General features: G+C 37.2%; 1 protein-coding gene across 1 annotated transcript; it reads right to left on the bottom strand.

Moving 5' to 3' along the window:
• Window positions 1–22,782: 22,782 nt before the first annotated feature.
• LOC130864244 (vomeronasal type-2 receptor 116-like) lies at window positions 22,783–70,760 on the bottom strand. The gene is made up of 6 exons (XM_057754448.1): window positions 70,564–70,760; window positions 47,562–47,853; window positions 46,481–47,293; window positions 44,100–44,327; window positions 31,031–31,154; window positions 22,783–23,687 (listed from the first exon to the last, which is right to left on the bottom strand). The coding sequence occupies exons 1-6, from the start codon at window positions 70,758–70,760 to the stop codon at window positions 22,783–22,785; spliced, it is 2,559 nt and encodes an 852-aa protein (XP_057610431.1).
• Window positions 70,761–72,089: the final 1,329 nt, after the last annotated feature.

The following is a 72,089-nucleotide window of genomic DNA, read 5'->3' as shown; positions in this document are numbered from 1 at the left end:
AGAGGCTATCACAGAGATAGTGGGCATCTGCAGAGAAACATCATCTATTAGCTTTAAACTGAACCATTGTGCACATGAGCTCACAGGAGATGTGAATGCATGCTTAAGTTTTACACACAAATTAACTATAATGAAATTTGACAAAAAAATCTTACCAGGAAATATAGTAAGAGTTCACACATCAAATAAAGGATATTTTCAGCTACTATTTTGTTCTAAATGTTAAACACAGGGCTGCTTCCCAGAAACTAATGGCTGCTAAGATGAGAGCATAAACAAAGGAAGAAAACAATGATGTAGGTCATTAGAGGGCACTGATCTGTGAAAAATAAGGGTCAGAGAAGGAGATCATATTTTATAACTCAAATAATAGTTTGTTATGGTAAATGATGAACTGGGTGTTAGTGGATTCAGCATGAGTCAGGGAATTTCTGGACTTTGCCTGATCATTGTGATCATTTGTTCTCTATTCTGTGCAGAGCACAGGCTCTTGTTGAGTATTCTGTATTTTTGAATGTTACAGCATGGGTCTCACTGTGCATTCTTCATGGTTAATGGCTGCTCTACAAATGAAGCTGCCTTGGACTTTGGAATGGAATACCCAGAGCACACACATGAGTTCTGACTGTCATGGGTCCTTCTAGAATCTTAGCTTCACATCTAACTGTGGATCTTCTGAGACAGACCCCTGATAGCATTTCCAATGGTATTCAGACAAATAGCTTTTTGATAGAGGCCTGGACCAAATATGTCTAACATGGTTTCCCCCCAGGAGCCTTAATGTTGGGGGATATGAGTAACGTCATTACACCTGAGGCTGAGATGACCATATCCCTGAGATTTTGAACCTGAAATGCAGAGCCATGAGGCAGATAATGTCCCAGATTTTTTTAGTGTTGTAAAGTCACCTGGAAAGAAAGAAACTGGGGGCAAATGAGTGGCTTCTCCAGTCAGGAACAATAATAAAATAATATCAAAATAGTATTATAATGATAATAATGATGTACTAATGCCAACATTCCACAGAAATTGGCAGGTGCTTCCTGTCACAGATGCCAGCATTTCACAGAGGGTGATGGTTCATTTCACAGGGTTTCCTGCTGTAGCTGCCTACATTACACAGTAGAGATAGATGGTTTGCAAACTTGGTCACTTTTGACCTGATTGAAGATGTGTGACTCTGCTATTTTCATTCTTTGACATTTACACTACATCCACCTCTTTTTCCATCTTTTCAGAATTTTCTATAAACATATTTGCATATTGTTACCACTTAGTGCAGAGCTTCTGATCTCAAACTCCTAGTGGATGATGGGGGAATTTCTCAGTGACAATTATTTTCTTTTTCCTGGGAGGTGGGGCATGATAAGGACTGTTCAAGAGAAGTTTCATTACAGGAATGGGAACCACTGCAGGGCATTTCCCAGAATGAAGAATCTGTTTAACTCTGAATGTACAAGCTCACAGTCAAGGAGCAGGTTTGGGTGTGATGGGTCAGATATGTAAAATGACGAAGACACAGAAGGACTGGGAGGCTCTGGTGGCATTGAGTTAACCAGGTTTGTGTTTAAACCTGTTCTGTGAAATTAGATATCAGCTCAGGATGAGGGGAGTGGAGACATTCAGCTTGACCAGATACCTATGCTAGCCAAACTGAATTAGCACTATTCACACTAAAATTAAACAAAGGGGAAGAAATGAAAATGATGAAATCTGCTTGAAATCAAACCCAGAAGAATCTCTGTAACCCATAAGAAGAGCAACTCTTTGTATTTCATGAAGCAGAGGCCCTTTCAGTGCCCTTAGACCTTGTCACTGGAGACACAGAATGGAGACTTTTTTTCTATCTGTGGTAAGCTAATTTGGGATGCATGCAATTTTCTCCTCTTCATCAACTTGGGGAGGAATTACCTTCAAAATCTAGCTACCTCCAGAATTGCACATAATAACCTCTGTCTTCACCCAGAAAGAATATGGTTGTAGTTTCTTGCATTTTTCATATCAAGGTTGTTATTGGTCCTATGTTTATTAAGGATGAATGGAGCACCAGGTTAAGATGTTTTCATATGACAATTCTTCCAGTACAAATGCCAAAGGTAATTTGTAATAAATGGCCTATATATTCAGGATGTCTGGGCCTCACAAAAGATATATAGCCTTCATCACATTTTTTACTTTTCTTTCCAGAAATATAGACTGTACTTTTTTTGTGAGACAAAATTTTGGGTAGCCTAGAATTTAGTTACTGTTTAGCTGAGGGTGGACCTTGAAACTCATGCCTCTACTTCCTGACAAGTACTAGGATTCCAGGCATGGAACATAAATACAAAAGTGGATTATCCAGTACAGTTGCATTGGCTTATTTTATGTGAACTTGACACAAGTTAGAGTCATTGGGGAAAAGGAAGTCTCAAATGAGAAAATGCCTCCTTAAGGTTGGGCTGCAGAGAAGCCCATAAAGCATTTTCTTATTTAGTGACTGCTATAGGAAGGCCTAGCACATTGTAGGAGGGCCCACCCCTTTCTTGGCTGATGGTTCTGGGTTCTATAAGAATCCAGGATGAGCAAGCCATGAAGAGCAAGCCAGTAAGCAGCGCTCTTCCTTGGCCTTTTCCTCAGCTCCTGCCTCCAAGGGTTTTTTTTTTTTTGAGACAGATTTTCTCTGGAGCTTTGGAGGCTGTCCTGAAACTCTCTATGTAGACCAGGCTGGCCTTGAACGCACAGAGATTTGCCTGCCTCTGCTCCAGAGAGCTGGGATTAAAGGCTTGTGCCACTACCATCAGACTCCAAAACTACAGAGAAACCCTGTCTCAAAAAAACCACATTGAGAAGCTCGGAGGGCAGGTACATAGGGATGAAAGAATAATGGGATTGAGATGCATGATGTGAATGTCACAAAGACTAAATAAAAAGTAAGTTAAAAATTGAGTTACCATGGTCATGGTGTCTTTTCACAGCAATAAAAAACCTTAACTAAGATACGAACCAACACATAATCAGATTTTATGTTCCTATACTCCACAAGCACAATGTCCTTTAATATTACCAATATTCTCTCTCTCTTTTCTGTTGTTTTTCGAGAAAGGGTTTCTCTGTAGTTTTGGAGCCTGTACTAGAAATAGCTCTTGTATATTAGGCTGGCCTCAAACTCACAGAGATCTGCCTGGCACTGCCTCCCTTGTGCTGGGATTAAAGACATGCACCACCACTGCCTTGCCCATATATTATTTTCACCTGAACTTTTGGATGTTACTGTTTTTTATTGCATTCTATTAGTGTTTTTTTTATTATAGTTAGGAAGGAAGTATTAACAATTCCAACAGATAAATCACACGACAGATATTTACGTGGTCTAGGTACAGTAAATGAATTTATACAAATCAAATGCTTGTACAAAGCTACCCACTCTTTGTTTTGGGTTGTTTGAAATTGGCATATTACAATTACGTGGTTGAGGAAGTAGAAACTGAGCTACATATTTATGCTATAATATATAATAAACCACAACAGTTCCTTGCAAATGACTGCCATTTTGTGGAAAAGCCTTTCTTTGACTTCAGTCCAAAGTCAAGGAAACTTTCAGAAACGTCCTTACTGATCAATTTTGTATCTGCAGATTATTATTTCCTTCACACACAGTTTAAAACGTTTCCTGACTTGATGCAAATATCCTGACTATTCATAGAATTGTTCCATAAATAACTGCAGTGATAATACTTGCATGTTTTAAAATTCATTCTTGTATTATATGCTTTTAATAATTTTATAAATTTGTATGTCTGTCATGTAAAAATGTTCTTCAAATTTAGTGAATTCATTTGATTTTGAAATTTTATAAAAATCATCCTGAGATTTGCAGCCTATTGTGGAACTAGCTCTTGTAGACCAGGCTGGCCTCCAACTCACAGAGATCTGCCTGTCTCTGTTTCTAGAGTGCTGAGATTAAAAGTGTGCACCACTACCATCTGGCTTTGAATGTTTTTAATATTAGTGGATTATTTAAATTGATACTGACATCTGGGAAATATTGCTTTTAGTCATTCTGTTTCTTAGTCAAGTTTTGTGCTTTTGTCTCTGAGTCAGTATGATTTCTTTTGGATACACTGTTATGCTCCAAATATTTCTTTTAATTCTTTATGCTATCTTGGTAGGTTGACTACAGCACTTCATGGCCATAGAGAATCATGATATACTCCATGCATCTCTGGGGTGAACTAATAATGTTGCCAGTTTCATTCTTTTATTTGTCTTTCCCTACTGTTTTATAGCACATGCAGTTAGTTAAGAATTCTGTAATGATACTAAATACTTCTGGCATTAAAATTAATTATTATCCTCTGATTTTACAGAAATCATATCAACAGAAAATTCATAGTCATCCTTATCCTTTGGCAGAAACAGCCAAAGGACCTGGTAGACCCATGTAGGCCCCATGCTTTCCATTTCAGTCTCTGTGAGCCTATGTGAGCCCTGCTTAGTTGATCTGGTGTGACGTGTTCTCGGCAGTCCTCCATCCCTTCTTCCATAATCTTTCCTACTTGGCCTTCCTTGATCTCTGAGGGGTGGGACCTTTTGAAAACCTCAATATAGATTTTCTTTCCATGTAGTGTCTGGTTGAGTGTCGGCCATATGATGTGGGAGTGTCATATCAATCTGTTGATTTCATTGGTTAATTAATAAAGAAACTGCTTGGCCTGATAGGATAGAACATAGGTGGGTGGAGTAAACAGAACAGAATGCTTGGAGGAAGAAGGCAGTGAGGTAAGATGCCTCTGACAGATGTCATGCCTCTCCTCTCCAGGGAAGACATGATGGAACCAGTCGCCAGGTCTTACATGCTAAATCTTTCCCGGTAAGACACATATTAATAGAAATTGGTTAATCAAGATGTGAGAGTTAGCCAGTAAGAGGCTAGAGCTAATGGGCCAAGCAGTGTTTAAAAGAATACAGTTTCTGTGTAATTATTTCGGGGCATAAGCTAGCCAGGCGGCTGGGAGCCGGGTGGCAGGAACACAGCCTGCAGCTCCATCAACAGCCATAGGAAGTCTCTCTGAAGGAAACTGGCCAAGGCATTGATCTATGAGTATAGCAGAATATCATAAGGAATCATTTTATTGATTTTCCCCCAGCAATGTTTAGTTTCACTCTAGGTCTCTGGGCTATCCAGTTTCCATTGCCTGGCTTTCCAGGCAGTGTGGAGCAATGGCTCTCTCTTGTGGTCTAGGTCTCAAATTAAATCAATTAAATCAGACATTGGTTGTCCACTTTCACAAGTTCTTGCATATCTTGCAGGGAGGACAGATTGCAGGCTGAGGGTTTTGTGACTGGGTTAGTGTTGAGGTTTCTCTCTCTGTAGTCTGCAGAGTACCTTCTTGCTCCATAGAGATTAGGCTGTAAGGATGAAGGCTCCTTGCAGGCAACAATTCGACCTCTCTACTATTAATAAGCTGTGTGGATGTTGTCCTCAGCAATAGGCCCTACTGTCAGTTTTCAGAGAGCAACCTTATGTCATAGCACTGGCCTAGAGTCTTTAGAAAATCTCTAGAGGAACCCCCTCAGGCAATAATTCAATAGAATGCACCATGGTTGCATCACTGGAAGTCTTGACTGGCAACAAGAGATGGTCAGTACAGAATCTATATTCTCTGTTACTAGGAATCCTCACTAGGTCACCCTCATAGGTTCCAGGAAGTTTCCTTTGCATTAGGTTGCACACAGACCCCCATATGCCCCCCAAATACAGTTATCTGTCCCCAAACTCCCTCCTATGATCCCTCCCCACTACCTGATATATCCTGCTCCTATCCCAACCTGCCCTCAGTTCACCTGCAAATTCTGTCCTGTTTTCCTTGCCATTGAGATCCAGGCTTCCCTCCAAGACCCCGTCTCTTTCCCTAACCTCTCTGGTCTGTGGATTGAAGCTTGATTATCATTTGCTTAACAGCTAATATCCACTTATATATGAATATATGCCTTGTTTGCCTTTCTGGGTCTCTGCTATCTCAGTCAGGATTTGCATTTATTTCCTACAAGTTTCATGATGTTATTATTTTTTAAACAGCCCAATAATATTCCATTGTGTAAATGTACCACATTTTCTTTATATACTCTTCAGTTTAGGGACATCTAAGTTGCTTTCAGTTTCTGGCTATTATAAGTAAAGGCACAATGAATATAGTTGAATATAGTCCTTGTGGTATAGTGGTGCTTCACATTCTCACCATAATGAACTGTCATTTGTGTTATTGATCTTAGCCATTCTTACACATGTAAGAGAGAATCTCAAAGTAGTTTTAATTTGCATTTTGTGGATGGATAAGGATGTTGAGCATTTCTTTGAGTGTTTCTCAGCCATTTGAGGTTCCTCTATTGGTTATTCTTTGTTTAGATCTGTGTCCCATGTTTAAATGGCGGTTATTTGTTTCCTTGGTATCTAGTTTCTTATGTTCTTATATATTTTGGATATTTTCACTCTGTCAGATGTGGAGTTGGTGAAAATCTCATTCTGTGAGCTGCTGTTTTGCCCTATTGACAATTATCTTTGCTTTACAGAAGTTTCTCAGTTTCATGAGGTCCAGTTTATTGATTATTGATATTAGTGCCTGTGCAGGAAGATGCCTCCTGTGCCAATGCTTTCAAGGCTATTCCTTACTTTTTCTTCTATAAGTTCAGTGTGTCTGGTTTTCTGTTGGGGTCTTTAATCCACTTGAACTTGAGTTTTGTGCATGGTGAAAATAGGAATCTATTTGTATTCTTCAATATGCAAACATTTAGTTAGACCAGCACCATCTGTTAAAGATACTTTCTGTTTTCCAGTGTGTATTTCTGACTTGTTTATAAAATATCAGACATCTATAGGAGTATGAATTTTTTGTCTGGGTCTTCAATTCAATTTTTATGCCAATACCATGTTGCTTTTGTTGTTACAGCTCTGCAGTACATATTGAAATCAAAGGTGGTGGTACCTCCAGATCTTTTATTGTTTCAGTTTCAGGATTCTTTTATAGTTCAAGATTGTTTTGGCTATTTTGGGCTTTTTGTTTTTCTGTATGAAGCAGAGAATTGTCATTTTAAGATTTGTAAAGAATTGTGTGGTAATCCTGATGAAGATTGCACTAAATCTGTAGATTGCTTTTGTAGATGGCCATTTTTCTATGTTAATCTACTGATTTATGGGCATGGGAGAGCTTTCCATCTTTTGATATCATCTTCAATTTCTTTCTTCAAAGACTTGAAGTTTTTTTTTAATCATATAAGCCTTTCACTTGCTTGGTCAGAATTACCCCAAAGTATTTTATATTGTTTATGGCTATTGTGAAAGGTATTTTTCCTCTTATTTCTTTCTCAGTCCATTTGTCATTATATATATTAGAGGCCTGCTGAGATTTTGAGTTATTGTTGTTTCTAATCACTTTACTAAAGGTGTTTATCAGCTGTAGGAGTTCCTTAGTAGAATTTTTAGTGTTGCTTATGTATGCTTTTATATCATGTAAAAATAATGATACTTTGAATTCTTCCTTTCCAATTTTTTTTATCCCCTTGTTATACATAGTTGTCTTATTGTTCTAGCTAAAACTTCAAGTATAATATTTAATAGATATATAAAGAATGGAAACTTTGTCTTGTATTTTATTTTAGTGGAATTTCTTTGAGGTTCTCTTCATATCATTTGTTGTTGGTTATAGCCTTGCTGTAAAATGACCTTTACTATATTTAGGTAGTCTTTTGTATCTATAATTTCTTCAATGCTTTTACAGTGAATGCATGTTGGTTTTTGTCAAAGGCTATTTTGACAAAATATGTTGAGATGGTCATGTGAGTTTTTTTCTTTCTGTTTGTTTATATGATAGATTACATTGACAGATTTTCATATATTCACTCCTGAATTTCATATAGTCATCCTGTATTTCTGGGATGAAGCCTACTTCATCATTGTGGATAATGTTTTCTATGAGTTTTTTGTTATTAGAATAAATAATACAAGTATTTTAAATTTCAAAATGTGAACTAGAGAAGATCAAACAGTAACTACTGGTTTATAAAAAGTCATTATTAGCATTTAGAAATATTGTGAGTCACTCCACATGGATGGTGGGATCCAAACTCAGGTTATCTGCAAGAAAGTCATATTGGGTCTTAAACCACAAAGGCATCACTTCAGCTCCATCAATGACATCTGTTTGCTAATGTTATATAACTAACCAACAATGGCCATACAGTGGGTGAGATATCTGAGAGGGCTTAAAAAGGAGAGAGAGAGAGTTTCACACAGATTTTTGCTGTTTGCTGGGGTGTGCCGCAGAGAGATTTCCTGACTCAGCAATAGCAGCAGAAATAAAGCTGTGCCATTTTTAAAACAAGGCTTCCTGGGCCCTGCCACCGGTGCAAACTCCAGCTATGGAGCATTTGTGGGCCCAGATGTTTGTGTGCCCGCTTGGGTTCGGGAAGAAAGTACTCTGAGATCAAGCCTGTTATTCAGTGCTCCCTGCCTGGGCAGGCAGCGGGATCAGGCTTACTAGGGGTGCACAAACAGGAGAGCATGGCGGATTTCCGCCGCCACACAGAGAGATGTTTCCAGGCTGTGCAGTGCTCTGTGTGGCAGATTTGTCTATAACTCAGATAAAAAGAGTTTATGTGCTACACACCCATTCTCAGAGTTAAATTGCTGAGTGGCTCCTACCTGGCGGCCCCAGAGCTAGCAGAAATGGTATGTCCACTATTTTGAAATTGGAGAGAGGTGGAGCCAACATCCAGAGCAGCTGCAACCAAGCTTCTTAACATTTTAAAAGCTCTTCAACAGTAGAGAATTAAAGACAATGCAATAGGACAGATTCAGACATAAAATACCCCTAAATGGGTTGCAGTGTTAGATAAAGTAAGCAGGGTTGGGAGAGAGAAGAAAAAGAGTATAGAAGGTCATAAAATAAAGTAACTGCTTTAAAAAAGGGTAAAGTCTTTAAAAAGACAGAGTACAGATAGTCATAGATTAAAAAAATAAAGAAAAATAAGCCACATCAAAATGGAAAATTCACAGAGAGTCTGGATTATGTTTATTTTGTTTTCTTTAAATTTTTGACTGTGAAGGAGCTAAATATAGAGAGACATTTTATTGTGTGGTCTGCTAAGCTAAACCAGCATATATGTTTTAAAGGTATCATGACTTAAGCATTTGGGTCTAAGGATATGATGCTTTGGAAAAGAGGTTCTTCTTTTGTTTTCACAGAGGATGAGACCCTGTGGATTGCTTCTAGACCAATATGGTATGATAGACCATGCCCTCCTGAAAGGTTGCTCTAAACACCCTCAAAAACTTACTTTGATCAACTGCCAACTAAGATGAACCTAACATACAGGATACACCATGAAAGACCTGATTAACAGTGTCCCCATACCGCACGAAGCAGTTTGGAGAGAATTAACTATGTCCATATTCCCAAATATTGTTTATAAATGTTCTCTTACATGTAAAGGGGGATATGATATAGATATGAATAATTTGCATTGGTATAAATCTTGACTTTTTGATACAAGTTTAAGGTTGATTTTGTTATATGCATATTTCTGATCTTGATTAAGGTATTGTGATTGTGTAGTTCATTTAAAAATGTAATGTATAATTAGAAAGTATAGGTTGTTAATGGATAATCATCTATAATAGTCAAGTTTGTAGTCATGTTAGTTAGATTTTCTACATGTGCATAGATATATTTCAGATAGGTATTCTTCATAACTTTCAAAGACTACAGATGTTTAAGATGTTTTAATAAGTTACCCCAAGATATTTTATGCTTTTTGTGGCTATCGTGAAAGGTGATGATTCTCTTATTTCCCTCTCTGCTTCCATATCCTTTGTGTATAAGAGGGCGACTGATTTTTTGGAGTTGATCTTGTATCCTGCCACATTACTAAAGGCGTTTATCAGCTGTAAGAGTTCTTTGGTGGAGTTTTTGGGGTCGCTTATGGACACTATCATATCATCTGCAAATAATGCAAGTTTAACTTCTTCCTTTCCAATTTGAATCCCCTTTATCCCCTTATGTTGTCTTATTGCTATTGCTAAAACTTCGAGAACTATATTGAAGAGGTATGGAGAGAGTGGACAGCCTTGGCGTGTTCCTGATTTTAGTGGGATGGCTTTAAGTTTCTCTCCATTTAATTTGATATTAGCTGTCGGCTTGCTGTATATAGCTTTAATTATATTTAGGTATGACCCTTGTATCCCTAATCTCTCCAAGACTTTTATCATAAAGGGATGTTGAATTTTGTCAAATGCTTTTTCAGCATCTAATGAAACGATCATATGGTTTTTTTCTTTCAGTTTATTTATATGATGGATTACATTGATAGATTTGCGTATGTTAAACCAGCCCTGCATCTCTGGTATGAAGCCTACTTGATCATAATGGATAATTTTTCTAATGTGTTCTTGGATTCGGTTTGCCAGAATTTTGTTGAGGATTTTTGCGTCGATGTTCATGAGTGAGATTGGCCTGTAATTCTCTTTCTTGGCTGGGACTTTAAAAGGATAATTAACCCAATTAAAAAATGGGGCACTGAACTGAACAGAGAATTCTCAACAGATGAAGTTTAAATGGCCAAAAGATACTTAAGGTCATCCTCAACCTCCTTAGCGATCAGAGAAATGCAAATCAAAACAACTTTGAGATATCATCTTACACCTGTCAGAATGGCTAAAATCAAAAACACCAAGGATAGCCTTTGCTGGAGAGGTTGTGGAGAAAGGGGTACCCTCATCCATTGCTGGTGGGACTGCAAACTTGTGCAACCACTTTGGAAATCAGTGTGGCGGTTTCTCAGAAAAATTGGGATCAACCTACCCCTGGACCCAGCAATAGCACTCTTGGGAATATACCCAAGAGATGCCCTATCATATGACAAAAGCATTTGTCCAACTATGTTCATAGCAGCATTATTTGTAATAGCCAGAACCTGGAAGCAACCTAGATGCCCTTCAATGGAAGAATGGATGAAGAAAGTGTGGAATATATACACATTAGAGTACTACTCTGCGGTAAAAAACAATGACTTCTCGAATTTTGCATGCAAATGGATGGAAATAGAAAATACGATCCTGAGTGAGGTAACCCAGACCCAAAAAGAAGATCATGGGATGAACTCACTCATAATTGGTTTCTATCCATGGATAGGGGCCACTGAGTCTATAATTTGTGATCCTAAAGAAGCTAAACAAGAGGGTAAACCCAAGGAAAAACATATAGATATCCTCCCAGCTATGGGAAATAGACAAGATTGATGGGCAAAAAATTGGAATCTTGGGGGTGGGGTGGGATGGGGATGAGGGGTGATGGGGACAGAAAAGTGTGAAGGAGAGGATGAGGGGAACTGGGGGAATCGGGGTGATTGGGGATAAAGGAAGGTTGGATGGGGAGCAGGGAAACTCATACCTTAGTTAAGGGAGCCACCTAAGGGTTGGCAAGAGACTTGAACTTGGAATGGCTACCAGATGCCCAGGGCAATGTCCCCAGTTAGTTCATTGGGGCACCTGAGGATAGGGAGCCTGAAATGAACCTATCCTATAATCATACTGATGAATATCTTGCATATCGCCATAGAACCTTCATCTAACGATGGATGGAGATAGAGACAGAGACCCACACTGGAGCACCGGACTGAGCTCCCAAGGTTATAATGAGGAGCAGAAGGAGAGAGAACATGAACAAGGAAGTCAGGACCATGAGGGGTGCACCCAACCACTGAGACAGGGGGGCCGATCTATTGGGAGCTCACCAAGGCCAGCTGGACTGCTACTGAAAAAACATGGGATAAAACCGGACTCTCTGAATGTGGCGGACAATGAGAGCTGACGAGGGGCCAAGGAGAATGGCACAGGAACTTTCATCTGGCGATGGATCGAGAGAGAGACAGAGACCCAATTTGGAGCAACGGTCTGAGCTCTTAAGGTCCAAATGAGGAGCAGAAGGAGGAAGAACATGAGCAAGGAAATCAGGACCACGAGGTGTGCACCCACCCACTGTGACAGTGGAACTGATCTATTGGGAGCTCTCCAAGGCCAGCTGGACTGGGACTGAATAAGCATGGGTTGAAACTGGACTCTCTGAACATGGCGGACAATGAAGGCTGATGAGAAGCCAAGGACAATGGCACTAGGTTTCGATCCTAATACATGAACTGGATTTGTGGGAGCTTAGCCTGTTTGGATGCTCACCTTCCTGGACCTAGATAGAAGTGGGAGGACCTTGGTCTTCCTGTAGGGCAGGGAATTTGGACTGCTCTTCAGTATGGAGAGGGACGGGGAATGGACTGGGGGGAGGAGAAGAGGAGTGGGGATAGGGGAGGGGAGCGGGGAGAGGGGGCAATATGTGGGAGGAGGGGGAGGGAAATGGGAAACGGGGAGCAGTTGGAAATTTTAATTAAAAAAGAATAAAAAAATGAGAAAAAACAAACAAACAAACAAACAAAAAAGATGTTTTAATAACTTAGGGTTTTCATGACAATGAGACATGTCTGCTCCTGGCAGCACCAGGTACTTCAAGAGGAAGATGGGCATTGAAGAGGTTCCTTATGGAGTTGGTTAGCCATCTGGGCAAGAAACTGCTCTTGCTTGGACTGCTTCACTGGATATGCATTACCCACAGAGAGATGACTGCTGAACTTGCCTAAAGGTGAGATGATCCTTCGGGGTTCCTGCTACATGAAAGAGTCTGCTAGATATTCTGCAGGATACAGAAAAAAGTGACTGAACTGTCTTTGAAATTTCCTGCTTCATGAAAAAGTCTACTGGATGCTATGAGCTTGAATGCTGAAGATGGATGCCCCAACGGTACAGAGGAACTTTGGGTGACTGTACAGGCAGTGTGATGCCTCTGTCATTTCTAGAGTTTTGGAAGTTGCTTACTTCTTGTTTACTTAGGTATATCCTTCTGGAGTTTTTGATGAAGTTGAAGAATTGATAGATAGTTATAGTTTTCCTTAGTTATGATAAAAGATAAAGTAAATATAAATATTGTAATTATAATTCTTACTTGATAACTGTTTTGTTGTATGTAATTTTACTATGTTAAAGTGAAAGCCTTTCTTTTTTGTTTAAACAGAAAAAGGGGAAATGGTGTAGGAGGTCCTTCTGCATTTGTGCCTTTATTCAACCAATGAAAGTTTGGCCTTTTGATAGGGCAGAACTTAGATAGGTGGGGAAAAGAAAACTGAATGTTGGGAGAAGGCAGGCAGGCAGAGCTGAGCCACCATGAAGCTGTCAGGTCAGACATGCTGACTCTTTCCTGGTAAGTCACAACCTTGTGGTGACATACAGATTATTAGAAATGGGTTGAATCAAGATGTGAGAGTTATCCAATGAGAGGCTAGAGTTTATGGGCCAAGCAGTAATTTAATTAATACAATTTCTGTGTGATTAATTTTGGTGTAAGCTGGCTGGGTGGCCGGGCGACTGGGAGCCGGGTGGCAGGACATAGCCCGCATCCTCCTACTACAGAGATATATTTAATAGTGTCACACAAATTTTACTAACTATAAAGACTTATTTTCAATACAGGGTCTCAACACATTGTCCATGCTGGCCTTGATCTTAGTGATCCTGCTGCTCCAGCATCTGGAGTGCTGATATTACAGGGACACATCACTATTTGGAGCTAAAAAATATTAATAACAAATACTCACGGACAATTTGTCAACTCATAAATCTAGAGGACCATTTGCTCATTAGTAAATTGAATTGTTTTCTTCTGATATGAAATAATTTTGCTTAACTTCATTTTTTTTTAAAATTCAAACTAGGAATAGTATCTTCAGTATCGAGAGGGAAGGGGAATGGACTGGGGGGAGGAGAAGAGGAGTGGGGATGGGGGAGGGGAGTGGGGGGAGGGGGCAATGTGTGGGAGGAGGGGAGGGAAATGGGAAACGGGGAGCAGTTGGAAATTTTAATTAAAAAAGAATAAAAAAAAATAAAAATAAAAAAAAATAAAAGTAATGACACCAAAAAAAAAAAAAAAAAAAAAGAACCATTTTGGTGGTTGCATTAACACCAAATTCAATCTTCATATCAACCAGTGTACAGTTTTGAAAAAGCAAGGATTTCCCAGAATTTCAAAAATAGCTTGTATAGTATGACTCATGGTGTCTATTTCAGTCTGGCCTATAACAAGCCCAGTAAAACAAAACTTTGCAGCTACGAGTTGCTCCTCATACTACTCGTGGATCATTATTGCATCATCCCTGAAGAACACCTCCACTTTTGGTGAAAAAAACTTATATTTCTTCTTTACACCAGGGTTCCTTTTGAGAAAAGGTGCAGTTGCTATTCATTGGCACACCCATTCAATCGGAGTCATTTCACACTGGGGAGAGGTGAAAGCAGTTTTGATACCAGCTTCCTTTAACAACTGAAAAATACAGCTAGTAATCTTATTGGAATTTGAAGCTTTGACTTCTAGGTGGTTTATTCTAGCTGCATTTTCTACTATAATCTGGCCCTAGAACCACAGGAGGACTCTTCTTAGATTACCTAACAATTCATAGACTTCTTTGTCTTACCCTCATAGAGTTCTCTCCTGATGTTCAGTAACTCAACTGTCACCATTACCTTAGAAAGTTTGGAGGGGCAGACTACAAAAGAAAGAGAAGTAGCCCTCTTGAAAATGAGAGAGATTAGAGAGGTTAAAATTTGAAGCATATAATCACTCTCCACTAACAATTCATTACAATTGTAATCACATTTTATATACTTGACACAGTGGAAATAAGAAAGATGTGGGTAATGTTGCTCAATTTTCATATTCTGTTATCACTCTCACATGGGAATTCTTCTGTTGTCTTTCACAGGTTATTTTAATGAGTATCTACTCACTCTTAATTGCAGCCATATCTCCTATAGATGGAAATTAGGGGGAAAGGAAGGTGTTGTGTGCTGCCAAAGGTGGTGGTATTCAAATGTAGCACTCTGGGCCGGCGACATCTATGGCATTGGGCCTGAGCACCAGTGACGTCTGCAGGAGCAGGCACCCTCATATGTAAAAGAAATACTACTAAAGCTTAAATCCCACATCAAACACCCCACACTGATAGTGGAAGACTTCAACACCCCACTCTCACCACTGGACAAGTTTGCCAGACAGAAACTTAACTGAGACAAAAAGGAACTAAGAGATGTTATGGCTCAAATAGACTTAACAGACATCTGTAGAACATTCCATCCAAACATAAAAGAATATACCTTCTTCTCAGCACCTTATGCAATCTTCTCAAAAATTGACCATGTACAAGGTAACAAAGTGGTCCTAAACAGATACAAAAAATAGGAAAACCCCACGTATCTTATCAGATCATCATGGCTTAGAATTAGAATTCAACAGCAACACTAATTTCAGAAAGCCCCAAAACACATGGAAATTAAACAATGCTCACATGAATCATCAATGGGTCAGGAAGAAATAAATGAAGAAATTAAAGTCTTCCTAAAATTCAATGAAAATGACCAAACCACATACCCAAATTTATGGGACACAATAAAAGCAGTGTTAAGAGGAAAGTTAATAGTACTAAACGCCTACATAAAGAATTTGGAAAAATCCCTTACTAGTGAGTTAATAGAATACCTGAAAACTCTTGAACGAAAAGAAACAAGCTCACCCAGGAGGACTAGATGGCAGGAAATAATCAAATTGAGAGCTGAAATCAACAAAATAGAAACAAAGAAAACAACAAAAATAATCAATGAGACAAGGAGTGTATTCTTCAAAAATATCAACAAAACAGACAAACCTTTATCCAAACTAACAAAAAGGCAGAGAAAGAATATACAAATTAACAAAATCAGAAATGAAAAGGGGAACATAATAACAGACAAGGGTAAACTCCAAGGAATCATCAAATCATACTTCAAAAACCAGTACTCCACAAAATTGGAAAAGGTAAAGGAAATAGACAATTTTCTATATAAGTATTATTAACCAAAATTAAAGCAAGACCATATAAGCAAATTAAATAAACTTACAACTGCTAAAGAAATAGAAAGTCATCAAAAGTCTCTTGACCAAAAAAATCCGAGAACCAGATAGTTTCAGTGTAGAATTCTGTAAGATTTTTCAAAGAAGAACTAATACCAGAACTCCTCAAATTGTTACACACAACATAAACAGAAGGAAAAATTGCCAAATTCTATCTATGAGGCTACAATTACTCTGATACCTAAACCACCCAAAGACTCAACCAATAAAAAGAATTATAGACCAATCTCACTCATGAACATTGAGGCAAAAATACTCAGTGAAATACTAGCAAACTGAATATAAGAACACATCAGAAAAAAATCATCCACCATGACCAAGTAGGTTTCATTCCAGAGATGTAGGGATGGTTCACATATGAAAATCTGTTACTATAATCCACCACATAAACAAACTGAAAAAAAAACATGATCATCTCATTAGATGCTGAAAAAAAACCCTTCACAAAATACAACATCCCTTCATGATAAAGGTCTTGGAGAGAGCAGGGATACAAGGAACATACTTAAACATAAGAGAGGCAATATACAGAAAGTTAACAGCCAACATCAAACTAAATGGAGAGAAACTCAAGGTGATCCCACTGAAATCAGGAACAAAACAAGATTTTCAACTCTCTCCATATCTGTTCAATATAGTACTTGAAGGTCTAGCTAGAGCAATAAGACAACAAAAGGAGATCAAGGGGACACAAATCAAAAAAGAAGAAGCCAAATTCTCACTATTGTTGATGATATTATAGCTTACAGAAGTGACCCCAAAATTCCACTAAGAAACTCCTAAAGCTCATAAACACCTTCAATAATATAGTAGGATACAAGGCTAACTCGAAAACAAATCAGTAGCCCACCTTTATACAGATGATATATGGGCTGAAAAAGAAATCAGAGAAACATCACCCTTCACAACAGTCACAAATAACATAAAATATCTTGGAGTAACTCTAACCAAACCAAACAAATAGATCACCTGCTTTTGTAGCATCATGAGCCTGTGAAATGTCCACACTGCTTTCCCATAGCAAATAGGTAAGTATACTATTAGAATATACACTTGTTCAAAGACAGGGTTTCTGTTGACTTCATATATGGCAAAGGCAAAGGCCAGAGAAAACATAATTCTGAATTGGTATTCTCTAAAAAGTATACAGTTTTATTATTAACCAGGATCTACAGATGATCATTTTGTAGTAAATACAAGGAGTATTATGCACTGAATAGTTCTCCCCCCGTCCCCCGCCAAGTTTGAAACAATCCCTCTCTTTTGCAAGTGTAGGATGAGAAGAAATGCCTGGAAATTTGAAAAAATGTCAACAGTTCATGAAGTTGGTCTCACAAAGTGTGCCATTTTCAATGTTAACACAGACTCTTCTATCTTTGTTGTACGAATACTTAATCAGAAGCCATAGTTGAGATGACAGACCCCAGAATTGTTCTGTCCATCCATAGTCCCATCATCCATTATTCATTATGACACTAATATGAAAAGTACAAATGAGCTTACAGCATGTCCAGAACCTCATTGCAATATTCTTTGTCCACAGGCCTCTGTACTACACTGCTGGTGAATACACAAGCTATCACCGCATCTCCATCATTGTCATTCTGCTACATTTTCCAAAAACACCTGGGCTGAGTGAAATGACCCTTGAGAATGGGGTGTATATAGGAGCCAGCAAAAGAAAGTAAAAATGGACATATTTGCAATGCCTGGAAAATTCTAAGCCTGAGCAGTGTGGCTTGTGATGTGCTATACAGAAAAACATCCAATAGGCACCAACATATACATGCCTGCTTTTATGACAGTTGTCCACTATAGATAACACACTTGCAGCAATGATTCCTTTCCTTCCAGGTGTTTCTACTCCCTTGGAGGAATATGGGATACACTTCCCTGGTGTTGTACTTCTGTGGTCCTCAATACTAGCTATAAATAAAAGGTGGAAGATAAATTGGAGAACATCTCATGCTCAGATACCATGATGTAACCCACTCAGACATTAAGTCCCCTGATAGGAAGTAATGTTGGACAAATTTTTAGTGACACCAAACTGTTTGGGGAACACCACTAGAAATGAGGTCAGTGGACTGTGTCAGAAGATCAACAATGCAGCTTGAAGTGAAGGCTGTGGAAGGACACATGTAGACAAAGCTCATAAAGAAACACTGGGAATTCTATATCCAAGTCCAGTTCAAAGAGAGACAGTCTCAGATATATATCAGTGGTAAACCACCAAAAATGAACAGTATGCCATATTTCAAAGATACAGAGTGCTCATATAGGGCCGGTGCTCCCATTGTATGGAGAATCAACAATTAATCCAAATCTAGCAATTCCTTCCCAAAAGGAAAAAAGGGGAAGATGTTTCAACATAGTCAAAAGCATGGGTGAACAATGTCTTGGGAAACTGTGAGCAAGGCTCCAGGATAAAAGGTATTTTAACTCAGGTGCATTTTGTTCCCTGGATTGCTCTTGTCCATGATTTCATGCTTCCTGTTACAAACATTTACATTCAATTTATAAGAATGTCTATTTTTAATTTTTTTCTCTCTTTTTTTAAGACAGGGATTCTCTGTGTATGTAGCCCTGGATGTCCTGGAAGCAGCTTTGTAGACCAGTCTGGCCTCAAACTCAGAAATGTGCCTGTCTCTGCCTCCAGAGTTCTGGGATTAAATGTGTATACTACCACGACCTGGTGACATGCTGATTCTTGTTGGATGTTAGACCATAGCTACAGAACTCCATCTGGTGAAAGGATATGCTGAGTGCTATTCTCACTGTACCCTGAATCCAGATATGGCCTCCTGCCTTGCTTTCATACTTTTCTACATACTGAAGAAATCCAATTCTTTCCAATTTGGTATAATTCTTCATAAAGAATATACTATGTCAGGTCACTGAATAATCAGCTACATATTAAGTTGCTGCAAATACAGGACCTCATTTTATAACCCAACACCAAATGGCAGCCAGAACAACCAATTTGTAATCAATATCTGGAACCATTCTTTAAATTATGGTAAGCAGTGTCAAATGTCCAGATGGAACTACTCGCACTGACTCTATACTCACTTTTCTGCTTTACTCTAAACATCCAAGCAGCCTTTACCTTGTCCCTTCTTCACAACACCTTTTGCTAAATTGATGCATATTCCTTCAACACACACCAGGACTGGGAAAGACTTTCATTCTAGGAAAACACTTACAGCCACTGAGGTGGAGGCTTCTCTGTACCCAGAATTCTAGATAGAATCAGCAGAAGATCCTGGCAAACTTACTTATTATAGTTGACCCCACTCCCATCATTCTAGCCAGTGAGGACTCTGCTGAAAGCAGTGGTGGCAGTTTTCAGCTTCTGGCCACAAATTCTGTTTCAAATGTGACAGGCTCACCCATGTCTGAACTAATATGTTTGGCTCTATTGTGTTGTTGTGGGGAGGTACATGGCTTGCACTCCTTAGTGTTGCAGCTGGTGGGAGTCAGGGATAAATTTCCAACTCATATGACCACAAGACCAGCTCTTCCACAAGCTTCAGACATTGATGGGTGGGCAGGAGGTCATCATTCCCTGTTCATGCCACCACAAGACAGGAGAAGTGGGGAGTGCTCTCCATGCTCATAGCTTTGTGGATGACTTATGCACACCTGTGCTAACAAGGTTGATTCTATTGTGCTGTTCTGGCAAGGTGCAGGGCCTGCTCACCCTAGTTTCTATATGTTTGGTGGCAGGTGGCATGGACAGGGGAGAGCTTCCCTTTTCCCCCTCTCCCTTGCCCAGTAATACCTGGGGAAGGTGGAATGGCTGGCCCTATGGTCACAAGAGCTCAAGGCATTCTTTTCATTGATGTCCCTCCTCTCAGATGATTTTAGCTCGTGTCAAGTTGTTAGAAAATGATCCAGCACAATTGACCCCATATCATTTTTTATTGAGCTCTACATTTTTCTCTGCTCCTCTCCTTGCCTCTCCCCTCCTCTTCAATACTCCTTTAAGTTTCTTATGCTCCCAATTTACTCAGGAGATCTTGTCTTTTTCTACTTCCCATGTAGATTAGATCTATGTATGTCTCTCTTAGGGTTCTTACACTTACTAAGTTTGACTGTCAGCACGAGGTACAATCTTGTTTGCCTCCAGAACACAGCTTCTCTGTGCTCTCAGGAAACACTTCTCAGAAGATTTCACCCCAACAATGCTGAGTTCTTCTTAATCAACTCTACTTTCTCAGCTCCAGCTGACAAGCATTTATTATCCCAGTAAAACAAAGTTTTGACTTACTATATTAGTTCTGGTATCTTGTTAATCATGGCTGATTATTCAGTCCCAGTTAATCAGAATCATAGAATCTTAAGTCAAAATAACAAATGGCCCAAATAGAGTCTTCAAACTTCACTCTGAAACCTCACAAGCCAAGCCTCCATTATCTGCATCGCCCTCAACATTCCTATAATCTGAGCTCCTACAGAACAGCTCACTAAGTATTTAACACTCAAAGGCTTTTCTTGTACAAAGTTTCAAAGTCCCTCTACAATCATCCTACAACATAAACAATGTCAGGTCTGTCATAGCAACACCCCGCTCATTGCATCAACTTGTCTTAGAGTTTCTGTTGCTGCAATAAATCACCATGACCTAAGACCAAGTTGGGGAAGAAAGGGTTTATCTTGCTCACACTTCCACATTTTAGTCCATCCTTGAAGGAAGTCAGGAAAGGAACTCAAATAGGTAGGAGGTAGGAGCTGAGGCAGAGGCCATGAAGAGGTGTTGCATAGTGGATTACTCAGCCTGCTTTCTTATAGAACTTAGGACCACCAGCCTAGGAATGGAACCACTGACAATGGACTGGGCCCTCCCAATCAATCACTAATTAAGAAAATGCCTTATAGCTAGATCTTATTGAGGCATTTTCTTTCTGAGGGGGTTGAGATATGGTTTATTTATGCATCCTTTGCTATCCTGGAACTAGGTCCACGGATTCACAGAGATTTGCCTGCCCATGCCTCCTGAGGGCTGGGATTAAAATTGTGTGACCCTATTGCTGGCTTGGAGGCATTTTCTTCATTGGGGTTCCTTCCTCTCAGATGAATATCTTGTGTCACGTTGACATAAACCTATGCAGTACTCCAAGAAGCTAGTTCATGCACTAGGGATCAATACTGGTGCCACTGCCAGTGGCCCTATAAGCACAAGCCACACAATTGTTACCCACATTCAGGGGACCTAGTTCCTTCCTATTGATGTTTCCCAGTTGTCAGTCCAGAGTCAATGAACTTCTCCTAGCTCAGGTCAGCTGCTCCTGTGGATTTTTCCATCATGGTCTTGACTCCTTTGCTCATATTAATCACTCCTCCCTATCTACTATTAGACTCCAGGATCTTGGCCCAAAGCTTAGCTGTGGATCTCTACATCTGTTTCCAATCAAATGAAGGTTCCATTCCTTGTGGAGGTCTACCTTGCTCAGCCTAGATATGGGGGTCCTTGATCTTGCCTCGAGTGTTATGAAAGACTTTGCTGACTCTCCATGGTAGACCTCACATTCTCTGAGGAGTGAATTGGGGTGGGATGAAAGGAAGGTATGGGGAGCAGGAGGAGGGAAGGGAGAGGCAACTGGTATTGGTGTGTAAAATAAAAAAGATTGTTTAAAAAAATAAAAATATGTAGTTCAGGGTACTATTGCTGAAAGGAGAAGTGGACATATATTTCATCCTTAACCCAGAAGCAATTTCTATTTTATAACCAGCTGCTAATGAAAATTTAATTTCCTCCAAAGGAGTCTTACTGGAAAAACCAACTACTTTTAAGGGTAGGCTACATGCCCAATAGTAGATGGCCAACAGAAAATAAACTCAATGCCATCTTTTCAATTTGGTGTATGGGTGTCTTTTGAGTGTGTTATTACATGCATATCCGAATGTAGGTGTTCTTGGAAGCCAGAAGAGGGCAACTAATTCATTGTAGCTATTGTTATAGGAAGGTGTGAACTGCAAGCTGTGGGAAATGGATAGTAAACCCATCTCCTCGGAAAAAAACACACATGACTTCAAATGCTGAGACACCTTTCCATCTTTCTCAATATCCTTTATATCTATTTATCAAAACATTTTTTCTCTCTCTCTTCTAAATTCTACTCTTGTTGCTCCCAGGATGCAATAGGATTCCCTTTTCTTTCCATAAAGGAGGGCAAATTTGTTTTACAATGTGTATTGGCGTAAAATGAAGGCAGACAGAATTTGTAATAATATATACAGCTTTAATTAGGGAAAAACTCACAGAATGCGTGGTTCCAGCGGAGAACAGGAAAGCAGAATGGACAGCAGGGAGCATGCCCACAATCTTTATAAGTAAAAAATATCCTTGGGGGACCCCGCCCTACCAGCAAGGTGATTGGCTGGGTCTCCCCTACAACAATCTGAAAGCATTATTTCATTCTACTAAAAGACTTATATCTGTTTTCATTTGCATTCAAAGTCTCATCTTTACTCACATATCAATAGAATTACATAGAGTTTATGTCAAATCTTACTGTGCAATTGTGAAAGGAAAATGTCCCCTATGAGCTAATGTTCAAGAACATGATCTTTTAAAGTATGTGCTTTGTGGATGATTATACATCACAGTGCACAGAAAAGTGGTGTATATGACACTGCTGTGCTTCCTCATTAGAAGAAATGATGAGAATCATTAGCCATTCATATGGTTTGCACTGTATTGTTTTAGGTGATTCTGTACCAATACTGTAGTTGTCACATAAATTTATGAAATGTGTGTTCAGGAAGATGTTTTATCCCTTAACTTTTGAAGAGAATTTCTCTCTGGTTTTAACAAAATTATGTAACACTTGGGGATAAAAATGCATCCCAGTAGGCCTGCACTGGAAGCCAAGATGGACAAGACCTCTACAACAACCATTATCTTGCCCTTGGTGCTGTGGTAGACAGGGAGAAAGGTGATCCAGACACTGCAAAACAATAGCATGCTGAAGGTCAGCAACTTGGCTTCATTGAATGTGTCAGGGAGATTCCTGGTCAAGAAAGCAACAATGAAGCTCGCTAATGCAAGGGAGCCATGGTATCCCAGGACACAGTAGAATGCAGTAACTGAGCCCTTGTTGCATACAATGAGGATTTGGCCATGCTCAGAATGCACATCATTTTCAATAAATGGAGGAGAAAATTTCAGCCAGATTGAACAGAGAATTATTTGGATGAGTGTACAGATGGCAATGATGTAGTTGGGCACACCAGAAACCAGAAAATACCTCATTTTTGTTCCAGGGGCTGTGACTTTGAAAGCAAGCAGCACAGTCACTGTTTTGGCCAACACAGTGGAAACAGCCACAGTGAATATAACTCCAAATGTGATTTGTTGCAGAATGCAGGTAGCTGAGTTGGGATGCCCAATGAAAAGCAAGGGACAGAGAAAACAAAAGATGAGTGAAATTAACAAGATGTAGCTGAGATTCTGATTGTTGGCCTTCACAATGGGAGTGTCATGATGCTTCACAAATATTCCAAGAACCACAGTTGTGAAGGCAGAGAAGAATAAGGTCATTAAGGTAAGAACCATACCTAAGGTGTCTTTGTAGTTCAGAAAGATCACAGCTTTTTGAAAACACTGGTTCTGCTCTCTGTTGGCATACTGGTCCTCTGGACACTTCACACATTTATCCACATCTGATGGAGACAGAAAACATGATTAGTACAACTTCTGCAATTTATTGACAGAATATTTCAATTAAGTATGTTGAATAAACATTGCCATATTTGGATTCTTTGCTGATGATGTAGTTGAGAGACACTGCTGCATAGCAATACTTTCATTTCATAATACTAATTCATTATCATTATGGGCAATTAAATAAAACAATATGTTGTCTATTTAAGTATTTGTGTTGATGATATCATTTTTTATGTTATCAGAAAATACAGATATTGTCAGTACTTTCTGAATGCTATAATGAATTGACTGAAACTAGGAGTTTAGAGATTAAAATAAATAATCTCAGTATTGTACAGAGTGTATTTTAATATCTCATATCTCATGGTTACAGAGATGCCTGATTTCTTTCTGTCTGTTTTATGAATGCTTTTCCTGAAATAGATGTGTCTTCTATTGGAACAAGTTATGTGATACATTTTTTTAGTATGAATTCATCAGCCCAAACACACTGACATAGAAGAAACAGAAAGCAGAATCTGTAGAGACCCTTGGAGTCTGCATACAACAGGCTAATGTTGTGAGGAGGAACGGTGGGGAGCTTCCCGCCACATGGATAGCTTTACCCAAAATAATTACACGGAAACTGTATTCTTTTTTTTTTTTTTTTTTTTTTTTAGTAGTGATATTTCATTTGTATTTTAATAAATAAAGCTTGCCTGAAGATCAGAGAGTAAAACAACCGCCCTGGTCAGCCTTACAGACCAGGCAGTGGTAACACACACTTTTAATCCCAGTAGCCACATTAGTTTGCCATAGAAACCAGGCAGTAGTGGTGCTCAGCTTTAATCCCAGCACTAGGGAGGAATATTAGATGGGAGGAGACAGCGCTCAGTCTCAGTCTCATTCTGAGATTCTGGAGGCGGGATCATCATTTCAGACTGAGGTAGAGGTAAGAGCCAGTGGCTGGCTGTTTTACTTTTCTGACCTTCAAGTTGAACCTTCAAGTCTCTGGGTTTTTATTAATCACACTACAGTTCTGTCCTCCATATACATGTACATACACGCATGAATACATAAACATACATACATACATGATAGCACATATAAAAAAGCACTAATTATATAATATTACCAAACTTGACTTTATCTAAAAAAATTTTCTGATTATCTAAAGATAAGCTATAGACAGGGAAACAGCATTCAGTGTCCAGGAATATGTCCCCAGCGGGTACCTTGGGCAACTAAGGAGAGGGAACCTGAAATGACCCTATCCTATACTGATGAATATCTTGCATATCACCTTAGAACCTTCATCTGGCGATGGATCGAGGTAGAGACAGAGTCTCAATTTGGAGCAACGGTCTGAGCTCTTAAGGTCCAAATGAGGAGCAGAAGGAGGGAGAACATGAGCAAAAAATCAGGACCACGAGGGATGCACCCACCCACTGTGACAGTGGAACTGATTTATTGGGAGCCCACCAAGGCCAGCTGGTCTGGGACTGAATAAGCATGGGTTGATTCCGGACTCTCTGAGCATGGCGGTCAATGAAGACTGATGAGAAGCCAAGGACAATGGAAACTGTATTCTTTTAATCATTGCCTGGCCCATTAGTTTTAGCCTCTTATTGGCTAGCTCTTACATATTGATCTAACCCATTTCTAATATTCTGTGTAGCACCACAAGCTGGCTTACCAGGAAAGATCTTAACCTGCATCTGTCTGGAGTAGGAGAATCATGGAGACTGCCTGACTCGGCTTCTTTCTCCCAGCGTTCTGTTCTGTTTCCTCCGCCTACCTAATTTTCTGTCCTATCAAAAGCCAAGCAGTTTCTTTATTAATCAACCAATGAAAGCAACAGATAGAAAGATGACCCTCCTCGATCAGGCTAAGATCAACTTCTCAACTAAAAGGAGATTGATTTGTCCAAGAGGACAATGGGTAGGGGATGAGAGTGAAAGACAGGAGATAGAGAATGGATAGGAGCATTCAATAAGAGAGGAGAGAAGGGGGTTTGGTAAAGAAGAACATAGCACTGCCTCTGGTTAGAGGAGACAGATATGGCCTGTAGAAAAATAGCAGTTTATAAAGGTAGAAGGGGAACCCCCTGATAGGACAAATAATTTAGTTTTGATTGGATAGGTTAATTAGGACAGTTATAAAACATTTTTTGGTGTAGAAACAAGTAGTAGAAACTTGTACTGGCCTTTTCAGACCCTAGTCTATTTGGATGCACAGCTTCCTAGGCTTGGATGAAGAGGGAAGGGCCTTAGACTTCCCACAGGGCAGGGTATCTTGCCTTCTGTTAAGGTGGAGGGGGAGGGAGGATGGTGATTAGGGCAGTGGGAAGGGAATGGGAGGAGGGGGGAAGTGGAAATTTTTGAATGGAAAAATAAATAAATATAAAAAATAACAAAATATAAAAATAACAAAAAATACTTTTTGCTAGTTGGAGTTAAATACTTTGATAGCTGGACATTGATAGTGAGAGCTTGTGGCCTATTTTAGGAATATACTAGCCATGCTAGTGTTTCTGAGGATGTGAAGAGAAAACAAGATCACAGTTACAAAGAAAAGCATTTACTTGGGTGTCCTAAAGTTTGGAGGCAAGTCCATTATCATCCTGGGACATGTTGATATGGAGGCAGACATGGTGCTTGAAGAGGAGCTGAGTATTCTATATCTTTGATCCATAGGCAACAGGAAGTAAATGGTCTAACTGGTAATGGCCTAAGCATATGAAATCTCAAAATCTCCCTCTTCTATGACAAGTTTCTCCCAAGTGATGACACCCATTCCAAGAAGGCAGCACCTCCGAAATGGCCAATTACTATCACTGTTCACTATTACTCTAATATAATGTTGTAACCAAAGCAAAGGGAATGGGGAGAAGAGAAAGACTTTCTAGAGTCATGCTTTATATTCTCAGGTTGGCAAAAGTCCCTTTAGAATCAGGAAGTTATATGTGTTTGTATATCTACATGTGTGTATACATGTAAAAGTATAATAGAGCTTGAATATCAGAGTTATTAATTTACATGGGGAATATAGGAAAGTATGAGAGAAGAAAGGTTTATAAATATAATTTTTTATTTTCAAAGGAAAATATATTTAAAGAAAATAATATGTTCACTGTGTCCTCATCAGGCAGTAGGGATGCTATTCTAAAGGTAGATATCTCTGTACATACTTAGCATTAAAAAGCCCTCCATATTTATTCTATCATGTTTGGGAACAAATAACTTAATGCCTTATAATATTTTATTCAAGACCAAGACTCTGTAAATGTAGTCTGGTATGAAATAGATATTGATATAACACCATGATTATAAAGAGAGGTTATTCAGGCATGTACAAAAGGTTTCCTTTGAAGAATAGTACTGTGTTCATAAGATGTAATTTCCTACCTGGAAAATTTAGGAAATGTGATTCAAATTGTTTTATTTATTGGATAATTGCAAAGAGTGATGATGTGCTTCCAGGTTTTAAGCATTTTCCATTTAGAAAGATGAATTTATGGACACATGTAATTATTTTTGTTTAAGTGTTGGAAATTTATTCCAGTTATCAAGAGAATATACTATTCTTGCACAATAACTGAGTTCAATTCACAGCATCCATGTTATGTGTCTCACAATTGTTTGTAATTCTAACTACAGGGGCATTGGATGCCTCTCACATGCACTTGCAATTGTGTATGCATAACTATCCATCTCACAAATATACACATATTTAAAGAGTTAATAAATTTTTTGTTTAACTTTTGTTGTAATTTTGTTGTAAATACCCTTTATTCTTATATTTTTTATATTTAAGACAATTTCATTGCAGTTTGATTAATTAATTTGGACTGTGCTCTATGTGCAGGTGCATAGAGATCTGAGCACAATCTTAATGAGTTGTCAACCACTTCCTACCACATGGGGCCAGGGATGAGATCATCATCAGATTTAGTGGCAAGAGATTTATCTTGTGAGTCATCTTATCACTCATAAATATCCTTTATAAACTTTAATTTTCTAGGATGAGAGGCAATAGGGGAGAAACTATCTATTTGTCTTTTTTTTATGTAAGCAGCTCTAAACAATCATTTAACTAATAGGAGCTATGTAGGAGATAACACCATTTGGGTAATTGTGGCTAGTTGCTTTCACAGAAAATGATGTTAATCCTCTATTCTTTGACATTACTGTGTGCTGGATATAAAAATGACAATAATAAGACTCCATATTTTCTACATCATGTGCTCAAACTTATTACACTTCCCTAGATTGCCAATCACATTAATTTTTGAAAAAAGGATCTTTGGTTATTGCTTGAAGTCTTCTGTTTAAAAAGGAACAGTAGTTGAAAAATTTACAAGTAATGATTTCACCTCTTCATTCATCTTATAGTGTACTTGAATTTGGTTCCCAACGTACACAAAATAGAGTTTAATTACTCTGATGCCTCTTCAGCATTGATTTTGCAAATACATCATGGTTATAAAAATATAGTGAAATATAGAGACATGAAAATTGAAAGAAAACTAATATTAGTGATGATTCATGACTGGAATAAAATCTCTATGTAGTTACAGAGGATATTAATCACTAATAAAAACCATGTGTAGAATTTGTTCATGTTGTATGACTGTGAAAACTGTTTCTTTGAGAAAAGGCCACCTAATATAGACTTTCAATGAATCAAAGATGTATGTCATGGTATGAAGCACTTTTAATAAAAACTCAGGGTCAGAAATTGGGGTTCAACCTGAAGATCTAAAAATCAAAACAGCCAGCCACTGCCTTTTAACTCAACCTCCATCTGAAATGGCCATCCTGGCTCCTGGAATCATAGAAAGAGACTGTGTCTGACAGCTGTCTCCCCCCATTTTTTATTCCCCTCTATTGCTGGGATTAAAGGCATGACCACTGGGATAAAGGCATGCACTACCCAATTTCTGTATTAACTAGGGTTTATTTTTTTTAACCATAATCTTCTCTATAAGTCTGACCAGTGAAACTGTTTTACTCTCAGAACTTCAGGTAGTCTTTATTTATTAAATACAATTAAAATGCCTCTACATTTCCCCTTTTTGTCAAAAAATAATAAAAAGAAGGCTATAATTAACATAAGAAAACTGAATACAATAAGTACAATGAATATATATATTACATACAGGGAAGAAATATATCTATATTATTTTGTCCATTTGCATTTGACAAATTCAGAGAAAATATTTCATATATATGTTATCTTGTTGAGTCCAAAGGCTTATTCCTAATTTAGTTCCTATCCTTGACTTTTGCCACAAAGAAAGTAAACTCCATGAAGAGTTTCTTCAGTGTCAGTTATCGTCTATGAACTAGATTGGTCTGCTCTATTTTCCTAAACAGTTGATATGCTACTTTTCAAGGACTAGAAATTTGCATTACATTGTTAAATGAATTGTACAGATACTATACCTTGAATATGATTCAAAATATTTGTACAATCTGTTTTAAGAAAATTAATCTCAAATTTGTATGAATATATAAAATTTGTTTACAATATACAAAAGTAAAACCAATATGAAATATTTAAAACTAACAGTTGCTTTTAAACAGTCGATTCAATAATCTACCTTTTTACCTTGTCATATCTGTATTCTCCTTTTTTCTTTTCATAGTCGATTCAATAATCTACATTTCTATTTTATCGTATTTATATCCTTTTTTTCCTTTCCATTTCTCATTTCCTTATCTCCCTTTCTTATTACTTTCTCTCTCTCTCTCTCTCTCTCTCTCTCTCTCTCTCTCTCTCTCTCTCTCTTTCTTTCTTTCTTTCTTTTGAGACAGGATTTCTCAATAGCTATGGAGCCTGTCCTACAACTCAGTCTTGCAGTCCAGGCTGACCTTGAACTCATAGAGTCTGCCTGCTTCTGCCTCCCAAGTGCTGTGATTAAAGGCATGCATTACCACCACATGACTTTTTTTTCAAAACAAGAACCTTTTATCTAATTTCTTTGCTTAGCTTATTTTCCCTGAATATTAGCCACAACAACTTGTAATGAACATTTCAAACAAAACAAATATCCATAATCCATTTAGGGGATTTGTGCATAGTTATCTAGGCTATATCCTGCTGATTATGGGTGCTGATAATCTTTTGGTGATGCAAAGAAAATTTATAATTATAGCCAAGTTTTTATTGGAGTATTCTTTGAGGCTGGATCATTTCAGCCAGTAGTCTTAAAGCTGTTCTGAATGTAGAACTCAGAAGAATCTGCAACAAATGTACTCTGAATTGTTGGATCATCTGGGTCATCCATTCTCTCTGGAGATTTTTCAGGGAGCCTTTGCCAATGAAACCTTATCTTTCTTGACCCAGAATGAATCCACAGCCTCTTACTTCCCTTAGAAACAAAAGTAAAACCTTTTCTCCAAAGCATCAAATCTTTTGATTTAAATTTTGAAGTAAAGGCATTTTCAAAATATATAGGTTAGATCAATCCAGCAGCACTAATAAACAAATGTCTTTTATCAGCTGTTGTTTCTTCCTCAGAAGTTAAACAATTCAAAGACACCACATTAGCATACAGTATCCAGATTCTCTGTGTATTTTGGATCTTTACATGGAAGCTAAAACAAAGCAGATGGGAGCTGGGAGCTTTAGTTTATCTCCGAAACCAGATGGCTAGTTTTAGTTCCAGCTCCTAGAACTAGAATTCCAATCCCATCCATAGCTTGGTCTGGTGGATAAAAAGCCTCTATCAAATGTCATTTTCATGAATTTGTATCACAAAAGTTGGGTACCAAATGAAGCATGAATAAAAAATTTAGGGTCAGCAACTAGGGTTCAACCTGAAGATCTAAAAAGCAAAACAGTCATCCACAGACTCTTACTCACCCTTAGTCCGAAATGGCTACCCTGTCTCTCAGAATCTCAAAAAGAGACTATGTCTGAGAGTTGTTGTATATTCTTCTCTAGCACTGGGACTAAAGGCATGTACCACTGGGATTAAAGGTATACAGCAACTGATTTCTATCAGCCTAGGGTAGTTACTGGGATTAAATGTGCATTTCACTGTGGTTACTGGGTTTAAATATGTGTGTTACCATAATGTGGTCTGTAAGGCTGACCAGTGGGACTGTTTTACTCTCAGATCTTCAGGCAGTTTTTATGTATTAAAATACAATTGAAATGCCACTACAATGGTATAGGTATAACAAGTTACTTAAAGTTACCTTGTTAATAATCATAGTCCTATAAAAACTAAGTTAGGAATTTAGTATATTTTACTTCTTCAGTTGTCTTTTTGACCATTAGATCATCCCAGTATGACTGAGAGAAGATGATCTATGTGATGTGAAGGATTTATCTCAATAGCAAAACTCACTTGTCTCATTAGAAATTTCATTTTGTGGGCAGGGGCTGCAATCAAAACAGCAGGCTGCCATTCCCTCCTGCCAGAATTTTCTGAATCCAGGACCACAATCAGCACTGCACACAGAGGGCGGCATCTGTGAAAAATCAGACACAAGCTGGTGTCAGGAGTTTTACCTACTCCTATATTTTATTATCATGTTGATATACCAATAAGTCAATTTTATAAACAGCAAAGGAGTGATCAGATTAAACTTAATATATTTTATAATACTAGGCATACAAATGTATGGACACAAACTGATGTAAATTTGAGTAGCTTCCCAAACCTAGAAATTTAGGAGAAAAAATGGGTTATTTGATATGGACAAACAGTATAGAGCATAGAAAGTGGTTTTTCTATTTAATTTTCATCACCTTGACATAAAGTACATAATATGTTAGAGGGAACCATAACTAAAATATTTCTCTCCATTGAATTAGCCTACTGTCAAATCATTAAAGCATTTTACTAATGGGTAATTGATGTAGGTCTGCCCTGCCCACTTTGGGCAGTGCTGTTCCTAGTCAGGGCTGTGTGAGAATTCAGAGAAAGCCAGTAAGCTATATTTCTTCAGAATCTACGATTAATTGCAGTCTCCATATGCCTGCCTGCCTTGTCATTTCTTTGCTGTAATTCATGATCCCAATCAAAACTCCTCCTCCATATGAATTTGGTCAGTATTTAATCGCAGCAACATCACAGAAGGCTAAGATGAACGTACATCTGAAATAGGTGGAATATCTCTTTAAATGTCAGATAACACACAGGAACTACAAAAACATCATTAGAAAGAATGACATATTATAAAGAAAAAAACAGCTAAATAGGCAGAGTAAGGGCATAATTGATATGTATGTAGCTGGTAGAAATGGTGTTTCCTGAGGTGTAAATGCTTTACAAAGCCTAGAAATATTTGGGGAATCTGAATAAAAGTTTGATTTGGATTATTTGTTCTTTTGAAGACAAATTTCATGTCCTTTTTTTGTATATTTTGGAGATCAGAACTCTGTATGATGTGGGAATAGTGAAGATCATTATCCATTCTGTAAGCTGTCATTTTGTCTTATTGACCTTGCTTTACAGAAGCTTTACAGTTTCAAGAGCTCCCATTTATTAATTGTTTCTCTCAATTTCTGTGCTGTTGAGGTTATATTTAGGAAGAGATCTCATGTGCCAATATGTTTAAATTCACTCTTCTTTCTTTTCTATAAGGATCGGTGTGGCTAGCTTTATGTTGAGGTCTTTGATCCATTTATGCTGTAGAGGTTGTTGGGTAAAGGGAACACTTTTGCATTGCTGGTGGGAATGTAAGCTGGTACAGCAACTTTCGATGACAGTGTGGTGATTTCTCAGAGAATTGGGAAACAACGTTCCTCAAAACCAGTAATACCACTTTTGCGTATATATCCAAAGGATGCTCAATTGTGCCACAAGGACATGTGCTCAACCATGTTCATAGCAGCATTGTTTGTAATACCAGAACCTGGAAATAACCTAAACGCCCCTCAACTGAAGAATGATTAAGGAAAATGTGGTACATTTACACAATGGAGTACTACACAGCAGAAAAAACAATGACAACTTGAATTTTGCAGGAAAATGGATGGAGCTTGAAAACATAATTTTGAGTGAGGTAACTGAGACACAGAAAAACAATTATCACATGTTCTCCCGTCTAAGTGGTTTTTAAACACAAATAAAAGAAAACCACCTTGCAAATCACAATCCCAGAGAACTTAGACAACAAAGAGGGCACTAAGAGATACATATATAGATCTAATCTACATTGTAAGTAGAAAAAGACAATATCTCCTGAGTAAATTAGGACAACAAAGAGGACACTAAAAAAGACATACATAGATTTAATCTATATCATAAGTAGAAAAAGACATAATCGCCTAAGTAAATTAGGAACTAATACTTGGGGGAGGATTCAAGGAGAGGGGAAGGGCAGGGAGTGGGGTAGAGAAAAATGTAGAGCCCAATAAAAATAAATAAAAATAAAAAACATTTATTCACATAAAATATAATAAAAATATAAACGTTTGATTTTGTAAAAGTTACATTGAAATGTTTCTTAAAATTTAAAGTAAAAGAACTTTGTCTAAAGAAAAAGCTCTTGATTGGTTTCTATACACTCTTTTAGACATCTGCTGATTGTTGTGTGCTCACTTTGCATCCACTGTTCAGAACTGAGTTATGTGTCAACACCACAGTGTCTCCTCTGCATTGGTTTTTTCCATGTTCTCTATAAGATGATTAATTACAAACCATTTTTTTTTCTTGTGGCTTTCCTGAAACAGAGTCTCAAATTGTAGTATTGGTAGACTTCAACTATTTATATAGAGTAGGTTAACTTGGATCTCACAGAAATCTCCCTATTCTGCTATCTAAATAGTAGGATTAAATTAGTAAGCTATCAGTGGTTTTATTTCTTCTCTTCTTTTCTTTGTTTAATTTTTACTATTTATTTTTTGTATTTGCTAAGATATTAAGGACTATTTTTTTTTCAGATTTTTTTTTTATTGAAAAAAAAAATTTCCGCCTCCTCCCTGCCTCCCATTTCCCTCACCCTCCTCCCGCCCCTCTCCCTCTCCCCCACTCCTCTTCTCCTCCCTCTCCAGTCCCAGGAGCAGTCAGGGTTCCCTGCCCTGTGGAAAGTCCAAGGTCCTCCCCCCTCCATCCAGATCTAGGAAGTTGAACATCCAAACTGTCTAGTTTCCCACAAAGCCAGAACCTGAAGTAGGATCAAAACCCCGTGCCATTGTCCTTGGCCTCTCGTAAGCTCTCATTGTCTGCCATGTTCAGAGAGTCCAGTTTTATCCCATGCTTTTTCAGTCACAGTCCAGCTGGCCTTGGTGAGCTCCCAATAGATCAGCCCCACTGTCTCAGTGGGTGGGTGCACCCCTCGTGGTCCTGACTTTGTTGTACATGTTCTCCCTCCTTCGGCTCCTCATTAGGACCTTGGGATCTCAGTCCGATGCTCCAGTGTGGGTCTCTGTCTCTATCTCCATCCATCGCTAGATGAAGGTTCTATGGTGATATGCAAGATATTCATCAGTATGGCTATAGGATAGGTTCATTTCAGGTTCTCTATCCTCAGGTGCCCAAGGAACTAACTGGGGACATTGCCCTGGGCATCTGGTAGCCACCCCAAGTTCAAGTGTCTTGCCAACCCTTAGGTGGTTCCCTTAACTAAGATATGAGTTTCCCTGCTCCCCTATCCAACCTTCCTATATCCCCAGTCATCCCGTTTCCCTAAGTTCCACTCATCCTCTCCTTCACACTTTTCTCTCTCCATCTCCCCTTACCCACATCCCACCCTACCCCCAAGATTCCAATTTTTTGCCCAGCAATCTTGTCTATTTCCCACAGCCAGGAGGATAACTATATGTTTTTCCTTGGGTTTGCCCTCTTGTTTAGCTTCTTTAGGACCACAAATTATAGACTCAGTGGCCCCTATCCATGGCTAGAAACCAATTATGAGTGAGTACATCCCATGATCTTCTTTTTGGGTCTGGGTTACCTCACTCAGGATAGTATTTTCTATTTCCATCCATTTGCATGCAAAATTCGAGAAGTCATTGTTTTTTACTGCAGAGTAGTACTCTAATGTGTATATATTCCACACTTTCTTCATCCATTCTTCCATTGAAGGACACCTAGGATGCTTCCAGGTTCTGGCTATTACAAATAATGCTGCTATGAACATAGTTGAACAAATGCTTTTGTCATGTGATAAGGAATCTCTTGGGTATATTCCCAAGAGTGGTATTGCTGGGTCCAGGGGTAGGTTGATCCCAATTTTTCTGAGAAACCGCCACACTGATTTCCAAAGTGGTTGCACAAGTTTTCAGTCCCAACAGCAATGGATGAGGGTACCCCTTTCTCCACAACCTCTCCAGCAAAAGCTATCCTTGGTGTTTTTGATTTTAGCCATTCTGACAGGTGTAAGATGATATCTCAAAGTTGTTTTGATTTGCATTTCTCTGATCACTAAGGAGGTTGAGCATGACCTTAAGTATCTTTTGGCCATTTGAACTTCTTCTGTTGAGAATTCTCTGTTCAGTTCAGTGCCCCATTTTTTAATTGGGTTAATTAGCATTTTAACGTCTAGATTCTTGAGTTCTTTATATATTTTGGAGATCAGACCTTTGTCTGTTGCGGGGTTGGTGAAGATCTTCTCCCAGTCAGTAGGGTGCCTTTCTGTCTTAGTGACAGTGTCCTTTGCTTTACAGAAGCTTCTCAGTTTCAGGAGGTCCCATTTATTCAATGTTGCCCTTAATGTCTGTGCTGCTGGGGTTATACGTAGGAAGCGATCTCTTGTGTCCATATGTTGTAGGGTACTTCCCATTTTCTCTTCTATCAGGTTGAGTGTGTTCAGATTGATATTGAGGTCTTTGATCCATTTGGACTTGAGTTTTGTGCATGGTGATAGATATGGGTCTATTTTCATTCTTCTACAGGTTGACATCCAGTTGTGCCAGCACCATTTGTTGAAGATGCTTTCTTTCTTCCATTGTACACTTTTAGCTCCTTTATCGAAAATGAGGTGTTCATAGGTTTGTGGGTTAAAATACGGGTCTTCTATATGATTCCATTGGTCGACTTCTCTGTTTTTATGCCAGTACCACGCTGTTTTCATTACTGTAGCTTTGTAATAGAGTTTGAAGTCAGGGATGGTAATGCCTCCAGAAGTTCCTTTATTGTATAAGATTGTTTTCGCTATCCTGGGTTTTTTGTTTTTCCATATAAAGTTGATTATTGTCCTCTCAAGATCTGTGAAGAATTTTGATGGGACCTTGATGGGGATTGCATTGAATCTATAGATTGCCTTTGGTAGAATTGCCATTTTTACTATGTTGATCGTCCCAATCCAAGAGCAAGGGAGATCCTTCCATTTTCTGGTATCCTCTTCAATTTCTTCCTTCAAAGACTTAAAGTTCTTGTCAAATAGATCTTTCACTTCCTTGGTTAGAGTTACCGCAAGATATTTTATGCTGTTTGTGGCTATCGCGAAAGGTGATGATTCTCTTATTTCCCTCTCTGCTTCCATATCCTTTGTGTATAAGAGGGCGACTGATTTTTTGGAGTTGATCTTGTATCCTGCCACATTACTAAAGGTATTTATCAGCTGTAGAAGTTCTTTGGTGGAGTTTTTGGGGTCGCTTATGTACACTATCATATCATCTGCAAATAACGCAAGTTTAACTTCTTCCTTTCCAATTCGAATCCCCTTGATCCCCTTATGTTGTCTTATTGCTATTGCTAAGACTTCAAGAACTATATTGAAGAGGTATGGGGAGAGTGGACAACCTTGGTGTGTTCCTGATTTTAATGGGATGGCTTTAGGTTTCTCTCCATTTAATTTGATGTTAGCTGTCGGCTTGCTGTAAATAGCTTTAATTATATTTAGGTATGACCCTTGTATTCCTAATCTCTCCAAGACTTTTATCATAAAGGGATGTTGAATTTTGTCAAATGCTTTTTCAGCATCTAATGAAACTATCATATGGTTTTTTTCTTTCAGTTTATTTATATGATGGATTACATTGATAGATTTGCGTATGTTAAACCAGCCCTGCATCTCTGGGATGAAGCCTACTTGATCATAATGGATAATTTTTCTAATGTGTTCTTGGATTCGGTTTGCCAGTATTTTGTTGAGGATTTTTGCGTCGATGTTCATGAGTGAGATTGGCCTGTAATTCCCTTTCTTGGTTGAGTCTTTGTGTGGTTTTGGTATCAGAGTTACTGTAGCTTCATAGAAGGAATTTGGCAATGACTCTTCTGTTTCTATATTGTGAAATACATTTAGGAGTATAGGTATTAGGTCTTCTTGGAAGTTCTGGTAGAATTCCGCATTGAAAGCATCTGGTCCTGGACTTTTTTTGGAAGGGAGGTTTTTGATAACAGCTTCTAATTCTTCACGACTCACAGGTCTATTTAGGTTGTTTACCTGGTCCTGGTTTAACTTTGGTATATGGTATTCATCTAAAAAAGTGTCCATTTCTTTAACATTTTCCAGTTTTGTGGCATACAGGCTTTTGTAGTAAGATCTAATGATTCTCTGAATTTCCTCTGTGTCTGTGGTTATGTCCCCCTTTTCATTTCTGATTTTATTAATTTGCAAATTCTCTCTCTGCCGTTTGATTAGTTTGGATAGGGGTTTATCAATCTTGTTGATTTCCTCAGGAACCAGCTTTTTGTTTCATTGATTCTTTCAATTGTTTTCTGTTTCTATTTTGTTAATTTCAGCCCTTATTTTGATTATTTCCAGTCTTCTACTCCTTCTAGGTGAGTCTGCTTCTTTTTTTTCTAGAGCTTTCAGGTGGGCTGTTAAGTCTCCAATGTGTGCTTTCTCTGTTTTCTTTAAGTGGGCACTTAGTGCTATGAACTTTCCTCTCAGGACTGCTTTCATACTGTCCCATAGGTTTGAGTATGTTGTTTCTTTATCTTCATTGACTTCAAGGAAGACTTTAATTTCTTTCTTTATTTCTTCCTTTATCCAGGTATGGTTCAGTAGTTGACTGTTCAGTTTCCATGAGTTTGTAGGCTTTCTGGGGATAGCATTGTTGTTGAATTCTAGCTTTAATCCATGGTGATATGATAAGATACAGGTGGTTACAGATATTTTTTTGTAACTGTGGATGTTTGCTTTGTTACTGAGTATGTGGTCAATTTTTGAGAAGGTTCCATGAGCTGCAGAGAAGAAGGTATATTCATTCTTTCCTATTTGGGTGGAATATTCTATAGATGTCTGTTAAGTCCATTTGATTCATTACCTCCATTAATTCTCTTATTTCTCTTTTAGGTTTCTGTCTAATTGACCTGTCCATTGGTGAGAGAGGAGTGTTAAAGTCTCCTACTATTAATGTGTGAGGTTTGATTGCTGCCTTGAGTTTTAGCAACGTTTCTTTTACATAAGTGGGTGCTTTTATATTAGGGGCATAGATATTCAGGATTGAGACTTCATCCTGATGAATTGTTCCTGTTATGAGTAGAAAATGTCCCTCTCCATCTCTTCTGATTGATTTAAGTTTGAAGTCAACTTTGTTAGAAATTAGTATGGCCACACCTGCATGTTTCTTAGGTCCATTTACTTGATAAGCCTTATCCCAACCCTTTACTCTGAGTAGGTGTCGGTCTTTGTGGTTGAGGTGTGTTTCTTGTAAACAGAAGAATGTTGGATCCTGTTTTCATATCCAATCTCTTAGTCTGTGCCTTTTTATAGGTGAGTTGAGTCCATTGACATTAAGTGATATTAATGACCAGTGGTTGTTAACTCCGGTCATTTTTTTAGTAGTAAATTTTGTGTGTTTCCCTTCTTCGAGTTGTGCTGGTGAAGGGTCTCTAGTTGTCTGAGATATTGTGGTCATTGTTGGACTCCATGGTTAGTGATTTTCCTTCTATTCCTTTCTGTAAGGCTGGATTTGTGGCTACGTATTGTTTAAATTTGTTTTTATTCTGGAAAATTTTGTTTTCTCCATTTATAGTGAATGAAAGTTTGGCTGGGTATAGTAGTCTGGGCTTGCATCCACAGTCTCTTAGTTTTTGCAGTACATCTATCCAAGACCTTCTGGCTTTCATGGTTTCCATAGAGAAGTCAGGTGTAAGTCTGATAGGTTTACCTTTATAAGTAACTTGGCCTTTTTCCTTTGCAGCTCTTAATATTCTTTCTTTGTTCTGTATGCTTTGTGTTTTGATTATTATATGGCGAGGGGATTTTTTTTTGATCCAGCCTATTCGGTGTTCTGTATGCTTCTTGAACCTTCATAGGTATATCTTTCTTTATGTTGGGAAAGTTTTCTTCTATAATTTTATTAAATATATTTTCTGGACCGTTGAGCTGTGCTTCTTCCTCTTCTTCTACTCCTATTATTCTTAGGTTTGGTCTTTTTATTGTATCCCATATTTCCTGAATGTTTTGTGATGAGAGTTTGTTGGCCTTGCTGTTTTCTTTGATCAGCGTGTTTATTTTCTCTATGGTATCTTCAGAATCTGAGATTCTTTCTTTTATCTCTTGTATTCTGTTGGTTATGCTTGTTTCTGTAGACTCTATTCGTTTACCTAGATTTTCCATGTCCAGCCAGCCTTCTGTTTGTGTTTTCTTCTTTGCCTCCATTTCAGTTTTCAAGACTTGAACTGTTTCCATTATCTGTTTGATTGTTTTTCCTTGGTTTCCTAGGGTATCATTCACTGATTTACTCAGTTCTTCAAACTTTCTGTTATACTTCTCATCCATTTCTATAAGGGCATTTTTTACATGCTGTTTAAGGGCGTCAATCACTTTCATAAAGTCAATTTTTTCTACTTTTTCATGATTAAGGTGTTCATGTCCTCCTGTTGTGAGGTCGCTGGGTTCTGGTGGTTTCATATTATTTTTCAGATTGTTGGGTGAATTCTTGCATTGGCGCCTGCCCATCTCTTCCTCTGAATGCTCTCCTATGGATCTTTTTTTACAGGATCAGGTCTCCTTGCCTACTGTTGTACCTTCCCAGTGATGGTACTCCCCAGTGATGGTTCTCCTGGTGCTCCAGTGATGTCTCTCTGGTGACAATATCAGATCTCCGTGCACAATGATGGCTCTCCTGGTGCTGAGATCAGCTCTCTGTGCTGGTTGGGTATTTCGTAAACAAAGCGCCTACCTTGCTTGGTGCAGGCAGGCCAGTGAAACAAAGGAACTCCCGCCTGCCTGTTTGCCCTGAGGATTCGCCCCCAGTGCCCAGACAGGCTGAGCTAGGTGGTGTTATGTGCCCAAAGAAGGAAGAGGGCAGAAGGAAGAAGGGTTCTGGATGCAAGCTGGGTGGGCTAGGAAGAGAGAGGCAGTCTGCAGGGAGTAGAGTCTCTGCAGGGAGCCCAGGAGGGATGGGGGGGGTGAGGAACTTCTGAGTTCCCTGTCCGGGGCTGCTTTATGGACTATTTTTAAGAAGAGTGGAGAAAATGCCCATCCTCGTCCAATCTCTATTTGTTTATATGACCCAGAGTCTGTTTATGCAACCCTAGTCACTAGGACATGCTATGCAGGCCAGACTGGTCATAAACAGTAGGGGTTTTTCTTCCTCTGTCACCCAAGAGTTTTGATTAAACCTACACATCAACACATACACCTGGACTCACTTAGGATTTCATTGGAAATTCTTTGAGTTTCTTTTCCTTTAGTAAAATGTTGTCGATATGATTGTCGTAGAAAACATTTTAATATGATCAGACTGGCAAACATCAAGCTATTAATGGAAAAGTAGACCTTTTAAAGTCAAGATGGATTCCTTCAGTTGTGTAAGAATTGTTTTTGATTTAAATTATAACTCTCAATGAATGCTAAACTTTATTAAGAGCCATTTTTGTACATATTTGAATAATCATGTAGACCTGTGCTTGGGTCTATTTCTGGGCTACATTTACTTAACTGATTTGCATATGGTGACCAATCCTTGTAACCTTGGAATAAAGTCATGTCTGTCACAGGGACAGATCTTTCTGTTGTGTTGTTGACTTATACTACTCAGTGTTTTGTTGGGAATTTTCCATTCAAGTTCATGAAAATGTGTAGTGTCTGATGTTCTTTATTATTTCTCATTTCCATAAAATTCCTTTCCTTCATATTTATACAAAGTATCTCTCAATGTTGCTAACTGAGTTTTGTTTTAGGAAGAAGAAATTAATGTAGGTTTTACAAACCAAAATCTTGTTGTTTGTGTATGATGATAGGAGAATATGTAAATTAATATTATGTTTTGAGAATAGTTTGCTAATTTTTGTTAAATTTTTATAGATATATATAATACTTTTCTAATAGTTGTTGTTCTGTCTTGTGTTCTAATGCTCTGATTGTCTTGCTGGACCACATATTCATCTTAGTTTTCAGTTTGTAGGAGTTCTTCAAGTGTCTTCTATTGTGGTCATAAAAAACTATAAATTATATGCATAAATGAATATTCATCTATTTCTGCATTAGTTATGGTTTTCTAAAGTAATAAAATTTAAGGTATTATCCTGTCTCTGTCTCTGTTTCCCTGACTCTCTCTCTTTATATATATGATGTCATTTAGTTTGTGGTCTAGCTACTCCAACAACTGCTAGGTAAAAATTGGATTCAAGAATACAGAAGCTACTCAGTTCATGATGTGGAATGTCTCAATCTTCAGTAAACACTTCAGTCCCAAACATGTTGGTTCATTATAATTCCAGTGATGCAATGGACTTTCTAGCAAGGTGAGAGTCAGTAGACAGAGTACAAGTTTCTTTCTCTTTGCTCTTGTATAGGTATCCAGCAGAGTGTGTAGCACATACTGTAGGGGATTTTCAGTATCAAAGGATCTAAATGCCCTTCCAGCACAGGATGTAACACAGATTATAGGAGGATTTTCCAAATCAAATTAACTAAATGATTAAAGTTTGTTTTCCCAATTTAAGATTCAGATAAATAATGCTTTTTTCCCAGATTAGATTAGAAGATGCAATTTAAAAGCATGGCTTTCTTTCCTTTCCCTCTCTTTTCCTTCCTTCCTTCTTTCTTTCTTTCTTTCTTTCTTTCTTTCTTTCTTTCTTTCCTTCCTTCCTTTCTTTCTTTCTTTCTTTCTTTCTTTCTTTCTTTCTTTCTCCCCCCTCTCTTTCTTCTTCCTCCCTCCGTGCCTCCCTCCTTCCCTCCCTCCCCCTTCCTTTACCTCTATTTCTTTCTTTCTTTCTTTCTTTCTTTCTTTCTTTCTCTCATTTTTTGGTTTTATTTTAGAGACATATTTCTCTTTCTAACCCTGGTTGTCCTAGAACTTGTTATGTAGAAGAAATTTCCTCTAATCAAGAGGTCCACCTTCCTCTGCCCTCTAAATTCTGGGATTAAAGGCATATATTACCACAACCTGATGTAAAGCATATCTTTCTATCTCAAAGATCTGGGTCTCAAGTATATCTTCTTACTTCAAGTTAAGCAAAAATAACTCACAAGTGTGCTTTTCATTTTTTGATTCTAATAAATTCCAGATATCATCAAATTTATACCCTTGAAGTGCCCTCACAGCCTCTTTTGATTATAAAGGATAAATTTGTTGGGTATAGTAACAGGATGTTGCAAATGTATCTCTAACTCCTTTAATTGCATCACTGATACTCTGCCCTTTTAAGAGAATTCATGAAGGAATCTTCTGTTATCTATAAGTTGTCTTTCTATGAATAGGTTTTCTCTCCTGCTGCCTTCAATTTTTATTCTCTAGAAGTATAATACAAATTTAAATTAAAATACATCATAGGAAGTTTTTATCTCTGATATTATGTGTTTAGTATTTAAATGCTTACACTCTTCAGATGGCTATATATCTAAACGCATTTTTGGAAATTACTATTACATTTTATTGAACATATTCCTGGAGTCTTCATTAGTCCTTTGTCTTTTTTCTGTCCAATTTTTGTAACTTTGATTATTTAATCACATCCCCTTTGTCTCATATATATTTCAATTGTCCTTATTTTTAACTGTCATAGTTTCAGTTTTCTAATTCTTCTGCTTGTCTTTGAACTTTGCCATCTTGTAATCAACTTGAAGTTTTCCCGTATGAGAAATTGTTTTGAGATATTTATAGAATTGCTTTTTTGTTTCCTTTACATATTTCAGTTTGAATATTTTTTTTTTCATTTTCTACCTTTTGGGAAGTATCTATCAAATGCTCACTCAGTTCTTTTTTATGTTTTCATTGCCTTCTTCTAGAAGTTATTTATGTTCTGTTTGCTGTCCTGGAATTTTGTTATTATCATTTTTTAAATTTTTGTAGTATGTCCTTGAACATACTCTTTTTTTATCCTATGACTATAATATTTGTAGTTGTGTTGGCTTGAAGACTCATATTTTGTTCATTTGTTTTTGCATGAAATTTGCCTATATGGGAGATGAGCAATGGTTGCAGAGTTCATAATCTTCTGTATCTTCCAGTGGATTTCTGCAATGCTCAATTTGGCTTGGAAAATGCATACGTGAAAAATCATTGTTGCTTCCTTAATGGATATGTTGGTCAGTGGCTATACTTCAGTTCGTATGTTTTTTCCCCTGATAGTGACTCTCCTCATCACTATAAGAAAGAATATTATTTTGTACATTTTATACTGTTAGTATATCCAATATAACTTCAAAATTAGCTTCACGAGTTTCCTGAATTGACACCTTTAAATCTCAAGCCACATAATACTGGAGAAGTTTGAATTGGATATATTAAAGCCACTCATATCAGAATTCACACTTATATCTTATGTTAGATCCATAATGTAATTTATCATTTATAAATATCCAAAAGCCATTTCTTTTATTACCAATACTTCCCCCCCCAGATAAGGTAACTAGACACACAGTCTTTGATTTGAGTGAAATGTGAAAATATATACAGGATCAAGCAATGTTCTTCTAGTTAGCAATTACTTTAACAGATATGCATCCATTGTCACCACACATAGCAGTGTTGCAGAGATATACATACAAAGCACCCATATCAACTTAAACCAAAAAGAAAGAAAAATGAATAAAATTATAATTCATAGAATTATGAATATATTGCCTTAATGTATTTTTCAAGGTGTTAGCAATTTAGGAACTGTTGGTAAAGAGATTTAATAAAAATTATCTAATAAAAATTAATTATTTGTATGTATTTACTTTTCTCTTCCATTAGAGTTACCCTCAGTCTTTCACACCTGTGTCCAATGTTCTGCAAAAAGGAGGACAATCACAGTCTAGCTATCAGAGTGGTACCAAGAGAAAATGGCTCTCATACTGGACACAGTATAGCACAGTAGTACAATGTATACATTATACATTGTATATAAAAACAAGAAAGAAATTCTGGAATGATAAAAATTTATTGTATGCATATCTGAACTCCTCAAAGTATTAATAAAATGTCTCAAAAAGTGAAATGTAGAAACATAAAATAGGAGGTGAGAAACTGCTCTGTAATGTGATTATTTATTTGTAGTTTGTTACAAGACAGCACAAATCTATCCCATTGTTCATGTTACTGCGGTGTAATGCAAAGGAATATAGTTAAGCCAGACCCACCTGTCTACTTCCTGTAGCCTGCTCTATCATGTCTTCATATATATGCAGCTGTTGACCATATGGAAAATATGAGCTAAACTCTCCTATTTTCACCTTAAGTCCAAGACCATATGGGAAATTCCAAATCTGAAAAATGTCATACTCTTCCTGAAGTTTTTCTTTCTGGTTCATAATCACTCTGTCTCCAACTGGATTAGTGAAGCGTGTTTTCCTTAGAAAGGAGTGCAGCTGAAAGAGACATACCAGACCACACACACACACACACACACACACACACACACACACACACACACAAAGAGCATGAGAGAGAGACAGAGAGAGAATCAGAGATCCACTTCCATATAGACATAAATAATGCATCTACATACATGTTATACAGACATGAACACAAATGCCAACACTCACACACTAAAACATAGCTACACACAGTAGAACATATGCACCAAAACAGACACAAAAACCAGAAAGCTGAGAAACACATAAACAAGGCTAAAAATACATGCGCACATTCAATTACAAATACACACAGGGAAACACTCAAAAACAAAAACACCTATACAGAGACATATTGATATTGATAGATTTATGCTCATATACAAAGACTGATTGAGAGAGACATACAGATAGACACACAGAAACAAAGATATACATACGTGCAAGCAATATACAGCAGTGAGATCAACACATATGAACACATGCACTGAAAAAAATACACACAATGTTATTCACAGAAACAAACTCCCAAACAGAAAGACATTGATACAGACTAATTTATGTTGAATTCCACATACAGATAGATATGCATATATACAGAAACATATATACACAGTAACACAGAAACAAACAGAGAAACCTAGAAACATGAAAACATACAACCTCACACAAGAAAAACCATATATTCATACATCTGGAATATTCCAAATCTGAAAGCTATCATACTCTTCCTGAAGTTTTTCTTTCTGGTTCATAATCACTCTGTCTCCAAGTGGATTAGTGAAGCGTGTGTTTTCCTCAGAAAGGAGTGCAGCTGAAAGTGACACAACATTCTATTGTGTTTGTGCCCTTTCTAGAATTTGTAAAATGTATTTTATTTCATCTTGAAGGCAGTATTATTGAAGATATACAGGGGTGCATTAACAATGAATCAAGTGGACTATTAATATTATCATAATGTTCCTAGAATTTAAGTTCTTTCAGAAAAAAATCTCCCATACAGAAACACACTTATATGCAAATATCAAATACCAACATGAACACACATATACACACACACATACACACACATAAACACAGAGCATGAAAGAGATACAGAGATAGTGAGAGAAAGCGACAGAGGTTCACTTCCATGCCGACATACATAATGCAACTACTTACATTTTATACAGATATACTCATAAATGCCAACACTCACACATGAAAACAAAGCTAAACACAGTGAGATATATGTACCAAAACAGACACACAAAACAGACACATAAACAATCCCACAAATACATGCACACATTAATTTACATTACACACATGGAGACAGTCACAGACAAAAACACCTACACAGAGAGATTTTGATATAGATAGATTTATGCTCAAATACAAAGAAAGATTCTGAAAGGCAAGCAGACAGACACACAGAATCAAAAATATACATATGTGCAAGCAGTATACAACAGTGAGATCAACACATATAAACACTGAAAAAATACACAGAAAAATATTTACAGAAACAAGCTCCTATACAGAAAGACATTGATACAAGACAAATTCATGTTCAGTTCCACATACAGATAGATATGTAGATATACAGAAACATATATATATATATATACACACACACATTAATACAGATACAAACAGAGATACCAAGAAACACACAATCATACACAAGAAGAACCATGCATTCATACATATGGATACAAATGTATGTCCTTAACTGAAAAATGACACTGTTTACTGTATAAGTACTTTCACTCAGGATGTGAAATAAGGTCCCCAGAGCCTACTGTGTAAGCAGAATCAATTTTGAACACTCGTGGAAAATTATCTCATAAGCTGATTATCACATATTTGACAATAAATTTACCAGGATTAATTTTCTCATAAAGAAGTGAATAAAGAGAAAGGACTTAGCCTTACAATTTTAGAATAGATGTGGTCAGGTACTCTGTAACAAAAACAGTGGTCTTCCTTTACAAATTGAATCTTCCACACCATTGCTTTTGCATTAACATTTATATATCAGAATCCAGATTTACAATGCTACTGAAAAAAATTTCCAGAAATCTTTTTGTTTTACGAAATATTCCCTAATCCAGGAAAATGGGGCATTTGACAGACACTTAAAGATTTTGATTATATCAAATTTCATCCAAAAGATGAAATATTACCTTGAAGCAGTGATTATAGTATCCTTTTCCATTATCCATTGGTTGATTATATACATGCTGAAGAAGCATTTCATGGAAGGCATGGGCCACAGTATACACTGCATTATATATATCATAACTCTCATCACTAAAGGCCATGTTGAAGGTCTGTGCCTTTAGCAATTGCAATGAGGCATTGGATAAGCAATTTTTCAGTGTCTTAAACAGAGAAGCTGAGACTTTGCAGTTCAGGTTCATCCACTCCCGCTTAGCCAGGAATTCATCAGTGTATTTGAGAGGGTTTAATGTCTGGATAAAAGTTTTAAAGCTAGAAATCTCAGAATGCTTGTATGCAAAAGTTATTTTCCAGTTGAATGAATTAAGTGAGTAGTCATGCTTACTTGTAGTGCCATCCCACTGTGAGGTGGTGACCCATATTCTCTGTAAACCTAGAGATTCCCACATTCTAAATCCCACAGCTAGCGTACTGTCTGGGTCACCATAAATGACAACTACTTTTGTCGATGATGTCATGATTTGGTTGTAATACACTTCAGTTCTTGATGAGAATAAATGCATCATGACTGGGATAATACTTACAAAGGCAAAGCAGACTGTATTTTTTTCCATCTCTCCTCTCAAATGTGTGAGAAATTGAGTACCCTGATCATTGTCTGAGATGGCCAGTCCAATCCAGTTCCAGTTAAAGTAAAGCATCAAAGAGATCATGGCCAGAGCTAAAGATGTGTCCTGTGCAGCCATCTGATACAGAGAGGGAAACTGTTCACGATTGCTCAGGGTGGGATAAAAAGGTCCATAGGTAATCTGAAGGAACTACAACACAGGGAGCAGCATTAGGTGGCACACAGTCATAAGAACTTGTAAACACAGTTTCGGTCAAGAGTTCCTTAAAAACTACTTATATGTTACTTCTTCCCTCATCTCAATTTCAAAAAAGGAAATGAGACCCCAACAAGCCTGAATTGACCTACACTGTTTAACACAATTTTGAAGGTAGTATACTCCTCACCATTTTCTTAGCATCTACGACTCATAACAGGAGAATGAGAATTTTTTGCAAACTCACAATACAAAATCTCACCTCTTGAGGTCTGAAGTGATTGAGCATGTTCCCAACCATCACAGATGTTGCCAAATTTGGTCCTGTAAGTACCACTATACACATAGTATGGTCATAGCAGATATAATTAGGGGGAAAATCATGAACTGTTTCAGAAAATTTCCAGTGATTATAAAATTTAATCCCAGTTACACAACTACCTTCTGGACATTCAAATACAAATGATGAATTTGGTAAAAGATCAGGGTTCCTGTTGACTTCATCCATGGCAAAAACTAAGGCCAGTACAAACTGGATGTTTTTAGTAGTTGTTCTGTAAAAAAAAATATGATTCTTAATATGGACAAAGATCTACAGATGATCCTGTGTAGTCAATAGATGTACTATTTTGATCTGTACAGTATTTCCAACCACTGCCAATGTTGAATCAATGGCTTATGCTTTGAGATTGGAATAATATAAATAGCTGGAAGCTTGTAATAAGCTTTAAAAGTTCATCAGAGTGCATCTTCTATAAATAAGATGAGCCATCAGCATTTTTCAAAGTATACATTTTCAACTTCTGGTTTTTGAGTGCTTACTCTAAAGATAAAGACAACGGCAAAGGCTTTGACCAAACAATATACCTATTTGGGTATTCATTTTTAAATCATCAAGCAATGTAAAAAATTAAAGAGACATGTGAGCCTATGAGTTTATCATATTTTCCATAGATTAGACTGTCCTCAAATGTACAGCAATATGCCAGTTCCAGGTTCTTGGTGCAGAGATTAAGGTCATGTACTACCTTCTAAGTACTTTTCACCTGTTTTATGTTTACAAGAATGTCATATATTCACACTGGATATATTTTTTATACTAACAAACTGCTTTTACTACCTTTCTATTTATACTAACACAACAATAGTATCCTACATAAGTTTGTATATGTTTAATATCTTTTAAAATAGAAGATGATAAAGTATAAAATGTGAGGAAAATGTTTATGAGGCTTTTTTGTAATAAAATTGGGTAACAACTATCTTGGAAGTGAATAATACCAATTTGTGTTTATTTTCTTGAGAAGATCTTTAACTGTCTCTTCCTAGTCATTTCATATCATCTGACTGATAAACATCAAATATGATTTGGTGTGGGAGAATTGTCTGTATTCTGTCAGTCATGTACTAAATAAATGCTGATTGGCTGATAGCCAGGCAGGAAGTATAGGTAGGAAAACCAGACAGGAAGTAGAGGCGGATCAGAGAGAACAGGAGTATTCAGGGAAGAAGGAAGTTCTTTCCGCAGTCCAGCCCAGATCACCCAAGAAGCAGGATGTGAGCTTCCCTGCTGAAAAAGGTACTGAGTCATGTGGCTAAAATAGATAAGAATAATGGGTTAATGTAAGTTATAAGAGCTAATAAGAAGCCTGAGCTAATGGGCCAATCAGTTTATATCTAATGTAGACTCTCCGTGTGATTTTCTTTGGGGCTTACTGACTGTGGGGACTAGTCGGGACAGAAACCTCAACAAGAAGCCCCTCATGTTACAGCATGGCACCCAATGTCCTGTTACAATACCTCTTCATCCTAAATAATTCACTCAGACTAAAACAAATCTGTTTCCCACTTAGATATTGTACTGCTATGATGTCTTTATGTATTTACCTATACATTTTCAAATTAAAAGTAAGTTTTGAATATTTTTATTACCACACAGAAAAAGTGTCATTGGAAACTGAGTAACCACAACAAGAATCTGAGACTAGATCTTGTGGCCACAACACAAATTTCTTTCTCCCAAACATTATGATACATAAATCCCTTGAGCAGTTAGAGTGTCCTAGTGAATTAAATTTCTATATTTGATAACAACATTTTTGTTTGTTTTTTACTTTAAAAATAATACAAATAAAAATTCCCACTTCCTCCCCTCCTCCAACTTCACCTGCTCCTCCCACCCACTCCATTCCAAAAAGAGGGCACCGCACCTTGCTTTGTGGGAAGTCCAGGCCCTCCCCAGTATATCCAGGCTGAGGAATGAATGCATCCAATGAGAATAGGATCCCAAAATGTCAGTACATGCAATAGATACAAATCCCAATGTCATTGTCATTGGCCCCTCAGTCTGCATCAACAGTCAACCACATTCAGAGGGAACAGTTTGATCCCATGCTCATTCATTCCTAGTCCAGCTCGAGTTGGTGAGCTCCCATTAGTTCAGGCACACAGTCTCAGTGGGTTAAGCCCTCATGGTCCTGACTTCCTTGCTTTTATTCTCTCTTCTTCTGCTCTTCAACTGGGCCTTGGGAGCTCAGTCCAATGCTCTGGCTCTTTCTCCATCAGTTGCCAGATGAAGTTTCTATGGTGATATTCAAGATACTCATCTGTCTGACTATGGGACAAGGTCAGTTCAGGCACCCTCTCCTCTACTGCACAGGGTCCTAACTAAGCTCATCCTTGAGGACTCCTGACAACTCCTCCAGAGCCAAGCCTCTCGCCAACCCCAAAACGTCTCCTTGAATTAAAATATCTTCTTCCCTCCTTCTATATCTGTCCTTCGTCCATCTCAACCATCCCACTACACCTAGCTCTCCCCAAAGCTCTTCTTCTCCCCTCTCTCACTCTCTCCCTGTCCCTCTACCCCTCCTAACCCATGCTCCAACTTTTGCCTGGCGATCTTGTCTGCTTACAATTTCCAGGTTGATCTATACATGTTTTTCTTTTGGTTTACCTTATTACGTAGCTTCTCTAGGATCATGAACTATAGACTAAATGCTTTTTCTTTATGGCTATAATCCACTTATGAGTGAGCACATACCATATTCATATTTTTGGGTCTGGGACACCTCACTCAGGATAGTGCTTTCTACTTCTATCCAATTGCATGCAAAATTCAAGTTTTATTGTTTTTTTTTCCGCTGAGCAGTACTCTAATGTATGGATGTGCTATACATTCTTTATCCTTCTTCCATTGAGGGCATCTAGATTTTTTCCAGGTTCTGGCTATTACAAATAACGATGCTATGAACATAGTTGAACAAATGTTTTTGTAGTATGATTGGGCATCTCTTGGGTATATTCCCAAGAATGGTATTGTTGGATCCTGAGGTAGGGTGATTCCTAGTTTTCTGAGAAACCACCACACTGATTTCCAAACTGGTTGCACAAGTTTGCATTCCCATCAGCAATGGATGAGTGTTACCCTTATGCCACATCCTCTCCAGCATCAGCTATCATTGCTTATTTTGATCTTAGCTATTCTGACAGGTGTAAGATGGTATCTCAGAGCTGTTTGATTTACATTTCCCTGATAGCTAAGGAAGAAGAACATGTCCTTAAGTATCTTTTGCCCATTTGTAATTCTTCTGTTGAGCATTCTCTGTCCATTTCAGTTCTGCATTTTTAATTGGTTTATTTAGAAATTTAATGTCTAGTTTTTTTGTGTTCTGTATATATTTTGGAGATCAGTCCTTTGTATGATGTGAAGTTGGTGAAGATATATTCCGATTCAGTAGCTTGTCTTTTTGTCTTATTGACTGTTTCCTTTGCTTTACAGAAGCTTCTCAGTTTCAGGAGGCCCATTTATTCATTGCTACTCTTATTATCTGTGCTACTTGGGTTGTATGTAGGAAGTGGTCTCCTGTGCCCATGCATTGCAGGCTATGTCCCACTTTCTCTTCTATCAGGTTTAGTGTGGTCAGATTTATATTGAGGTCTTTAATCTATTTGGACTTGAGTTTTGTGCATGGTGATGGATATGAATATATTTTCATTCTTCTACAGGTTGACAGCCAGTTATGCTTTAGGACATGCTAGCACATGCTTTAGGACCTACACATTGATGAATATTCATCAACTAATTATATTCTATGATCATTTACTTTGGCCCACTTAGGATGAAACTAATTGAAATAGAATGGGCTTTTATTTAATAAGTCATCTCCTGCTACAGTGCTATAGAAACTGTGAAGTGAATGGCTATATGTTATGAAACAATGTAGAAAGTTTTTTCTTCAGTCAGCATCCAATCTCATAAATTGGAGAATAACTGTGTTTAAAACAGAACACTTTTCGGACAAATTGAAAGTAGAAAAATATCATTAATTCTCTAAAAGAATTTGGGGTTGCTTATTGGTGTGCAGATTGTAAAAACAGGGCAGAAAATCATACCTTTTTTCTTATTTTCATAGTCTAGCCTTCAAATAATATTTATGGTGACATTTCATACAACATACAAAGCAACATATTTTATATTCAAAATTTTGTTAAAATGCTCATTTTCTACATACCAATACAGTCCTACAAGTTAACAGGGACAAACTGCCACCAAGACTCCATCCTAGTCTTCATTCTGCTTTTTTTCTCCAAAAACTCTTGGAATGAATGAAACTGACCAAAAAAAGGTAGAATTATTGGGCACAAAAAGGAAAATAATATTTGTCCTGTTGTATGCATGGCCAGTGTAATTGTGAAATGTCTTTCATATAAGTTTATAAAATAGGCATCCATGTATTCCCAAGTGCTGTTATTTCTGTGGACAAACATAGAGACTTGTGCATTCCTGATTCCCTCATTTTGAAAGCATTTCCTCAAACACTAAGGTCTTTAACACTCTTCTCAGAGGCACTGCATCTGAAGGCTGAAGTCCATGTGATGAATATATGAGACAAATTCAGGTAGTTTCATGACATTCTTCATCTTTGTAGAAATTAAAAGCTCTCTGTGGATGCCATTTTGGAAAATTTGGTCACATGACATTCCATTCAATCCATTTATGCTTTTGTCTTTAGAAATGCTTTTGGGATATTTATTAGGTGATCCACAGTGCAACTTGTATTATTGTTTCAAGAGTACTCATAAATTCCGAATTCCTAGTTACACACTGATCATTTTCTTTTACAAAGTTTATACCAGGGAAATCAACTTCATTTTTGAAGCAATTAAATTCCACACAGCATGTCATTCTGTCCTATGTGTCATCTATGGCAGGTACAGAACATTTTTACCAAATCTTGTTCTCCCATTGTCTTGAGAACCAATAATCAAACCACATCCAGAAAAGTTCTAATATTCTAAAACTATCCAGCTCAACAGAGAACAACAGGTCATTTACATGTTAAATGCTGATTTTTAAATATTCAACAAAATCCGGAGAGAACACCAGACCTGTGTGATTCATTTCATCCACTACATAAGACCTATCACTCTTCCTCTCCTTACAAATCATGAATAATGAGAAGGCAGGATGAATATTTGATATCTAACACATTATATCCCTCCATGACTCTCTATTCTCACAGATCAATAACATCTGTTGACTGATTTTTTCTGCTATATCTTTCATTTCCTTTTTATTCATTGTTTTGCTCACTTTATAGTCTAGTAGTGGCTGCAAAGAAGTCTTTTGTTGGTTATAGTAGAAGCAAATGGAAACTAGGAAGTGACATTCTTATACCTTTTCTCTAATTATGTATTTAGTTTGCTCTCTAGATTGTGCATTGACAATAGAATTTGGGAGGAGACACTTGTTTGTACTGGGCACCTCTGTTTCTGGTGGCAGTGGCTCCATGGTGTCCTTCCAACTCTACCTTCTTCCTCACCGCATTTTGTTTAGTTTTCCCCACCTACCTCAGTTCTGACCAATCAACAGGCCAAGGCAGTTTCTTTATTCACTAATGATAATCACAGCATACAGAGGAGACTCCTACATTATGATGTGGGAATCCTCTCTTAAAAAAAGTTCCCATTATTAGAGCTAAAATATTTGTATGTATTTTCACATTCACATTGTCTTAAATAATTAAAAAATGGAAGTAAAAATTATTAGTTGTAAAGAAAATAGCATTACTAAATTTTCATATTGGCCATAGGCTATCTCTAGACTGCATCCATCTGGTTGATGTCTGTTCTTTACATACTTATTATCTTCAGTACTTTTACAATGAAATGGTGTTAAATTTTGTTATCTAATGAGATAATTACATGTTCTTTCTTTTTCTTTTTGCTTATATCATCGAAACATTAGTTGATTTTTATATATTGATCCATCCCTGCATGTCTCTGATGATCATTTTGATGAGATTTTAGATTATGTTTATAATTATTTTACTGAGTATTTCTTCATATTGATGTGTCATTCCCTCCTTTTATTGCTCATCTGTGGTATGGTTATTATATCAGGGAAATATAGTTATTAGGGAAACTATACCTCATAAAATGATTTAGGCAATATTTATTTTGTTTCTGTTCTTTGGAATAAGTTGAGAAGAATTTGTGTTGAATCATCTTTGAAAGTATAGTTCTATTCTGGACTAAAATCATATGACTGCTGGCTTTCCATTCTTGGGAGATTTACAAAGACTGCTTCTATTCCACAAGGGGTCATGGGTCCTGTATCCAAAGATGAACTTGTAAATAAGCACCTAGGTCTATATTCATCACAAAGTCAGACCCTAGAAACCAGTGCTACTATACTATCAGCAACAGCTGAAGCAATATGTCACAACCAATGTCAGTTATCTTACTAAAACAAAACCTCACAGTTCAAGCACACCTGAAAGCATAACAAAAGTCTTTAAACCAACTTCATGAATATGATTTAGGACCTTAAAGAGGAAATGAATAAATACATGAAAGAAATTGAGAAAAGAACAAACTAAAAATTGTAGTAAATGAAATAAATGTCTTAAAGAAAGCAAAGAAAACACAGTCAGTTGAAAGAAATTAATAAATATGTTCAAGGCATAAATAGGCAGCTGGTACATTAAATAAAACAAAATCTGAAGGAATTGTGCAAAAGGAAAGTCTAGGTAAGCAAAAGGAACTACAGAAACAAGGATCACTAACAAAATACAATAGATTAAAAAACATATAATCAGTTATCAAAGGAAATGTTAAATCTAAAAAAAATATTGAGATGAAGCATCCAGAAACACTGAAACTCTTTGAAAAGATCACACATAAGAATAGTAGAAATAGAAGAATGAGAAGAATCCCAACACAAGTTTCCAGAAAATATCTTTTATATACTACAGAAGAAATTTTTCATAACCTAGAAAAGGAGAACCCTAAAAAGGTACAAAAATTTACAAAATGCTTAATAGATCTGAACAGAAAACAGATACCCTCACAAAATAGTAATTAAAATGTTAAATAAACAGAAAAGAATATTAAAGACCCCAAGGGTAAAAAGGTCAAGTAACATATAACTGTAGACTTATATGAATTTCACCAGAATTTTCAATGATGAGTATAAAAGACACAATGATGTTTTCAGTTGACCCGTAGATGCCAAGAGAATACAGATTTCAACCCATACCACTAAACCCTGCAAAGCACTCAATCCTTAGAAACTGGGGGAAGATATCCATCATAAACACAAATTTAAACAATATCTACACACATATAGAGCACTAAAGAAGGTACCCCAAGGAAAACTCAAACATGAGTGGTTAATTACATGCACATAAACATAGGAAATAAAGAGCCTCTTCCTAGGAAAAAAAAGAACAGAAAACATCTACACAAAACCACCATCGCAGCCATCAACAACAACAAATAAAAAAAATAGAAATTTAAAAAAAAATAGAAATTTAACAATGACTGGTCATTGATATTTATATTGGTATCATTTCCAAAATAAAAAGACACAGACTAAAAGAATAAATGTGGAAGGAGTTCATCCTTCTGGAAATAATAAAAAATACCTTCAAAACAAAGATAATTTTACCTCAGAGTTAATGAATGAAAAAAGGTTTTCATGAAAGTGACCTAGGAAACAACATAGTGAAGCCTTTTATCATCTAATGAAATACACTTTAAACCTTAAATTAATAGAAGATGATAAAAGGTACTTTATTTTTATTATAGTAGACAACCCAAAGATTACATTTTACTTCTTAATGTCTATAGTTTAATGCATCCCGACTCTAAAGCTTAAATCACACACTGTCTTTCAGATATTTCACCATCCCACTTTCTCCAAAGGACAGCTCATACGAACAAAAGCAAAGCAAAGAAATACCGCTGGTAACAGATATTATAACAAAAGAACCTATCAAATATCTCCAGAATGCTGAATACAAACACAAAAGAGTGTTTCATCTTTTCAGGATCTCATGGAATGTTCACCAAAATTGATCACATACTTGGTCACAAAGCAAATCTCAAATGATGCAAGAAAAATAAAATAACCCTCTGCACCCGATCAAACAAACAGAAATTAAACTTGAATATCAGCTTTAAGAGAAAAACAGAAAACTTTCACACTGAAAACAAACAACTTTCAAATAAATGATGAGGGATTCAAGGCAACAATAATAAAATTAAACAATTTTTAGACCTAATTAAATATGAATACTACATATACCCAAACTTATGAGACAAAGTGACAGCAGTGGTAAACGAAAATGTCATTAAAGTAAGAAAACCTGCTTCATTGCTGGGGTGATCTGGAGAGGTCCTTGATGCCAGGCAGGAGGCCCTGCTCCCATGCTGAAGGTAATCCAAAGAGCTTTCCTTTTTGTCTGCTAGGTCCTTGGAGCCCATCAAGAGGCTCTGCTCCCATGCTGGGGAATCTGGAGAGGAAGAGATGGGCAGGTACCAATCAAGAATTCCTCCAACATCCTAAAAAGCAACATGGTACCACCAGAAGACAGCAGATGGACACACAATAGGAAGACTTGAACATCCTAACCCAGAAGAAGTAAAAGAAATCAACTTTAAAAGTAACCTTATGAAAATGAAGGAGACCCTTAAACAGGAAGTGAAAAACTACTTCACAGAAATGGAAAAAAAGACAAATAAAATGTTAGGAAATATTAATAAATCTCTCAGAGAAACTCAAGAAAACCAAGAAAAAGCAATCAAACAGGTAAAAGAAACAGTTCAAGACTTGAAGACTGAAATGGAGGTAATAAAAAAACACACACTAAGGGATATCTGGATATGGAAAATCTGGGTAAATGAATAGGAACTACAGAGACAGGTATAACCAACAGAATATAAGAGATAGAAGAAAGAATCTCAAGCGCTGAAGATACTATAGAGAAAATAGACTCATTGATGAAAGAAAACAACAAATCCAACAAATTCTTAACACAAAACATCCAGGAAATCTGGGATATCATGAAAAGACCAAACCTAAGAATAATAGGGGTAGAAGAAGGAGAAGAATTCCAGCTCAAAGGCCAGAAATATATTATACAAAATTATAGAAGAAAATTTTCCCAACCTAAAAAAGGATATTCCTATGAAGGTACAAGAAGCTTACAGAAAACCAAATAGACTGGATCAACAAAAAAAATCCCCTTGCCATATAATAATCAAAACAAGAAACATTCAGAATAAAGAAAGAGTATTTAGAGCTGCAAAAGAAAAAGGTCAAGTAACACATAAAGGTAAACCTATCAGAGTCACACCTGACTTCTCAAAGGAAACAATGAAAACCAGAAAGTCTTGGATAGATGTGCTGTAGACACTAAGAGACCATGGATACAAGCCCTGACTACTATACCCAGCAAGCTTTCTTTCACCATCAATGGACAAAACAAAGAATTCTGTGACAAAAAGAGATTTAAACAATATGTATCAACAAATCCAGCCTTACAGAAAGTACTAGAAGGAACACTTCAACCCAAGGAAGCCAACAATACCCACAATAGCACAGATATCTGACAACACACCACCAGCACAACTCAAAGAAGTGAAACATACAAGCACTACCACAAAGAAAATAACTGGAGTTAACAACCACTGGTCATTAATATCACTTACTATCAATGGACTCAATTTACCTATAAAAAGGAACAGGCTAAGAAAATGCATATCAAAACAGGATCCAATGTTCTGTTGTTTACAAGAAATACACCTCAACCCCAAAGACAAACACTACCTCAGAGTAAAGGGTTGGGAAAGGTTTTCCAATCAAACAGACCTAAGAAACAACCTGGTGTGGCTATTCTAATACCTAACAAAATTTATTTCAAACTGAAATCAATCAGAAGAGATGGAGAAGGATACTTTATAGTTATAACAGGAACAATTCATCGAGATGAAGTCTCAATCCTGAATATCTATGCCCTTAATATAGAAGCACCCATATATGTAAAAGAAATATTACTAGAACTCAAATCACACATCAAACTCTACACACTAATAGCAGGAGGTTTAAACACCCCTCTCTCACCAATGGACAAGTCAACCAGACAGAAACTTAACAGAGAAATAAGAGAACTGACAGATGTAATGAATCAAATGGCCTTAACAGACATCTATAAAACATTCCAACCAAACAGGAAAAAATATACCTTCTTCTCAGCATCTTGTAGAACCTTTTTGTAAATTGATTCCATACTCTGTAACAAAGCAAACATCCACAGATACAAAAAATCGATGTAACCATCTGTGCCTTATTGGATCACCATGGAGTTAAGTTAGAATTTGACAATTCCACCCCAGAAAACCTACAAACTCATAGAAATTGAACATCCAACTACTGAACCACCCCTGGGTCAAGGAAGAAATAAAGAAAGAAATTAAAGTCTTCCTTGGATTAAACAAAAATGAAGACACAACATACCCAAACCTATGGGACACTATGAAAGCAGTGCTAAGAAGAAAGTTCATATCATTAAGTGCACACATTAAAAAAAAAATCACAGAGAAAACTCATATTAGATACTTAACAGCAGACCTGAAAGCTCTAGAAAAAAAATGAAGAAAACTCACCCAGGAGGAGTAGACTACTGGAAATAATCAAACTGAGGACTGAAATCAACAAAATAGAAACACAAAAAACAATATAAATTATCAATGAAGCAAAGAGCTGGTTCTTTGAGAACATCAACAAGATTGAGAAACACCTATCCAAACTAATCAAAAGGCAGAGAGAAAACATGCAAATTAACAAGATCAGAAATGAAAAAGGGGGATATAACAACAGACACTAAGAAAATTCAGAGAATCATTGGGTCTTACTACAAAAGCCTGTATTCCACAAAATTAGAAAATATTAAAGAAATGGACAGTTTTTAAGATAAATACCATATACCAAAATTAAATCAAGACCAGTTTAACAGTTTAAATATACCTATAAGTTGCGAGGAAATAGCTGTCGTCAAAAACCTCCCAACCAATAAAAAAAACCCAAAAACCCAGGACCAGATGGTTTCAATGCAGAATTCTATCAGAACTTCCAAGAAGAGCTAATACCTATACTCCTTAATGTGTTCCACATGATAGAAACAAAAGAATCGTTGCCAAACTCTTTTTATGAAGCTATAGTACCCTGATACCAAAATCACACAGAGATTCAACCAAGAATAATAATTTCAGACCAATCTCACCCATGAACAACAATGTAAAAATTCTCAATAAAATACTGGCAAGCAGAATCCAAGAATACATCAAAAAAATCATCCATTATGATCAGTAGGCTTCATCCCAGAGATGCATGGCTTGTTCAAAATATGAAAATCTATCAATGTAATCCATCATATAAATAAACTGAAAGAAAAAAACATATTATAATTTTATTAGATGCTGAAAAGGCTTTTGACAAATTCAACACCCCTTTATGATAAAGGTCTTGGAGAGATTAGTGATACAAGGATTATACATAAATATAATAAAAGGAATATACAGCAAGCCAACAGCTAATATCAAATTATATGGAGATAAACTCAATGAGATTCCACTAAAATCAGGAACAATAAAAGACTCTCCACTCTCTCCATTTCTCTTCAATTTGGTGCTCGAAGTTCTAGCAATAAAATTAATACATCATAGAGATCAGGGGGATTCACATTGGAAAGGAAGAAATCAAAATTTCGTTATTTGCAGCTGGTATGACAGTGTACATAAGTGACCCCAAAGCTCTACCAAAGAACTCCTACAACTGATAAATACCTTCAGTGATGTGGCAGGATACAAGATCAACTCACAAAAAAACCCAGCAGCCTTCCTATACACAAAGGATAAAAAAGTGAAGAGGGAAATCAGAGAAACACTCACTTTCACGAAAGCCACAGATAGCATAAAGTACCACAGGGTACCACTAAGCAAGGAAATGAAAGACCTATTTGACACGAAATTTAAGGCTTTGAAGAAAGAAATTGAAGAGGATACCAGAAAATGGAAGAATCTTCCATGATCTTGGAATGTTAGGATCAACATAATAAAAATGGCAATTCTACCAAAGGTAATCTATATATTCAATGCAATCCCCATCAAAATCCCAACAAAATTCTTCACTGACCTTAAGAGAACAATAATCAAATTTCTATAAAAAACCCCAAAAACTCAGGATAGCCCAAACAATCCTATACAATAAAGGAAATTCCGGAGGCGTTAACATCCCTGACATCGAACTCTATTACAGACCTACAGTAAAGAAAGCAGTTTGGTATTGGCATAAAAACAGAGACGTTGAACAATGGAATTGAATTGAAGACCTGATTATTAATCACAAACCTACGAACACCTGATTTTTGACAAAGAATCTAAGACTATACAATGGGGGAAAGAAAGCATCTTTAAGAAATGGTGCTCTTAGTCTCTTGCCAACCTTATAATGGGCTCCCTTAATTAAGATATATACTTCCCTGCTCCCATATCCACTCTTCCTCCATCCCAACCGTCCCATTGCCCTAAGCTCTCCCCATCCTCCCCTTCTCACTTCTCTCTCCCTCTCTCCCTATCTCCCCTTACCACCATGCTATCCCCACGCCCAAGCTCTCAATTTTTCCCTGGCAATCTTGTCTACTTCCAATATCCATGAGGATTACTACATGTTTTTCTTTGGGTTCACCTTCCTATTTAGCTTCTCTAGGATCATGAATTATAGGCTCAATATCCTTTATTTATGGCTAGTGTCCAAGGATATGTCCCCAGCTTGAGCCTTGAGCAGCTGAGGAGAGGGCACCTGAACTGGGCCTATATTATAGCCACACTGATTAATATCTTGTATATCACCATAGAACCTTCATCTGCCGATGATGGTGATAGAGACAGAGACCCACATTGGAGCACTGAACTGAGCTCCCAAGGTTCAAATGAGAAGCAGAAGGAGAGAGAACATGAGCAAGGAAGTCAGGACAGTGAGGGGTGCGCCCACCCACTGTGATGGTGGGACTGATCTAATGGGAACTCACCAAGGCCAGCTGGACTGGGACTGATGGAGCATGTGATCAAACCGGGCTCTCTGAACGTAGCTGACAAGAAGAGTTGACGGAGAAGCCAAGGAAAATGGCACTGGGTTTTGATTCTACTGCATATACTGACTTTATGGGAACCTAGTCTGTTTGGATGCTCACCTTCCTAGACCTGGATGGAGGGGGGAGGACCTTGGACTTCCAAGGGCAGGGTACACTGACTGCTCTTTGGACTGGAGGGGGAGAGGGATGGGGAATGTGAGGAGAGGCAGGGAAATGGGAGGAGGGGAGAGGGTGAAAATTTGTAATAATAATAATAATAAGAAAAAATAATAAAAAGTCATAAAAAGAAATGGTGCTCCCTTAACAAATGGTAGAAAAATGAAAATAGATTCATATATATCACCATGCATAAAAATCAAATCCAAATGGATTAAAGACCTCAATATAAATCCTACCACACTGAACCTGAAAGTAGAAAAAGTGGGAAATATCCTGCAGTACATGGGCACAGGAGACCACTTCCTATATATAACCTCAGTAGCACAGACAATAAGAACAACCATGAACAAATGGGACCTCCTGAAACTGAGAAGCTTCTGTAAAGCAAAGGACACAGTCATCAAGACAAAAAGGCAACCTACTGAATGGGAGAAGATTTTCACCAACCCCACATCTGATCTCCAAAATATATTAAGAACTCAAGAAACTAGACATTAAAATATTAAATAACCCAATTAAAAATGGGATACTGAACTGAAAAGAGAATTCTCAACAGAAGAATTTCAAACGGCCAAAACATACTTAAGGAAATGTTCAACTTCCCTAGTTATCAGGGAAATGCAAATCAAAACAAATTTGAGATACCATTTTACACCTGTCAGAAAGGGTAAATTCAAAAACGCCAATGATAAACTATACTGGAGACTATGTGAAATAAGGGGAACACTCATCCATTGCTGGTGGGAATGTGAACTTGTTCAACTACTTTGGAAATCAGTGTGGGGGTTTCTCAGAAAATTGAGAGTCAACCTACCTCAGGATCCAGCGATACCACTCTTGGAAATATACCCAAGAGATGCCCAATCATACTACAAAAGCATTTGTTCAACTATGTTCATAGCAGCATTATTTGTAATCGCCAAATCTTGGAAAAAACCTAGATGTCCCTCAATGGAAGAATGGATAAAGAAAGTATGGTACATCTACACAATAGCATACTACTTAGTGGTAAGAAGCAATGACATCTTGAATTTTACATGCAAATGGAAATATAAAACACTATCCTGAGTGAGATAACCCAGACCCAAAAATATGAATATGGTATGTACTCACTCATTACTGGATTCTAGCCATAATCAAAGGAGATTGAGCCTATAATTTGTGATCTTAGGAAAGCTAAGTAATAAGGTGAACCCAAAGAAAAATATATATAGATCCTCCTGGAAATTGGAAGTAGACCATATTCCAGGCAAAAGTTAGGAGCAAGGGTGTAAGGATGGGGTGAGGGAAGGAGAGAGGGGGAGGTAGGAGGTAAAAGGGGAGGGTTGGGGATGGCTTGGGGGAATGAGATGGTTGAGATGGAGGAAGGAAGGATATGGGAGCAGGGAAGAAGACATCTTAATTAAGGGAGCCATTTTGGGGTTGGAAGGAGGTTTGGGTCTAGAGGGTTTCTCAGGTAAACACGGGGATGTCCCCAGCTAGGACACTGGGCAGTAGAGGAGAGGTCTTTATCTCAGGGGGAGGCGGAGACAGAGACCCACATCGGAGCAATGGACTGAGCTCCCAAGGTCCAGCTAAAGAGCAGAAGGAGGGATAATATGAGCAAGGAGGTCAGGACAGTGAGGGGTTGGTCCACCCACTGAGACAGTGTGCCTGAACTAATGGGAGCTCACCAAAGCCAGCTGGACTGGGGCTGAACCTACATGGGGTTAAACTGGACAGTTGGAATTTGGCTGACAATGGGGGCAGACTGACAAGCCAATGATAATGGTACTGGGATTTGTTTCTATTGCATGTACTGGCTTTTGGGGATCCTAATCTATTTGGATGAGTACCTTCCTAATCCCGGATATAGTGGAGAGAGCCTTGGACTTCCCACAGGGCAGAGTACCCTGCCCTCTCTTAATACTGGAGGGGGATGTGGAAGGGTCAGGGGGAGCCGAAGGAAATGGGAGGAGGGGAGGAAGTGGAAATTTTTTTTTCTTTCTTTCTTTCTTTCTTTTTTTTTCTTGCTGACTTTTTTTATTAATTAATTAATTTAATTATTAAAGATTTCTGCCTCTTCCCCGCCACCACCTCCCATTCCCTCCCCCTCCCCCAATCAAGTCTTCCTTCCTCCTCAGCCCAAAGAGCAAGCAGGTTTCTCTGCCCTGTGGGAGGTCCAAGGACCACCCACCTCCATCCAGGTCTATTAAGGTGAGCATCCAAACTACCTGGGCTCCCACAAAGCCATTACATGCAATAGGATCAAGAACCCATTGCCATTGTTCTTCAGTTCTCAGTAGTCCTCATTGTCCATTATGTTCAGCGAGACCGGTTTTGTCCCATGCTTTTTCAGTCCCCGGCCAGCTGGCCTTGGTGAGTTCCCGATAGAACATCCCCATTGCCTCAGTGTGTGGTTGCACCCCTCGCCGTCCTGAGTTCCTTGCTCGTGCTCACTCTCCTTCTGCTCCTCCTTTGGATCGTGAGACTTCAGTCCAGTGCTCCAATGTGGGTCTCTGTCTCTGTCTTCTTTCATCGCCTGATGAAGGTTAATATTCAGGGGGATGCTTATATGTTTTTCTTTGGGTTCACCTTCTTATTTAGCTTCTCTAGAGTCACGATTTATAGTCTCAATGTCCTTTATTTATGGCTAGAAACCAAATATGAGTGAGTACATCCCATGTTCCTCTTTTTGGGTCTGGCTTACCTCACTCAGGATAGTATTTTCTATTTCCGTCCATTTGTATGCAAAATTCAAGAAGTCATTGTTTTTTACTGCTGAGTAGTACTCTAATATGTATATATTCCATACTTTCTTCATCCATTCTTGAAGTGGAAATTTTGAATGGTATTATTTATAAAGCAATAAAAAATAAAAAATCACGTATCATAAAAGAAAATGTCATTCATCTAGCATTTGACAAAAAAATAGGTCAGATCATATACTATCAATTGAAACACCTAAATGGTCTAAAACAAAAAAAATATGGGCATACAAGAGGAATAGACACAGAACATAATCAAACTGAATTATGTATTGAATAAGTTAGATAAAAGAGAACAATAAAAGAGACAATGAAACTGAGAATTGATTCTCTGAGAAAACCAACCAGAAAGCTTAATCCTTTTCCAAACTAACTTAAAGATTGACTATCTAAATTAACAAAATCATAAATAAAAGGGGAGATATAAAAATAAACATCAAGAAATTCTAGATAATCATTAGCTCTCACTTAAAAAATTACAATAACAAAATTGGTGAATCTAAAAGAAAAGGATAGTTTCTCAGTACAACTATCAGATTCAATCAAGATCAGAGAATCAATAGAAATACTCCAGCAATTCCTCAGGAAATATAAACAATTATTAATAGTCTCACCACCAAATAAGGCCCAAAGACAGATAATTTTAGCACAGAACGTTACTAGACAGTTCAGTAAGAGTACCAGGTTTCTTCAAGTTATTCTACAAAATAAAAATAGAAGCTAAATTGCCAACTTCAGTTTATGAGAACACAGTCACCTGATACACAATCTACAAATAATTCAAATGTGAACAAAAATTCTAGTGAATTTTCCTTTTGAATATCTGTGTAAAATACTCAATAAAATACTTGCAAACTGAATCCAAGAATACATCACAAAGATTATGACCTCCTAGGCTTTATCCCAGAGTTTTGGGAATGGTCCAACATATGAAAATCAGTCAATATAATTCACCATATAAGCAAGTTGAAGAAAAATACCACCTCATAATCCCATTTGATGCTAAAATTCCTTTGACAAATTCTAACACTTTTATGAAAATAGTCTTTGGGAATGTATGAATTCAGAGAACATACCCAAACATATAAAGCTATTTATAGCTCTCCTATGCCCAACATAACTATAAATGAAAAAAAACTTAAAAAGATTTCTATTAAAATCAGGACCAAGTCAAGGTTGTCTATGCTCTAGATGTCTATTCAACATAGTATTTGAACTTTTAGTAAGAGCAGTAAAACTGTAAAAGAACATCAAAAGGCTACAAATTGAAAAGTAATATTTTAAATATAGGTATTTGCAGAATATATGACAGCATATATAAGTGATTCAGAAAATTCTAGCACAGAATCCCTACAGCTGAATCATTCCTAAAGTGGTGGGATACAACAGAAAGTAAAAAAGAAATGTAGCCCTTCTATTTTGTAATGACAATGAGACTACAAAAATATTTTAAACAACAACCTTCATGATAAACAGAAATGATGTAAAATATTTTAGTGTTTCTCTACAAATTAAGTGAAAGAATTTTATATTGTATATTTTGGTTACTTTCTAACTATCATATTACAGTCAATGTTGCCAAGAGTGATAATAAAGTTTGTATTGACTTGGATGTTGCTGCTTGCTACTCATGACCAAAATTAACTACCGAATTTTTGCAGAAGTGAGGACAGATAGTCACAGGAAGTAATAGTGGGCCTTTAGAGAAAGACTTGACTCTTTTGGATGGGGAAAAAAGAGATAGGTGGGCACTTGTTGCTTCTCCGCTACTCCTCGCATCATTCAGGCTCTTACATTGATAGCTGACTCCTGAGTTTTTATTGATAAAAATAATTAGATAAAACCATCATCTGGCATTCAACTCTGGGCTGAAAATCAAGAGTTGGCCAGTTACCCTGGGCTTTGCAGCTACTTTAGTGACTGCCACCAATGCTGGCTTTTCTTCCCTTGCTGCCAGTCCTCAAAATAAGTCTGTCATCTTCCTTTTTCAGTCTCTTACAAGAGTCCCTAGCTGTTGCCCATTCCCTGATCCCAAACGCCATAGGCCTTAAAGTTATAGGCAAAGGAACTCCAAGTATACCTATACTTGCTGGCTGATCACTGACCAGCTCTTCCTACAGGTAGCCCCATTTCCTCACATCTTTAAACAATTTCTTCTTTTGCACATTTCCATTTCTACTTTAGTGGCTTGTTCTCTATTTCCATGGTTTGCAGGCTTTCCTTGGATCCCCATATTCCAGCTGCTTCTACTTCAGTTGAGCTGCTTCAGCATAGATATGAACTGCACACACATACACACATAACAGAGAAACTGCTACACACAGAGATACTCACATTCATGGAGAGTAAAATGCATATTACAGCCACATACTCATTTATACATACTCACTTATTTGTGCAATGGCATACAGATAAACAGTGGATTATGTAGACAGAGAGACATATAAAACCCAAAAATACATAGAAAGGGATTATGCAAAAAAGACATATAAACACATATTCTCAGACAAAATACACACAGGGAGAAATACACAGATACAAATAGCCACACAATGAGACAATGACCTAGACAAATTTATGCACATAAACAAAGACATAATAACACACACAGCAACACAGATATACATATTTGCAAGCACATACAAAGAAATATGAAGAACATACACATAGGCACATGAAGAGACATGTATTTACAAACAAACACAGGAAGTTATACATAAAAAACTCCCAACAGAAAGACATTGACATAAGGAAAATTTATGCTAAATTTATCTAAAAACAGATATAGATACAGCTATAGAGAAGCATACATCATACACAAAGACACACACATTATAGGAACAAGATATAGACACAGATACAAAGAAATACACAAACATACATGCATACAAAGTGAGAAATCTCCATTCACATAAACGAATATGCATGCACCCACTGAACTGAATTACAACACAATTACTTCTGTAATTACTCTCAGAATTATATATGAGGTCCCCAGAGTCTACATGGGGGTAGAATCACTTAAGAAAACTTATGGAAAACATCACCCTCAGTAATTAACACATATGTCACAATTAACAAAGGCGGGTTCATCTTATCAACATTAAGAGAGCATTAATAACTAAAGACTAATATGTTTTCAGTATTAGGATGGGACAACGATATTCATGTGCTTTGTAGCAATCACTGATTTTCATTGATAATTAGTTTCTTCCCCTTCATAGTCTGTATTAGAAATTTATATCAAAGTCTAGATTTATTTCCACAGCAGAAAAATGTTAAAAAATCTTTGTATTTGGTGAATATGTCTTAAAATACTAGATTTGGGCATCTGTGATCCTCTAAGCACTATGGCATTGATGACACCAAATATATTCCAATAAAAGAAACTCTACCTTCAAGTATGTAATATCAGATTTTTTCCTATCATCCAGTGATTGAGGAATCTCATGTGCAGCATGGGCAACAGCATACACAGCACTGTATACATCATATGTGCTTTCACTAAAGGCCATGTCAAAAGTCTGTTCCATTAGCCATTCCAATGAGGCATTGAATGAGAAGTTTTTCAGTGTCTCACACTTAAAAGCTGATACATCTAAACCTCAACCACCTAGTTTGGCCACGTTTTCACCTGAGTTTTAGGAATTGGTCCATGTAAGGTCAAAATTTAAAAAGCATAAATCTCAGCAGGCTGATTTGTAAAAGTTAACATTCCAATGGTATGAGTCAAGTGTGAAGTGTGAAGTCTTTATTTCTTATAGAGACATCAACCTACTGTGAGGCCGTGACCCATATTCTTTTTTTTTTTTTTTTTTTTTTTTTTTTTTTTTTTTTTGGTTTTTTGAGACAGGGTTTCTCTGGTGCCCGTCCTGGAACTAGCTCTTGTAGACCAGGCTGGCCTCGAACTCCCAGAGATCCGCCTGCCTCTGCCTCCCGAGTGCTGGGATTAAAGGCGTGCGCCACCACCGTCCGGCTCCCATATTCTTTATGTACCTAGTGATTCCCACATTCTAAAGCACACAGTTTTTGAGTACTGTCTGTGTCACCATGAATGAAAAATAATTTTTGGATGATGTCATTATTTGTTTATAAAATACTTTAGGTCTTGACAACTAAAATGCATGTTGATTGTGATCATATTCACAAAGTCATAGCAGACTGTATGTTTTCCATCTCTTTTCTCAATTATGAGAGAAATTGAGCATCATCTTCATTGTTTGGAATGGGCAGCCCAGCCCAGTTTCAGTTTAAATGAAGCATGAAAGAAATCATGGCCTGAACTAGAGATGCATCTTTGCTTGCCATCTCATACAAAGAGGGAAACTGATCATGATCACTTAGGATAGGATGGGCAGGTGCATAGATAAACTGAATGAATCACGTAAGGTCATAGGTAAACTGAATGAACACAGGGAACAGCACGAAGTAGTTTGCCCTCCTGAGAACTTAGAAACTGTTCTGCCAATAGTTTAGAAAACCACCTCACTGGTTAAACTTTTCTCATCACAAAAAAATGCAAAAGCCCCATCAATTTCTGAATAGTAGCCTTTAACTACACATTTTGACACACATATGTGGCTTTCATCTTCCTCACACATTTCTTAGCCTCTGGGATGGTACAAATAAAGACAAGGATTTCTTTCAAATATTCAAAAATACTCACTTGGTGAGATATATAGAGCTATGTGACTAGTCCTATTATGACAGATGTTCAATAAGGTCCTCTAAACTCCATAGTATACATGAACTTGTCATTGCAGACATAATTAGGGAAGTTTCTTATTTTGTTCTGATAAAATGAATGAGATTGTGTAATTGTGACACATTATTACACCATCCTTGCTGGTAATTGAAATACTAGTGATATATTTGGTAAAAGATCAGGGTCCTTGCTGACATCACCAACGCAAAAAGTCAAGATCAGAACAACTTGACAGTTTTCATTTTGTGTTCTATAAAACGCAACAGTGTTTATTATGGACAGAGATCTACATATGATATTTGTAATAAAAAGAAGGATTGGAAAATACTGGATAGTATTCCCAACATCCCTCAATAATTGAAACAAATGCCCTGTGTTGTGAGGTTGGAATAACATCAGTTGCTGGAAGTTTGAAAAAGCTTTAAAAGTTCATGAAAGTAAATCTCCCATAAATAAGATGAGCCATTTGGAGCTTTTACAGAAAGGGCTGTCCTTCTGTGGATTTTAGTGCTTGCATAGAAGATAAATAAAGGTTACAGGCTTTGATGAAACAGAAAACCTGATCATATATTCAGTTTGAAATTATTTAGCAAAATTCAATGTACACGTGATGCATTAGCCAAGATTCTGGTAATTTTTATAAAGCAAACTGTTCTGGGTAAAGGCATTCAAGGAATGACTGGTGAGTGCACAGTGGTCTCTTGGGGTAATGTTTGGTTCCTGTACTCATAATTCTTTCATATTTAGTGGACAATATAGTTAACATATTCCCTCATGTCTATAAACATCATCTTGTATTTTTCTTCTTTATTGATTATTGGCAAAAAACATTCTTTAAATAATTACTTTTTAATAAATTAAAATACCAGAATACAGTGGGTAAATAGATTCATCTGCGTGTATGGACATGTGGAAAACTCATGTAGACCATAAAAAGGGAATGGATTTCTAGGTTTTCAGTAACATTTGTCTTTAGTTGCGACTGGTCTCGAATGTACAATGATGTACCTACACCATTTATAAATACAGAGATTAAGGATAATTATACCAGGTATATCTGAACAACATACATTTTCCCGTAGAGAGCAACTTTTGTCTACATTTGAGATAAGAACTTATGGAAGTGAAACACTAACTTCTACACACCAAACATCAAAATAAACCAATGATTTGAGCTCTTGGTGTGGCATAGTGATCTAAAGTGCTATATTGGAAAAGAGCTATCAATGATATACAAAATCAAAAGTGCACATGCCCAAATTGGTAAAAGACAAAGCTATAATTAGTAAAATCATTGAAGAGAAAAATAATATGTAAATGAGATAGTGTTGACAGTGAGTAAACATTTTGGACTTATAGAGAAGAGACATGTCCTTCTTAGATAATAGTAAAGAGCTGGTCGATCACTAATCTCAAATGTTTTCAAGTATCATATGCTGCAGCTGCCAGTCAGGCAAGTGCTAGGAAAGTAAGCAGTCACCATTATTAGTGACAATTCCTATTACAAAGAATGCAAAGATATCATTTATACTACAAATATTCTTTTTTTTTTTAGTTTAAAGAGACAGTGAAGAACTTTACTGTGGAAATAAAGGCCTGTGGTTGTAAATAAGTGAAGTATGGAGAAACAGAATCATATAAGAATTTAACAGTGGGCAAGTCTCCTGTTTTCATTCTTTATGCAGCACTAGAAGGCACAGTGTGACCACATGCAGAACATCTGAGAGAGTAACTAATATCTATGTAAAAACTCTTTGGATCTAGGTGCCACACCTATTAGTTGCTCAGAGACATGCATTTGAAGCTGCATGGTCGTCACAGTATCTAATCAACATCAGTTTAGTTGCACCAATTTAGTATGATATTTATTGACTAGTATGCAGTTTCTTTTGATAAGATATCACTGGCTACTCAGTTGTGGAAACAGTCAAAGGAGAGATATACATGGTTAACAAAGTTAAGTTGTACAGTATCCTTTTCCCTCAGCTTCCAGTCTTATAAGTATGAAAGTAACTAGGAAAATAATATTACACCCCTGGACAAACTCAAAGTAAAAAAAATAAATAGCAGTGGCTCTTAAAGAACACGAGCTGGTTTATTAGGTGTGCAAACTGAAATAACAGAACAAAAGATTCTAAACATTGTTCTGATTCTCATTTCTGACCACCTATGAAATATTCACATTGACATTTACATTGAAAATTTAAGGAAACTTACTGTATATTCAGAATGTGGTTGAAATAATCTTTCTCCACAGGCCGCTGCACTGTTATAAGGTAAAAGATAGAACCTGTCACCAAATCTTCGTCCTTGTCTTTATTCTCATTCATTCTCCAAAAGCACCTGGGTTGAGTGAACCTGGACACAAGAAGTGGAATGTTTAGGAAAAAGATGAGGAAAATCAAAGTGAACATCTTTGTCCTCCTTGAAGCCTGGGCAGTGTGTGTGGTGAAGTGCTCTTCAGATCAGCACATTATATGGGCAACCGTATATTCCCACCTGCTTTTATTTCTGTAGCCAAAGGAGAAGCTATTTTTGTATTCATGGTTCCTTTATTTTCCAGTTGATTCCTCAGCTCTGGAGGAATCTTGGACCCTTCTTCCCTTGGGGATGTGCATCTGACATGCATGTAATCACAATTTGGTTCAGAAATATATATGGGGAGAATTCTTGTAGTTTCATGACATAATTTAATTTTGTGGAAATTATGGCTCCATGGGGGATGTCACTTTGAGAAAAATTTGGTCCCAGGACAGCCAGAACAATTTTTTTATGTTAATGCCTTTAGAAATGATGTCAGTGAATTTTGTTAGATGATCCACATTGAGACATTAAGCAAAGTTTCTGGAATGCCACACAAAGTCAAAATTCTTAGTTGTACATTGGAAATTCTTTCACAAATTCTCTGTCAGGGAACAACAGTTCCATAGTTAGAGAAATTGAGTTTCACACAGCTTGCACAGTGGGGATTATACTACATGACTGACAGTAAGAGAGTATCTAACCAAATACTGTGCTTCCATTGTCTTGAGAACAATAATCAGCCTCAATTCTATTTTTTTCTGAATCCTGCTGTTCTACCATTATACAAATCACCAAAGAATCAGTTCCATTTATAGCATTACAAATTTTTTGAATATTCAACAAGATCCCTTCAGATTCTGTGTCCTACATTTCAAACTCTAAATAATATCTCTCACTCCTCCTCCAAACACAAATATTAAATAGAAGAAAAGGCAAATGTTTTATGTATAAAACATAATCTCCCTCATAATCTCCCTTCATGAGCCTAAATTCTCATAGAACAATTAGTCCTCTGACCAAATTCTTCTGCCTTGTCTGTGATTTTCCTGCACTGTTTTACTCATTTTAGATTCTTGTAGTGGTTGTGAATATGTTTTGTTGAGAATCTTCAAAGGCAATAAATACCATGAAGTTACCATTGGCTCAATGCATAATTTTTTTTTCTTTTTTTCACTGAATTTAAGCAAGCTTTTATTAAAATTTACATATTGACCAAGATGGAATTTGCTCAGGACCAACATCTGGAAACATTCCATGTTAGTTACTCATTAATTCTTCTTATATTATTTTCCAACTAATGTCTTTTTGCTTGCCTTCTAGACTGTGCATTGACAGTGTGAGGGTGCATTGATGAGTGTGAGCAGATGAGTCTCTTTCAGTGAATGGAATTGGACTGCAGTAAAAGCAAAACAGAAATAGGGCATGGAGGCCCCAAAATA

This window comes from Chionomys nivalis, chromosome 2, assembly GCF_950005125.1.
Source record: "Chionomys nivalis chromosome 2, mChiNiv1.1, whole genome shotgun sequence".
Lineage (NCBI taxonomy): Eukaryota > Metazoa > Chordata > Mammalia > Rodentia > Cricetidae > Chionomys > Chionomys nivalis.
The sequence above is the reverse complement of the archived record's forward strand: the minus strand, read 5'-3'. Positions and strand labels throughout refer to the sequence as shown.

What these genes read in the sequence shown, in the direction of transcription:
- LOC130864244 (XM_057754448.1), bottom strand. Translation starts at nt 70,760, where the DNA reads ATGTTCACTTTGATTTTCCTCATCTTTTTCCTAAACATTCCACTTCTT. An exon ending in ATCACTTCAGACCTCAAGAG is followed by an intron (nt 47,294 to 47,561) that starts GTGAGATTTTGT and finishes CCTGTGTTGTAG; the next exon opens with TTCCTTCAGATTACCTATGG. An exon ending in ACTATAATCACTGCTTCAAG is followed by an intron (nt 44,328 to 46,480) that starts GTAATATTTCAT and finishes TGTCTCTTTCAG; the next exon opens with CTGCACTCCTTTCTAAGGAA.